At 38.5% G+C, this 72,089-nt stretch overlaps 1 protein-coding gene across 1 annotated transcript; it reads left to right on the forward strand.

The window, feature by feature from the left end:
• Positions 1-8,823: 8,823 nt before the first annotated feature.
• Positions 8,824-44,633, forward strand: LOC127082391 (uncharacterized). Its single transcript, XM_051022627.1, has 3 exons — positions 8,824-9,024; positions 42,526-43,384; positions 44,194-44,633. Exons 1-3 carry the CDS (start codon positions 8,824-8,826, stop codon positions 44,631-44,633), a joined length of 1,500 nt encoding a protein of 499 aa, XP_050878584.1.
• Positions 44,634-72,089: the final 27,456 nt, after the last annotated feature.

Here is a 72,089-nt window from a genome sequence, read left to right on the forward strand (position 1 = left end):
CTCTAACATGCATTAACACCTAAATTTTTATAGCCCGACCTCAAATAGTTGTGACTTCTATGTAAGTCCAATTACAACTGCTTAACATAGAGTTAAATTTGACCCTAATGACATATCATTTTAGTAAGTGAGATTGTAAGTCTCCCATTATTCATGGTATTGTGTGGAGAGTTGACCTTTTTTCCTTTCATGAGAGCTAGTGACATACTTGTTAAATTATCCAAGTTGGAGCCCTTCTCATGGAAGATGTCTTGGTTTAAGGATTCATACTTGTGAATGAATGGTTGAGTGTTCTCCAAAGAATGACTTGATTAATTGAAAATCACCACCAACACTTGACTAACCTTTGACTAACATTTGACTAATTCTTTTCAATATTGCTTTACTTTCAAGTCATTTACTTTATGCAGTTTAAATTTCAGTCATTTATCATTCATTGTCATTTACATTTCATTTAGCTTGTTTATGGTTATGTCATTTTCACTTTGCTCATTTGAGCCATATCTTGTGATTATATATATTGTGTATGTGTTTTGATTTTATTTATGGTCTTAGGACCTTAAAATACTTAATAACAACAAAACACCTAAAAAGTGTCTGGTGGAGTGTTGATCTTGATCTGAACTCTTTGACTTAGAACTAGGCAACATTCCCTGTGCAAAAAAGGACTTGGCCAATGCCAACATTTTGAGACCAAGCTATTATGAATTGAGCCTTCATCTGATGCAAGCCTTGGATCTTATTTGAATTCATCTGCTACCCTGGCTTTGTGTCAATTGTTATTTTGATATTAGGTCTGATGCTTTGCTTTGAGTTGATTAAGGAATATTTCATCTGATACTTGAGATGACAGAGAAGACTGCTAGATTTTGGGATTGCTTGCTTGAATGTGGCTATCTTTATTTGATGCCTTGATATTCATAATGTCTGGATATTGCTAATTGCTCATTGATTATTACTTGATTCAAAGTCCAAAGGGAAAATGGGTTTTCTATATGACATTCTTGTCTATTGGGTTGCATCCCATTGGTCAGATCTTTTCAACTCTTAACTTTTGATTTGTGCTTAGGATAACCTCTTCATCTCCTCCCACTTTTTAAATTTCAAAATCTCTCCCCTTTCAAAAACTTTCTTTTGCTTGTGATTTCAAACTTAGACCTTATTTTAAAGACTAGAAACTTTGGCCTTATGCCAATGAATTTTCCAACTTTTTCTTAAATCAAACTTGTAAATAAACGTAACCATATTTACTTAAAATTTCAAAAGGCAAAATGAACTAACAACTTCATTCAACTTTTGGTCCTTTTGTGCCTTTTGTGCCTTTTTCTTATTAAACCTTTTGTTAAAAGCAATTCACTAGTTTTGAAATTTTTACCACGAATTACGAGGTTTTGATCCCTCATTTTTATGTTGGTACGTATGCACAAGGCCGAAGGTCTTGTCAAACACAAAAATATAATCAATGAATTCTTTTCTCATCCCCACGCCTTATTTTATCAAACATCTTTTATACCAAACACATATGCACACATAAAAAGGGCTCCATAGGAGTACCTAGGATATTTTGGGTGCTAACACCTTCCTTTTGTGTAACCAACCCCCTTACCTGTAACCTCTGACATTTTATTAGTTTTGATTTGAAAACTTCTTATCTTTGGGTTTTGTTCGTACTTTTCTATTTTCCTTGGGAAACAATAAAAGCACGATGGCGACTCTAGTTTTATTGACGTTAAGCTTACCCATAACTTGATGGTCATGAATTTACCGCTACAGGAATATATCGCCACAAAGAAAAAGAATCCGGAGAGACTGAAAGTCCACAGGAGTATATTGCATTTCGTAAGGAACACTAGTTGGGGATACAAAGACTCTAGAGGGATAAGAAGTTGTGCGTAGGCCAGACTACGTCTTAAAAACTGTCGGAGACACGAGGGGAATTCCCATGAAAATAAATCAATGGAAGAACCTGGTCGGGGATAAGGGAAAATCTGCAGAGGAAACAGGTAAATCAGAACGAAGTTGAAATACTCATACCAAACAGGAAAAGGCGATTCCACTGAGGAAATATGCACTCAAACTCAATAGGGGAAGAATGATCTTCAACCCAGGAGTACCAGAGATATATTATCTATTACCGATTATTGGGTAGGAAGATAATATACTCCGACAGAGGGAGATAAGTTACCGGTTAGGGTAAATATATCAAGGATGACTCGCTGAGGAGAAAGAGGTGTATTCGTTACCTGTTACTGGGTAAGAATAACCTACTGGGGAAAAAGATCAAATAGGATTTACAACTACCGGTTGCTGGGCAGAAGACCAAAAGGAAAGAATATTCGTCACCAGTTAAAGTGAACATAGCAAGGATAACTCAAAGGAAGAATATTTGTCATTGGTTATGATGAACATATCAAGGATAGACTGTCGGGAAGAAAATATAAATTATATCTAAGACTTACTAGATAGAATACTAAAGAGAATATTCATCATCAGTTAGGATAGACATATCAAGGATAGACTCGGAGGGGAAATTAGGATTTATAACTACCGGTTACTGGGTAGAAGACTGAATAGAGAGTATCTGTCACTAATTAAAGTGAACATATAAAGGATAAACTCAAAGGAAAAAGTAGGATTTATATCTACCAGTTACTGGGCTGAAGACCGCATTAAGGAGAAAATCCGTCATCAGTTAAGATGAACATATCAAGTATTAACTCTCTGGGGAATAAAAGTAGGTATTACAACTACCTTTTCACTGGGTAGAAAACCACAAAAGGAAGAATAGCCGTCACCGGTTAGGATGAACATATCTGTTGGTTCTAGGTGTTGGCTGCAATTTTGGTAAAACCAAGAGTATTCACAAGTTGTCACATGTGAAGTCTTAACATAAGATATCTTGTACCTGCTGGATGTTTAAAATATAATTATGTAGGATTTTTCCAGGATGTCAGACTCGATGTCATGACATCTGTATACAGAACATTCAGTCTGAATGTTATGTATTATGTGATTGCGTTTTTAATGCCAATCTGTGTATGATTGGTGAGTTGATTGAACATGCTATCAATCAGTAATTACAACGAGATTAACTTATTTTCCAAAGAGATCTAATCAACTGTCATGAGAAGATATGAATGGAAAATAGTTTTAGGGTTTTATGATGTCCAAGCCCAGCCAAATGCTTCTATTAAAAGGACATGGAAAATCTGATTTGATACATAAGAAATAAGGAACGAAATATTGAGAGAGAATAAGGGTTTAAGTCTTGTGTGGTCATGTGAATTGTAAGCCATTCAATTCATCCATAGATGATTGAATTGGTCTGATTTTTGAGTTGTAATTTGTCACTCTAAGCTTTTAAGCATGAGTGTGTGTCTACTTGATTGCAGTTGTTAAGTAAGATCAAATGTGTGTCTTTGAAGAGTGTCTTCTTTTCATTGTAATTCTTGTTTAATATCACTGGTGTGATTGAGGGGGAGTGAATGGGATCTCATATCTAAGAGTTCTTAGGTAGAAGTCACACGGGTAAAGATTATGTGAAAAAGACTGTAACTTGTATTGTTTACTGAGAGTCTTTGAACTGATTCTATTTTAGTGGATTTCCTTCCTGGCTTGGTAGCCCCCATACGTAGGTGAGTTTACACCGAACTGGGTTAACAATTGCTTGTGTATCTTGCATTATTGTTCTTTATCTTTATCCTGTTTGTATTGTTCAGATATTAGTGTTGTGACATTACCTTCGACATCTCATATCTGATACCCGAATTTCAATTGGTATCAGAGCAGGCATCCTACTCTGGTTCTGGGTGAGATCTAGGGATGATACTTTCTGGTACTATGGAGAGAGATGGAGGATCTGTTCACAGGCCACCTATTTTGGATGGATCCAACTATGACTACTGGAAACCTCAAATGGTAGCCTTCCTAAAATATTTGGATAATAAGGCTTGGAAGGCTGTGTTAATGGGCTGGGAACATCCAGTAGTTACGAAGGAAGGAGAAGCTACAACTGATAAGAAGCCTGAAGAACAATGGTCCAAGGAGGAGGAGGATTTAGCCCTTGGAAATTCTAAAGCATTGAATGCTATATTCAATGGAGTAGACAAGAATATCTTCAGATTGGTAAACAACTGTGAGGTGGCTAAAGATGCTTGAGACATTCTCAAGACCACTCATGAAGGCACCTCTAGAGTGAAGATGTCTAGATTGTAGCTGCTCACTACCAAGTTTGAAAATTTAAGGATGAAAGAAGATGAAAATATTCATGAATTTCATATGAATATCCTTGAAATTGCTAATGCCTCAAGAGCCCTGGGAGAGTTGATGTCAGATGAAAAATTAGTAAGGAAAATACTCAGGTCACTCCCTAAGAGATTTGCTATGAAGATGACAGCCATAGAAGAGTCTCAAGACATCTCCAATATGAGAGTTGATGAGCTAATTGGATCCCTCCAAACATTTGAGATGGGAATGTGTGATGGATCTGAAAAGAAATCCAAAAGCATAGCCTTCATGTCAAACACTGAGGAGGAAGAGGAGGAAGGTGGTCAAGATATTGATGAAGATTTGGCAAATGATGTAGCAATGCTGGGAAGACAGTTCAACAGACTTATGAAAAAGATGGATGTAAGATCTAAGGCTAATGTCAAGAATATCACATCTGACATCAGTAAATCCAACAATATTGGAAGAAGAACAAGGTCAGATGAAAAGCCCAAAGAAGGAAAAGGAGTTCAATGTCATGAATGTGATGGGTATGGACACATTAGAACTGAATGTGGGACCTACCTCAAGAAACAGAAGAGGAGTCTTGCTGCCACTTGGTCTGATGAAAGTGAAACAGAAGAGTCTGCAAATCTTGTGACTGCCTTGACTGGAAGATGGGGTTCTGATGAAGATTCAAGTGATGATGAAGTAACCTTTGAAGAGTTGGCCACTACCTACAGAGAGTTGTGTCACAGAAGTGTAGAAGTGTGTAGACAAGTTGAAAGCCAGAAGAAAGTGATAACACAGCTGGAGAATGAGAAGGAAGAACATGTGGAAACCATCTCCAAGTTAAAAACTGAAGCTGTATTTTTGAATTCTAAATTGGAAGAGATGACCAAGTATGTAAGAATGCTAAACAATGGATCTGACACCTTAGACAAAATTCTCTAGACTGGACAAATAACAGGAGACAAGTCTGGCATTGGGTTCAATGAATCTAAGCCTGAGTGCAGCCACTCTGGTAGCAAACCAAAGTCCAAACCTAAGTGCAGCCACACTGGGAGCAAACCAGAGATGTCACATCATATGTCACAACATCATAAAGGAAGACAGTAGAAAGGGAAACATCAAAGATGGAGATGCCATTACTGTGGAAAATTTGGCCACATAAAACCATTCTTCTATAAGTTGTATGGCTATCCTAGTCCTGCTCATCATCAACCTAGACCCAAACAACACAGACTTGTTAACAAAAAGCAATGGGATCCTAGGACTGATGTTACAAGTCTGATAGCTCACACTTTCTTCAAAGTTTCATCCAAAGAAGATTGGTATTTTGACAGTGGGTGCTCCAGACACATGACTGGAAACAAAAACATGCTAACTGGCCTTCATCCTCATGCCACCAGCTATGTAACCTTTGGTGATGGAGCAAAGGGTGAAATCAAGGGGATTGGTAAGCTTGATTGCCCTGGAGTTCCTGACCTTGACAATGTCCTACTTGTTAAGGGATTGACTGCAAATCTAATAAGCATCAGTCAACCACGTGACCAAGGTCTAAATGTAAACTTCACTAAAACTGAATGTCTGATTACTAACAAAGAAAATGAAGTGATCATGAAAGGAGTCAGGTCTAAAGACAACTGTTATATGTGGAGTTCTCAAGAAACTGGTTATCCTTCAATGTGTACTTTAGCCAATGGAGAAGAAGTGAAGATATGGCATCAAAGATTGGGCCATCTGCATCTAAAAGGTATGAAGAGGATTATATCTGTTGAAGCTGTTAGAGGAATTCCCAATCTGAAAATTGATGAAGGAAAAGTCTGTGGGGAATGTCAGATTGGAAAACAGACAAGGATGTCACACCCGAAGCTTAGACATGACACCACTTCCAAAGTATTGGAACTCCTCCATATGGATTTGATGGGACCCATGCAGGTGGAAAGCCTTAGTGGGAAGAAGTATGCATATGTAGTGGTGGATGACTTCTCCAGATACACCTGGATCAATTTTATAAGAGAAAAATCTGATGTTTTTGAAGTCTTCAAAGATCTTTGTCTAAAACTTCAAAGAGAAAAGGAAAGTCAAGTTATCAAAATTAGAAGTGAACAAAGAAGGAAGATGGATCCCAAAAGTAATGAAGGAATATTTCTGGGCTACTCAAAAAACAGCAGAGCATATAGAGTCTTTAACTCCAGAACAAAAGTAATGATGGAATCTATCAATGTTGTGGTTGATGATCAACAGACTGATGTCACAGACGATTTTGAGACATCTCCAAATGATCCTCCAGCTGATTTCTCAGACAAAAATAAGGAGAGTGAACCTCCCCAAGCTGAACCTGAAGATGACAAAGTCAACAAGGGACCCTCCATCAGAATTCAGAAGGATCATCCCAAAGATCTCATTATAGGAGATCCAAATAAAGGGGTCACAACTAGATCAAGGGAAGTGATCTCACATGGATGCTTTATGTCCAAGATTGAGCCTATGAATGTCAAGGAAGCCTTGAGTGATGAGTTCTGGATCAATGCCATGCAGGAGGAGTTAGGTCAATTCGAGAGGAATGAAGTATGGGAACTGGTTTCTAGACCTGAAGGAATAAATGTCATAGGTACAAAGTGGGTGTATAAGAATAAATTTGACGAACAAGGGGTGGTTAATAAGAACAAAGCAAGATTAGTAGCACAAGGATATACTCAAGTTGAAGGAGTGGATTTTGATGAAACATTTGCTCCTGTAGCTCGCCTTGAGTCCATTAGACTATTGCTTGGAGTGGCATGTATTCTAAAATTCAAACTGTTCCAAATGGATGTAAAAAGTTCCTTCTTGAATGGCTACTTAAATGAGGAAGTATATGTTGAACATCCTAAAGGATTCATAGATCCAAATCTTCCAAAGCATGTGTATAGATTGAAGAAAGCCCTCTATGGTTTGAAGCAAGCTATTAGGGCTTGGTATGAGAGACTCATTGTGTTCCTCACTAACAAAGGATACAGGAAAGAAGGTATTGACAAGACCCTATTTGTGAAGAATGAAGGAGGAAAACTCATGGTGGCACAAAGATATGTAGATGATATTGTGTTTGGTGGGATGTCAGATCAGATGGTCGAACATTTTGTTAGACAAATGCAGTCTGAGTTTGAGATGAGCCTTGTTGGAGAGCTGACCTACTTTCATGGGCTACAAGTCAAGCAGATGGAAGATTCTATCTTTCTATCTCAAAGAAAATATGTCAAGAACATTATTAAGAAGTTTGGAATGGAGAATGCAAGTCATAAAAGGACACCTGCTCCTACACATTTGAAAGTCCCCAAAGATGAAAATGGTGTTAGTGTAGATCAAAGTCTATATAGAAGCATGATAGGAAGTTTGTTATATCTCACAGTAAGCAGACCTGACATTGCATTTGTTGTAGGTGTTTGTGCTAGATATCAAGCTGAACCAAAAGTCAGTCACATAAACCAAGTGAAGAGAATACTGAAATATGTCAATGGCACCAGTGACTATGGGATGTTATATACTCATGGATCTGGATCTATGCTGACTGGTTACTATAATGCTGATTGGGCTGGAAGTGCTGATGATATGAAAAGCACATCAGGAGGATGTTTCTTCTTGGGGAACAATTTGATATCATGGTTTAGCAAGAAACAAAATTGTGTGTCCCTATCCACTACTGAAGCTGAATACATAGCAGTTGGGAGTAGTTGCTCTCAACTGGTTTGGATGAAACAAATGTTGACTGAATACAATGTCACACAAGATGTCATGACATTGTACTGTGACAACCTGAGTGCAATAAATATTTCTAAGAATCCTATTCAGCACAGCAGGACAAAGCACATTGATATTCGTCATCACTTTATTAGAGAACTTGTGGAAGAGAAAATCATAGCACTGGAGCATGTTACTACTGAAATGCAATTAGCTGACATATTTACAAAGGCTTTGGATGCTAATCAGTTTGAATGTTTAAGAGGGAAATTGGGAATTTGTATTCATGAGAATTTATAGCAATTAAAGTGGAGTGAAAAAGGTAATAAAAATATTGTCTGCCCACTTAAAAGAAAGTGCCCCATTTATGGTAAATCATTACCTAGTATTGGAACTACCATCTATACCATTTTCACACGCTACCTCAACACAACCACTTCCATCTTCATCAAACTGTATCGTTCATCTCTGCTAGGGAAACCAAAATTATTTCACAAGTTCAACAAAATGTCACAACATCCCTCATCTTCTGGTTCAAAATCCACTCACAAAGCAAGAACTCCTTCCATGGATTTTCTGGATGAAGACATTTTGGAAGTTATCCCTCTTTCAGTAATCCCAAGCGACGCCCCTGGTCCTTCTTCCACTGCAGGAAATAATCAAGGTAATGTTTCTGATAACCCTCATCCTAAGGATGACATGCATTATACAGATCGTGTCATTAGGAATTTGGTCACAAGGATCCTAAATGAAGGACACTCAGTCAAGGGAGTTTCGACTCCTTTGTCTAGAAGGGACCCCTCACTTGAGGTTGAACCTCAAACTGAGAAAGATGATGATTCATCTAGGTCAGAGAAGGATATTGCTGCAGAAGGACTGTGTTCTTTAGGGAAAACCATGCCTAGCAAGAAACCTATAGATGCTTCTCAATCTAAGAAGCATGAAAAGGTGATTGATTTGGAGGAAGAGAGATCAGACGAGGAAGATGACACTTTGGTTCATCATTTGAAACCAAGTGTTGCAAAGAAAACGAAGACCAGGAAAGGTAAGTCTGTGGCTGATTTGATGACCGCCAAAACCAGTAAGAAGGTTGTTGCTGTAGGTCCTTCTAAATCATGGAGTAAAGTAGAGGTCAAGAAGAGAAAGATCAGAGAAAGTTCTGACTCTGAAGATGATGTCGAAGACGATGTCCTAGACATCTCTCCTGCTAAAAAGCAAACTGTTAGAAAGTCTCCAGCTAAGGTTGCAGCTGTGTATTTGGATAACATTTCCTTCCATCTTGAAGATGGTACAACCAAGTGGAAATTTGTGATATAGAGGAGAGTTGTTGTGGAGAGGGAACTAGGGAAAGATGTTGTAGAAGTGAAGGAGGTTATGGAGTTGATCAAGTCTGCAGGTTTATTGAAAACAATTAGTGCATTACCCCAATGTTTTGAAGGTTTAGTGAAGAAGTTTGTGGTGAATATCCCAGAGGATATTTCTGACAAGAATAACAAAGAATTTTGCAAGGTGTTTGTGAGAGGAAGGTGTGTAAGGTTCTCCCCAACTGTAATCAGTAAGTTCATAGGGAGAGGAACAAAAGGAGTTGTTGAATTAGAGGCCACAGACAATAAAGTCTGTAGGACACTCACTGTTGGTCAAGTCAAGGAATGGCCAAGCAAAAAGCATCTATCAGCTGGCAAGTTAACTGTAAAATATGCCATCTTGCATAAGATGGGCTCAACCAACTGGGTGCCAACAAACCATATCTCAACAATCTCTAATGTTCTTGGAAGGATAATCTATGCTATTAGAACCAGGCTCAACTTTGATTATGGAAGGTTCATGTTTGAACAAATTGCTAGACATGCCTCCACTAATGCAGTAAAGCTGCAAATTGCCTTTCCCTCAATCATTTGTGGAATAATTTTAAGCCAGCAACCTGGTATTTTAAACACAAGTGATATCCCCAGTAGAAGGAAGCCTCCATTGTCAATTCATTACAAGTTATTTGAGGGCAGTCATGTCAATGATATTGTCATGACATCTGCAAGAAAGGAGCCAGCCTCACAAGGTGGCCTGATTGCTCAATTAAAAGAAACCTGTAAGGAGTTGGAAACTGGGATTAGGGTGGCCAAGGCTAGGAAAGAGGCTTTAGAGGTTCTTATTAGTAGCTTGGAGCAAGAAGATGTTGGTGTAAGCCCTAGAGGCCAATACTTTTGGTACTTGTATCGAATTATTTATTAATAATAAAAGGCATTTTCTTTATTATGGTTGATTAATAAAGTCCCTAGAATAGATAGTCCGTTTAATGTATTAAGTGTGACTTAATCATGAGAACATATTAAACATAAGGGCATTGATCTTAAAGTATCCGTAGTCGAGCTTTAATGTGAAGTGGGATAACATTAAAGCATTAAGACTATTATGTTTGTAGACTGATGATCACATCTCATGGATCATGGATAAAGAGTTATCAAGTCTTAAACATAGGTATGAATATTAGGAGTAATATTTATACCGGATTGACCCGCTATGAGAATACTATATAGAAAGTTATGCAAAATGTCATAAGTTATTCTCATGGTGATAATAGTGTATACCACTCTTCGACCTGAAACCATTATGGATCCTAGATGTAGAGTCGAGTGCTTTATTGCTGATCCAACGTTGTCCGTAACTGGATAACCATAAAGACAGTTGATGGGTACTCCACGAAGCATGCTGAGGGACATGAGTGTCCTAGATAGAATTTGCCAATCCTGCGTAACAGGATAAATGTCTATGGGCCCAATATTGAACTGGACAAGGGTGACACGGTCTATACCTTGTGTTCATTATAGACATAAGGGCAAAGGGGTAATTATACACATAATTATTATCACAAGAGGTTTTGTCAGATCACATGACATTTTCGTGACTTGGGTAGCAGTGATGTGTTGCTAGATACCGCTTATTGTTTATTATGTTAAATGCGTGATTTAATATAATTGCCAACGCCATGAAAACCTATAGGGTCACACACAAAGGACGGATTGATGAGAAATAGAGTAACTAAGGAACACCGTAAGGTACGGTGCACTTAAGTGGAAACGAAATATGGTAAGGTACCAAATACTTAAGTGATTTTGGCATATTATGAGATATGGGCAAAATACACTTAAGTGGGCTTTTTAGCTTGAAGCCCACACAAGTGGTTCTATAAATAGAACCCCTTGGGTAGAAGCATTGTCACTCCACTCAGACTGAAATTCAAGTAGAGACTTGGAATTTTGTTTCCCTCTTTCTCTCACTCAAAGCCTTCATTCATAACAGCTAGCACTGCGATTGAAGGAATCCGTTCATGTGGACTGAGTAGAGACGTTGTCATCGTTCAACGTTCGTGATCGCCCCGTGGATCTGTATCAAAGGTTTTGATCATTATCAGAAATCTGCACCAAAGGTTTGAATCGCCACAAGAGGTAACGATTCTATCACTGATCATGCCCATTCGTAAGGATCACTAAATGGAGAACTTTTTATATTCCGCTGCGCCTTGGATGGCTATTCTCCTACAGAAGAGATGGATAAGGTTGGTGAAGCCAAGGAGACAGATGCCCGCACCTCAAGTGAGAGGTCTAATTCTCAAGATCAATCTAGTGGCAGTTTTGGATCTGAAGGTGAAGAAGATGCTACCTCCTCAGACTAAGTTGTGGTGATGTGTAAGACCCCAATTTTTGCCCTAAGATCCCTCATGGCCCATATCATATCATATCATGGCCTCAAGGATCTTTGCATACCTTAGCTGCCCTCCTAGTGGGTGGGATACCTTGTGAGTGTGGTTCTTGATCACCAAGCATGTATAGCATTTGTGTGTCATTGCTTTTCATATGTTTACTAACCAAAAGTACAAAAATATTGTCATCTAACCTTGTTGCTTGCAGATGAAGCTAGCTAGGCCAAAGCAGTCAAATCAGGCATTGAGCAATTGATGGTGGCCATTCTTGAAGAATTTGGACACCATGATCAATAATCAAGAATTCATATAACTTGTGATATCATTTGGAATCAAGATCTCATGTGAAAGAGGCTCGGAATTCATCAGAATATGGCCCAGTCAACCAAAAGTCAACAGAAGTCAGCTGTGGTCAACTGTGGATTTAATCATGGATTTGGAGGTGGGAAGTGATTAGAAATGCTCCATTCATGTTCAAACAAGTCTCATTTGACATTTCAAATACTCACATTGAAGGATTTAAGGTCATACCAAAAGTTTCCAAAAGGAAAAATGACCTATGGTTGCAAGTTTCCAAAAGAATAGCAAGTTTTTGGAACAACTTCAACTCAATTTTCCTCCATCAAAAAAGCTTCAAATGGAATTTTGTTGAACATGAAAGTTGTAGATCTTTCTCTCCCATTTCCAAAAAGTCCAAGATCATGAGAATCGGATGAACGGTTGAGGAGATATGATCGAATTACCACCGAGCGTGCATGGCGAAAATTTTCATGTATCGATGCACACGAGTTTCGTATCGATACATGCAAGGCAAAAATGGCTATGTATCGATGCACACGAGTTATGTGTCGATGCACACTGTTAAAAAATGCTATGTATCGATGCAAACAAGTTAGGTGTCGATGCATACTGTTAAAAAATGTTATGTATTGATACAAACAAGTCATGTGTCGATGCATACTGTTAAAAAGTGTTATGTATCGATACGTACGAGTTATGCATCGATGCGTACTGTCAAAAATGTGCTAGGCATCGATACAGGAGCTTGGGTATCAATACGTAGCTTTGTTTTGAGCTCTCATACACCTCCATTTTAGCTAAATGCATTTACCATTTCACTAATCATGTTTAGGCATTGTTAATTAGGAGTATATATAGCACAACTCTAACAGAATTGCAGAGACTAATCACAATTCACAAATCACAATCAAATTCTTCAAATTCTCTCAAGCTCCTCCAAGATCCTTCCTCACTTTTTCACTCAATTCTTCAAGAATCCACTGATTTTTGTGCTTTCCTTTGTAGCATTCATCATCTGCAGGTGGTGGAGGATTTCTGTTCGTGAAAATCGGATCAAGAATCGGTCAAAACTCCAGCTGTTGCAACAAGGAGCTTCCATGGCAGCAGCAAAATTCACCTTCGTCGTGCACTATTGAGCTGAGAGACCATCATCAACCATCTCTTACATCGAATTGCTCCATCTGTTTTTATAAACCGAGGCCAAATACACGCAATTCCAACAGAAACCATCATCAAAAGGTAAAATTCGAATCCTCCGATTGTTAGAATTGGCATGTGGTTTAGGTAGTGCTTGGGACATAGAATAGACTGATGCTTGAATCGTGTGATTTAGTCCGTTATTCATCGAGATATGTGGATTCAAAGGTTACATGTTAAAACTTCTTTCCATCGATCCTTGCTGTGTGTTAACTTCTAGACGATTTCATTGGCATATCCGTGTTCTACGCGTAATGACCTTTCCAACGGTATACGGTTTATTGGATTTGGTGAAGAAATAGCCGTAACCGAATTCGCCGGTGTGGATGAACAATACCGGCTGCGCGAGGAAGAAGGATTTTCTGGAAAATCTTTCACTTCGATCCATCGTCCGCGCTGAGCAATTCGAAATAGTGTTTCCCGCGTGGCCTGGACAAATCAATTGCCGCCACCGCATTAAACAACACGCTGCCGTTTTGGTACTAGCTATAGAGTTTCACATTACTGTCATTGGCTGTAACAGTAGTAGCAATTCCATAATTAATCCACTGTACCATTAATCTAAATTAATTCGTACACTATTAAATAAATATCTAATAAATTTAACAACTTAAAAAATTTTATAAAAAAAATCCAATAATAATCCAAATAAATTGAGGCTTTTTTTTTGATAATCTTCTTTTTGTTCTCTACCTTTTTATAGAATCAAAAAATAAAAATGTTGCTTGGTAGAAATTTGAATTGCCATAGAGATGTTCATGATGTATGCCAAATTCACATGTCTCACCATTTTAATTATAAAATCACCATGCTATATCCAAATTAATTGAAAATTGAGATATTGATTCTTGACATCCTTCTGGATTTTTTGACATAGGTTTCATAATTTTTGAGTCTATGGTTTATTATATGTGAATTATTGAATTTGGATGTGTAAAAATGTGACATAAGTTGATATGCTGAATTACTCTAATTGTTTACCATGCTTCCCTCTGGCCAATGGCCTTAAATTTTTGCGTGAAGCTTGTTTGACATGTTAACATCCCCTGTGAATTTTTGTGGATTTTTACAATCCATTTTCGATTTGATTCATATTTTTTCTTGCTGCCTATCATTTTTGAACCTAGCTAGTGACACATTCTTATTCATGTTGCCATATTCTCATGCCTTGTCCAATGACCATGAAAATTGATGACATAGTTCCTAACACATTAATGTAGCATTTGGCTTTGGTCCTACTAATTTCTAATGCACCATTACTGTTTACCATTAGATTGAAGTTGATGCATAATTGTAGGCTTCATTTGATGTTGTTTTTGCATGCCTTGTCATGTTTAATTAATTCCTATTGATCTACTAGTCCAAATGACTTGAAAATTAACATGTGGCTTGCTGAATGTCTTCTGGTTAGAACATAATTTTTGTGGATTTTTTGGTGCCATTTTGGCATTTATTTGAATGTGATCTTGCTGGTTGTTTGTATGAGACTCCACATTGCATCTTTTGCCTTCCATGTTGCATAAATAGAAATAGGAGCATAATTTGGATATGGGACCAATTGGGATCCCTTTGTTATTGAAATAGCTTGACTTTGATCATGAATTGGTTGCTGTTTTAGGATTTTTCCCTCTTTTTGACCCTAGGCTAGTCCTAGTGGTCTTGTCACTTACATTTGAACTTGTCTTTGGCTTTTCAGGTTAAGAAGTTAAGGCTTAAGGATATTGTTTCACATTTGGGATGTTTTGCTTGATACTTGTAAACTAATGTGGCTGTTTTGTAGGATGTATAGCTCCTTTGAGCTTTGAGCCTTGTGCCTCGCACATTGTTGTTTGATTGTACATTGTTGATTATTGTATTGTTGTTTGATTATGAATGGGATGCTGATCATGTTGGATTGTTTTCAGGTACCCTTTAGTTGCTCAGTTCTCTTAAGAACTTGCATTGCTTTGCTTATAAGCAATTAGCATTGAGGTATTGCACCTTCTTCTTCATGTAGTCTGGAGACCCGGCTCGTTATTTGGCCGGGCAAATTGTCTGAAGTCCTCCTTAAGAGGCAATGTTTGTGTATGTTTATATTTGTCCCAAGCAGGAAAAGTCCTCATTCGAGGCAATTGGTGGAAGGTAGAGATAAGTAGCCTATCTCCCACTATTCTGTGTGTCTTCTCCTTGCTCCCATTACATGGTTGTAGCATTGAGATCCAAGCCCAAGATCTATCGAGTCCAATCGGGGAAAGAGTTCCATCTTTCTGAACTCCCCCACATTCTTATATTTACATGCTCTCTCGAATCTGAGATAGAAGCAATGAGGCACACCCCTCATATCCTTTCATCTGCTTCACCTGAGCCCCTCAATGGCCAGGTTAAGAGCGACACTTACCTATTACAGTGGACTTTCATAGTCAAACCCTTTTGCTTGAGCCCCATTGAATGGTTATAGCGTGTGCTACTTGAATTTATGTGATTGATTACTTGATTCATTTATACATGATTACTTGATTGCCATTGTACATTTACTATCATTGATTGCCATTGGGCATTTATCATCTTTGTTTGCCATTAGTGCATGATCATTTCTTTTGTCCTCGTGACATTGTTGTTTTCCCATTGAGGAACCAGTTATAAGTCCCTGTGAGTTGGCATCTGTTCCCATGACATGGAAGAGATAGAGTGTAAGACCTCATTGGTCACTCATATCTTCTTTGCTCTTTGTTTGAGCATTGTTGTTGTATGTGAGGATTCATTGTAAGTCCCTGTGATGTGGCATTTGCATTCCTAGGATCATACTGTGGAGGTTAACATAAGTCCAGATAGATTGGCAGTTGACTTCCTTGTGTGTTTTTCTTGTTTTATTCTGACGGAGATTAGTGTAAGTCCATAGAGTGGCTTCTGATATCCTTACTTGTTTTAGGAGACAGGTATAAGACCATTGAGTGGCATCCAGTATCCGCTTTTATTTACTTTCATCTGTTACCATGTTCATATTATTGCTCATTTGTAGCCTATTCCTAAGGACCCACTTGAATCATCTTCTATATGATTTCAAGAGGCGGACCCTTCTAAGAAGTTTTACATTCCACCATTATCCATTCATCCCATTGTGTCCTACCTTTTCACACATGTTTTAAAACTTGAAATAAGTGTTGTGCAAACATTCTCACCCCTTTTCAAATTAGAAACTTGGACCTTAAGTCCATGATTTTCCAAACTTCATTTTTGTAAATACTTCATTTTGAATTGACCTTAATCATACTTTGACTCATTTTGTGAATAATCCTAATCAACTAATTTCACTCACTCAAATGTTTTGGCTTTGTCCATTCTTGTTAATCTTTTCATGCATTAGCCATAGGTTTCAATTCTCATTGTGGTTGATGTAAACCTCACCCTATCCTTAGTGAGTCGACAATAAGACTTCCGTACTGAAAACAGGGTTAACCCCTCTAGTACGTCGAAGCTATCCTCGCATGGTGGATGTTGGTCTTGGTCGAGTTTTCTCCCATTGATAATGAAGAACCTTAAGTGCTATTGTTTAAAATTGAACTCACAAATGTTTTGGAAATCTTTTAGCCGAACTACGGCGTTTTGATCCTTACCTTTGATGGAAGGTACGTAGGCAGCGGGTTCATCCGTTCGAACACAAAAATAATTAACTTGTATATTCTTTTCTCATCATCCCACTCATGTTTGCACAATACTTATGTCATGACAAATAATAATTTTCAAACAACAAAGTGTGAAAAGGGCTCCCTAGGAGTACCTAGGACGCATTGGGTGCCTAACACCTTCCCATTGCGTAATTTACCCCTTACCCCGATCTCTGATCTTTTTCATTAGTTTTCTACGAGTAAAACTTCTTAGGTTTTTGTTCGCTTTTTAACCAGTCCTTAGGATAAATAAAAGTGCGGTGGCGACTCTATGTTATTGTATACTTTGCTTATGATTTAATCAATAGATCATATAGTAACGAATACACCGCTACAGAAAAGTGGCGACTCTGCTGGGGACGGACTTTCCTTAGCGGTATTGCCCACTTTTCACCATTGTTGTGTGATATATTATTATGTGTTATTTGACATATTTTTGTACAATGTGGGATAACTGTATTGATTGTAATGTTTGAATTGCTTGATATACAAATGCTGTTTGCTTTGGTGATCTCTGTGAGATGAGTTCTATACCCGAACTCGAGTGCACCTTAGGATAGGAGAATGGCATAGTCTTGTCGACTGGTGTGGAGTAGTCCTTAGCCAGTTGACTTGCGAGTCCATTCACTTGGTGGAGGTCATGTTGGATTAATAATGTCACACAAGTTATTTGTGGTTAGGCATTATTCTTCCAATCATGTGCCTTAGAAGCCAAGGACCTTAGTTTACCAAACCCATCTTGGCCTATTTTTAGGACGTAGTGCGGAGGTCGTTCAGATGTAAGTTCTGATGCGATTGTTACGCGATACTACACTCATAAGAGTCTCTCTTGAGAATATTTTTGGAATACGAGTATTCGTCCCTCCGATAATATTCGAGAGATGGGACGATGATTATGGGAACCTCTGGTAGAACATGTCTGGCAGGTTTAAACCCTAGTACACTCCCTTTGGGTGGTTCTTAACCAAGACTCCATGCTCGTGACTCTCAGCAAACCCGTGATTCGTGGTTGAGTCGTTCAAACATCGTTAATATCAATGGATCCCGGATCAGGTGTAAAACCTAAAATCCACCAAAGCGGCTGGTTGATATTAAGGATGTTTGAGCCGGTTCATGTACCGTTAATATCAATGGAACTTGGGTGTCGATAAGGTGAAAAACCTAAATCCACCAAAATGGATGATTGATATTAGGGATACATTGAGCTTTCCCATGACCTTTGTTTGGTGTGCTTTGCTTGATCCTTGAGTGTGATTGTTGCATTCATACATTCATGCATTCATCCGCATTCATATCATCGGATAAAAAGAAATTTTCAAGGAACTCAAAGGAGTTTATTTGCAAAAAATTTCAAAACATGAAAAAACCGGGAAATTTTTTTCACCTGATATATCTGATGAGATATTCTCATGTATGATCAAAATGTTTAAATATTTCAAAGTTTGCAAATAAAACCCTCGAGTTCCTTTGAAATAAAAACAAGCATATGCATAAACACTTCATGCATCATTTGCATAAGCGGGTGTTTTGTTCCGGTCTCCCGTCCTGTGGCCTGACCCTGCGATCTTCATTTATTTTGAAGACGCACCCCACCGGTATTATACCAGAGCCAATTCTTCGAGATTGATGGACCATCTTGAGCAGAGAATTGTGAACTCAAGGAGGATTTTTCCAGACTTAGTACTGTTGATGGATTTATTCCTGGTTAACCGATCCCGGGCTGGCATTGGCTACTGTTCTGGGGCATATAATGAGCAAGGTTTGTTCACGAGTGGAGGATTCATCCATGCTGAGCAACCTGAAGAAGCTGCTGCTATCATTGAAGAAGATGCAGAGGATATGAGCAATTTTGTTATTCCTGGTGGTGTCTGCCACAATTGGGTCGCTGTGGATGTTCCTACAGTTATCCATAAGTCAGAGTAATAATGCTCACTTTGTTTAAAACCCTTCTCCCATGCTAAAAGGAGAAGTGATGACATGTTTGGCTCATATATACAATGATGTTTTCATTCAATTAATGCATTGTCAAATATTTGTCTTTCCATTTGTTTTCACTTTTTGCTTTTTTTTGCATGAAATCAGTGATCACAAAAAACCCATAAAAACAAGAATAAAAACATTTTTCATCTGCATAATGGTTTGCTTGTTTAAATTCTAAAGTTTTTCATTATCCAGAATCATTATGCTGGGATTTCTAAACCCATTGAACATAATGATCCGACGCCATCTCCCAAATTTGAATTCTTTGTATTCGAAGCAGAGGAAGATGATGTTGAAGGGGATTCCTGATGAGATTTCCCGAGCACTTGAGTAATGCAAGGCAGATCATTCAGCTGTATCATGAGAATCAGCAAAACAGTCAGACTGGGGCATTACAAATGTAATGTAAAAAAAAAAAAAAAAAAAAGAGGGTGAAAAATCAAAATAAAAGGAAAAATCAGGAAAATTTTTTCAAATAGAAAAAAAAAGAATAAAAGAAGCCTGATACCCTCAAGTCCCTAGTTGACTGATGCTGAATAGGTTCAGAGTCGTTATGACCAACTGAACTTGATTGAAGAGAAGAGATTAACTGCCATGTGTCATGGTCAGTTGTATCAGCAGAGAATGAAGAAAGCATTCGATAAGAAGGTCAAGCCTCGCGTGTTCAGAGAAGGTGACCTTGTGCTCAAGAAAGTTTTGTCTTTCGCGCCCGATTCCAGGGGCAAGTGGACTCCAAACTACGAGGGTCCATATGTTGTTAAGAGAGCCTTTTCAGGCGGTGCTTTGATGCTCACAACAATGGATGGGGAGGATTTCACTCGTCCTGTGAATTCAGATGCAGTTAAGAGATACTTTGCCTAGAAAAAAATGTATATGCAAATGAAAAACAGAATATCCCGCTAAGTTGAAAACCCGAAAGGGCGGCTTAGGCAAAAAATGAGCGTCTCGGTGGAGAACCCGCAAGGGTAATCCAGGCAAAAGTTAGAGACTTGATAAAAAAGCATATTTGCATCCCGCTAGATTGAGTACCTCACTCTGGGGCAATCTAGGCAAAAATTAGGGATCAGGCAAGTAACTGCATCCGGACAAGACTTTCTATTCCACCAGCCGTCTTTTCGTCAGAAGATTCTCGATTCGTCGTCAACTGAAGCTTCGAATACATCGAGATTCAAATTGGTAGAGAAAGGATCATTATGTTCAATGTAGCCCTCTTCCAATATATATCACTGATTTCAAATTTGTACAGATCTATGGAGTCTTGCCATTTGCAGGCTACCATCCCATCAAATAAATTTGAGCTTTTATCCAATTATTTGCACTCTTATTTGTTTCAATTCAACAAATGTTTTGCATGTTTTAATTGATAAAAATATCATTGTTTTAAAAAACAAAATTTTTCAAAATTATTGTTTTAAACAAAGTGAACATTCACAAATGATAAAAGGATACTCAAAGAATTTCCCCAGTGCTCTCCCAAGGGTGGCATGGTTTCCAACAGGTAAGACAGTTGTTCATACTCCTGGTTTGGTTTGTATCCTTCTTCTCCAGATTTGGTTGTTGGGGTTGTTCCCCAAGCAGAGATTTTGGTTGTTGGGGTTGTCCCCTAAGCAGAGCTTCTGTGAATCTTGACTCCCCGAAACAGAGTGGTGTATTGAGGACTCGGTCTGTTCTCCAGCAGTAGTCTCTCCCCGGCTTGATTGCTCAGTCGTTCGGAAAATTTGTGGTTAGTGGGTTGATATCCCCGCGTCCCGTATTTATCCCCAAGTGAGTTGCCAGCATAATTGCAAGCCGAGTTGTTGGTGGGGTTGTTCCCTAAGCAGAGTGTTGTTGAAGACTCAGTTTTCTCCAACAACAGTTTTCCCCAGTATGGATGCTTTCCTTGTGGAAGATTCGGCAGTTGATGGTTTGTCACCTTGGTGCCTCGTCACTTTCTCCAGTGGGTCGATATCCCCAGACTTTATTTGTCTCCTTGGCGAGTAGGACAGTTATTGATATCCCCATCGAAGTCGCGAGCAGAGCTGTTGTCACTCTCCCCAGCGCAGTTGCCAACGGATTTATCTGTTTTCTCAGCACGGTCGCTTTCCTTTTGGAAGACTCGGTAAGCCAGTGGTTTGATACCTGGTACTTTACCTTTTCCCCGGCAAAGTCGTCAGTGGAGGTGTTTACTTTCCCTCTATCAGAATGGTTGTTATTCTCAGCAGAACAGGATTTATTTTCCTACTCCGTGGTTGATTGGGTTGATATCCCCGTATTTTCATCCATCTTTCTCCAGCATTTGTCTGCAGAGCGGTTGTTGTGGCAGTCTTGCCTGTTGAACCTCCTTCAATCCCCGGTATGATCGGTTGATGGCTCCGCTATCCAGAGATTGTATTGATTTCCTGAATACTTTTGGATCCTCAGTAGAGTGGCTCTTATTGCAGAATCTACCGATGTGATCCATCAGATGTGTGTTCGCCCCGAGTAGAGTGGTTTGTTGCAGAATCTACTTGTTTGGCGCTTTCCTTCCTCAGTGGGTTGTTCCCCAAGAGAGTAGTCGATGATATCCCCAGTAGAGTTGCTTGTGCAGCCAGACTCTATCCGCGTGACCTTTGCTCCCTCAGTGGGTTGTTCCCCAATGGAGTTATGTTGGATCCGTTTCCATAGCAGTGTTCGATAAGATCCCCTGCAGGACTTTGAGATTCTCTTGTTCGCCGACAGATTCGTCTTGGTGGCTGTTTTGCCTGTTGTGACTTTCTGTGCCCTAGTTGGGATGATCGCTGATCCATCGCTCAGAGATTTGGTATTCTCCAGATATCTCCGATTCTTTTGATTCTGCTTCCCAGCAGTACCCGCAGATCTTTGCTTTACAGCATGTGGGTCTCCAGCAAATTGGCTTTCCAGCTGGTTCTCCCCTGGAAGTGTAATACTGGACGTTTGATTCCTGGACCTGTTGTGTTAGAAATGTCTGTTTTGTCAGCATTCATCAAACATAAATCACGCATATTCATGCATATTCATAAAACATTCAGATATTCATGTTGCATTTTTGCCATATATCCTTTGTTTGTTGTTCCCTGCTATGGTGATATAGATCTTTACAGATCTTCCTAAGCAGATGTCGGGTGTTAAATCTCTCCATATAGAGTCAGCCCATAAGCAGAAAATGTTTGTCTTTCCTTCTGCAGTTCCCCACTGAGATATACCCTCGTGGATGACGGTTTCTTCCGTTTCCTCCCAACACATATATGGGTATGGATTTTCCTATTTGAGTTATATCCTCATTAGAACGTGTCTTGATTCAGTCTGTCTTTTCGGATCTTTCCTGAATTGACATTTATCGTCTGTTCCTTGTGCTTCCCTGTGGTGATTTTATCCCCAGCGGAGTTTTCGGGCCTCTACCCTTATACCGGTAGTTGTAAGTCCTATTTTCCTGGCTTTCTTGGCAGAATTTGTGGTTATACACCTTTTATTCTCCAGCCAGAGTTTTGGTTTTCTACCCTCATACCGGTAGTCGTAAATCCTATTTTCCTGCTCTCCAGCAGTTTGTGGTTTGTTATAAACCCTATTTTGGTTTCCCGTGCGGATTTGTGATTTATTCTATCCCCACGCGGAGTTGTTGGTCTTCTACCCCGTATTCGGTAGATGTAAACCCTAATTTTGTGGCCAACCCCACCATCTTTTGGCCTTCTGCCTACAAACCAGCAGTCGTAAGTCCTTTCTTTGCGGTTTTTCTACAAACCAGTAGTCATAAACCCTGTTCTCTCCTTGCAGAGTTAACTTTGTTGTTCATCCCAACCGATGACAATTCCCTCTTTGTGGATATCTTCATCTAGTTCTTGATGTTGATTTTCCTTTGCTTGGATAAGTTGCTCAAATCAGCACTTATATCCCCAGCAAGTCTTTTGCGGATAATTGCCGTATGCTAGCAATTTTATCCCCAGCGGGTCCTTTCACCTTTTGTCAGTGATTGTGTTCCCCGGATCATTGATTTTCATCAATACATCCCAGCGAGTCTTCTTGCATTTACCCTCTTGTTGGTAATGTCTGTTGCTCCCTTTGACTGGTCATCATTATATACCTAATTTGGTATCCCGGTGCCTTTCTTTTCGGATTTTATCCTACAAACAACCTATAACCCGGTTCAGGATAATCTTCCATGTGAGTATTCTATCCACGTTCTGACGGTAATGGATATTATATCTCGTTCACTCTCGAGTCAATCTTTGATTGTTTTCTCCGCAGAGTCAGATTCGTATTCCTTGTGGGATCGAATGTCCATCCTATAAACAAGTTTGCTTTCGCTCTCTTCAGGATGATGAGTGTCTTGGAACACAAACCGATTCACGATTTCGGATCTTATCCTATAAACAACCTACAACCCGGTTCAGGATAACTTTCCATGCGAGTACATTATCTACGTTTTGACGGCTATAGATAATGTATCTCATGCACTCTTTTGTCGAACACTTTGTTTGTTTCCCCAACTGAGTAAGATTTGTATTCTTTACAGAATCAAATATCCATCCTATAAACAAGTTTGCTTTCGCTCTCTTCAGGATGATGAGTGTTTTGGAACACACACCAATTCACGTCTTTGGTCGGTCACCTGTTACATACCTACAACCCGGTATCCTTGGTGTTCCTTCCTGATTTTTGTTACCCTTATACCGGTAACATCTTCATTTCTTTGGTGCTTCTTCAGTGGAGTTTCCTGTTGCTTTCCCAGGAGAGTCTCTTTGTTAGACATTCCCCTGCGGAGTTTCCTTTGGTGATTTTTACCCCTTTGCTATATGGGTGTTTATTCCCCAGTATATGCATTTCCCGGCAGGGAGGTTCTATGTGAATCTTTTCCTGGTCCGAGTCCGGATTTTTATCCGAAGTATCCTTTATGGATAGTTGAGTCAGCTTATGTCTTTCCAATGGATTTATTTTCCTCTGGAATTCTTTATTCCCCAGTGCGAGTCCTTTGCTACCCCAGCAAGTTCTCCATTCCGATATCTGTTATCCCCACTCGGAGTCGTGTCTTGTTCACGCTGTGTCAGTTTTGTCATTACCCTAATCAAAGTCGTGTCCTGCTCACGCATTCTTTTTCTTATTATCCCCTAGCTGAGTCCAATAAGAGTCTTATTAGTTGAGTCTCTGTTCCTGGTGATTGTATTACTCCGACGGATCGTCTTTTCTTCTGTGTGAACAATATATTCTCCACAGAATTTGCTTTTGCATGCATACATCTGCATCATGAGGTCTCTTAGGGACCAAAATTCGTCTCATTACTATTATTTAAGCCCATTCTACCGCGTCGAGATGAAGATTTCTAAACTTCACTTCTCCGGCTAGAATGACCTTAAATAGGGGCATCTGTAAGACCCCAATTTTTGCCCTAAGATCCCTCATGGCCCATATCATATCATATCATGGCCTCAAGGATCTTTGCATACCTTAGCTGCCCTCCTAGTGGGTGGGATACCTTGTGAGTGTGGTTCTTGATCACCAAGCATGTATAGCATTTGTGTGTCATTGCTTTTCATATGTTTACTAACCAAAAGTACAAAAATATTGTCATCTAACCTTGTTGCTTGCAGATGAAGCTAGCTAGGCCAAAGCAGTCAAATCAGGCATTGAGCAATTGATGGTGGCCATTCTTGAAGAATTTGGACACCATGATCAATAATCAAGAATTCATATAACTTGTGATATCATTTGGAATCAAGATCTCATGTGAAAGAGGCTCGGAATTCATCAGAATATGGCCCAGTCAACCAAAAGTCAACAGAAGTCAACTGTGGTCAACTGTGGATTTAATCATGGATTTGGAGGTGGGAAGTGATTAGAAATGCTCCATTCATGTTCAAACAAGTCTCATTTGACATTTCAAATACTCACATTGAAGGATTTAAGGTCATACCAAAAGTTTCCAAAAGGAAAAATGACCTATGGTTGCAAGTTTCCAAAAGAATAGCAAGTTTTTGGAACAACTTCAACTCAATTTTCCTCCATCAAAAAAGCTTCAAATGGAATTTTGTTGAACATGAAAGTTGTAGATCTTTCTCTCCCATTTCCAAAAAGTCCAAGATCATGAGAATCGGATGAACGGTTGAGGAGATATGATCGAATTACCACCGAGCGTGCATGGCGAAAATTTTCATGTATCGATGCACACGAGTTTCGTATTGATACATGCAAGGCAAAAATGGCTATGTATCGATGCACACGAGTTATGTGTCGATGCACACTGTTAAAAATGCTATGTATCGATGCAAACAAGTTAGGTGTCGATGCATACTGTTAAAAAATGTTATGTATTGATACAAACAAGTCATGTGTCGATGCATACTGTTAAAAAGTGTTATGTATCGATACGTACGAGTTATGCATCGATGCGTACTGTCAAAAATGTGCTAGGCATCGATACAGGAGCTTGGGTATCAATACGTAGCTTTGTTTTGAGCTCTCATACACCTCCATTTTAGCTAAATGCATTTACCATTTCACTAATCATGTTTAGGCATTGTTAATTAGGAGTATATATAGCACAACTCTAACAGAATTGCAGAGACTAATCACAATTCACAAATCACAATCAAATTCTTCAAATTCTCTCAAGCTCCTCCAAGATCCTTCTTCACTTTTTCACTCAATTCTTCAAGAATCCACTGATTTTTGTGCTTTCCTTTGTAGCATTCATCATCTGCAGGTGGTGGAGGATTTCTGTTCGTGAAAATCGGATCAAGAATCGGTCAAAACTCCAGCTGTTGCAACAAGGAGCTTCCATGGCAGCAGCAAAATTCACCTTCGTCGTGCACTATTGAGCTGAGAGACCATCATCAACCATCTCTTACATCGAATTGCTCCATCTGTTTTTATAAACCGAGGCCAAATACACGCAATTCCAACAGAAACCATCATCAAAAGGTAAAATTCGAATCCTCCGATTGTTAGAATTGGCATGTGGTTTAGGTAGTGCTTGGGACATAGAATAGACTGATGCTTGAATCGTGTGATTTAGTCCGTTATTCATCGAGATATGTGGATTCAAAGGTTACATGTTAAAACTTCTTTCCATCGATCCTTGCTGTGTGTTAACTTCTAGACGATTTCATTGGCATATCCGTGTTCTACGCGTAATGACCTTTCCAACGGTATACGGTTTATTGGATTTGGTGAAGAAATAGCCGTAACCGAATTCGCCGGTGTGGATGAACAATACCGGCTGCGCGAGGAAGAAGGATTTTCTGGAAAATCTTTCACTTCGATCCATCGTCCGCGCTGAGCAATTCGAAATAGTGTTTCCCGCGTGGCCTGGACAAATCAATTGCCGCCACCGCATTAAACAACACGCTGCCGTTTTGGTACTAGCTATAGAGTTTCACATTACTGTCATTGGCTGTAACAGTAGTAGCAATTCCATAATTAATCCACTGTACCATTAATCTAAATTAATTCGTACACTATTAAATAAATATCTAATAAATTTAACAACTTAAAAAATTTTATAAAAAAAATCCAATAATAATCCAAATAAATTGAGGCTTTTTTTTTGATAATCTTCTTTTTGTTCTCTACCTTTTTATAGAATCAAAAAATAAAAATGTTGCTTGGTAGAAATTTGAATTGCCATAGAGATGTTCATGATGTATGCCAAATTCACATGTCTCACCATTTTAATTATAAAATCACCATGCTATATCCAAATTAATTGAAAATTGAGATATTGATTCTTGACATCCTTCTGGATTTTTTGACATAGGTTTCATAATTTTTGAGTCTATGGTTTATTATATGTGAATTATTGAATTTGGATGTGTAAAAATGTGACATAAGTTGATATGCTGAATTACTCTAATTGTTTACCATGCTTCCCTCTGGCCAATGGCCTTAAATTTTTGCGTGAAGCTTGTTTGACATGTTAACATCCCCTGTGAATTTTTGTGGATTTTTACAATCCATTTTCGATTTGATTCATATTTTTTCTTGCTGCCTATCATTTTTGAACCTAGCTAGTGACACATTCTTATTCATGTTGCCATATTCTCATGCCTTGTCCAATGACCATGAAAATTGATGACATAGTTCCTAACACATTAATGTAGCATTTGGCTTTGGTCCTACTAATTTCTAATGCACCATTACTGTTTACCATTAGATTGAAGTTGATGCATAATTGTAGGCTTCATTTGATGTTGTTTTTGCATGCCTTGTCATGTTTAATTAATTCCTATTGATCTACTAGTCCAAATGACTTGAAAATTAACATGTGGCTTGCTGAATGTCTTCTGGTTAGAACATAATTTTTGTGGATTTTTTGGTGCCATTTTGGCATTTATTTGAATGTGATCTTGCTGGTTGTTTGTATGAGACTCCACATTGCATCTTTTGCCTTCCATGTTGCATAAATAGAAATAGGAGCATAATTTGGATATGGGACCAATTGGGATCCCTTTGTTATTGAAATAGCTTGACTTTGATCATGAATTGGTTGCTGTTTTAGGATTTTTCCCTCTTTTTGACCCTAGGCTAGTCCTAGTGGTCTTGTCACTTACATTTGAACTTGTCTTTGGCTTTTCAGGTTAAGAAGTTAAGGCTTAAGGATATTGTTTCACATTTGGGATGTTTTGCTTGATACTTGTAAACTAATGTGGCTGTTTTGTAGGATGTATAGCTCCTTTGAGCTTTGAGCCTTGTGCCTCGCACATTGTTGTTTGATTGTACATTGTTGATTATTGTATTGTTGTTTGATTATGAATGGGATGCTGATCATGTTGGATTGTTTTCAGGTACCCTTTAGTTGCTCAGTTCTCTTAAGAACTTGCATTGCTTTGCTTATAAGCAATTAGCATTGAGGTATTGCACCTTCTTCTTCATGTAGTCTGGAGACCCGGCTCGTTATTTGGCCGGGCAAATTGTCTGAAGTCCTCCTTAAGAGGCAATGTTTGTGTATGTTTATATTTGTCCCAAGCAGGAAAAGTCCTCATTCGAGGCAATTGGTGGAAGGTAGAGATAAGTAGCCTATCTCCCACTATTCTGTGTGTCTTCTCCTTGCTCCCATTACATGGTTGTAGCATTGAGATCCAAGCCCAAGATCTATCGAGTCCAATCGGGGAAAGAGTTCCATCTTTCTGAACTCCCCCACATTCTTATATTTACATGCTCTCTCGAATCTGAGATAGAAGCAATGAGGCACACCCCTCATATCCTTTCATCTGCTTCACCTGAGCCCCTCAATGGCCAGGTTAAGAGCGACACTTACCTATTACAGTGGACTTTCATAGTCAAACCCTTTTGCTTGAGCCCCATTGAATGGTTATAGCGTGTGCTACTTGAATTTATGTGATTGATTACTTGATTCATTTATACATGATTACTTGATTGCCATTGTACATTTACTATCATTGATTGCCATTGGGCATTTATCATCTTTGTTTGCCATTAGTGCATGATCATTTCTTTTGTCCTCGTGACATTGTTGTTTTCCCATTGAGGAACCAGTTATAAGTCCCTGTGAGTTGGCATCTGTTCCCATGACATGGAAGAGATAGAGTGTAAGACCTCATTGGTCACTCATATCTTCTTTGCTCTTTGTTTGAGCATTGTTGTTGTATGTGAGGATTCATTGTAAGTCCCTGTGATGTGGCATTTGCATTCCTAGGATCATACTGTGGAGGTTAACATAAGTCCAGATAGATTGGCAGTTGACTTCCTTGTGTGTTTTTCTTGTTTTATTCTGACGGAGATTAGTGTAAGTCCATAGAGTGGCTTCTGATATCCTTACTTGTTTTAGGAGACAGGTATAAGACCATTGAGTGGCATCCAGTATCCGCTTTTATTTACTTTCATCTGTTACCATGTTCATATTATTGCTCATTTGTAGCCTATTCCTAAGGACCCACTTGAATCATCTTCTATATGATTTCAAGAGGCGGACCCTTCTAAGAAGTTTTACATTCCACCATTATCCATTCATCCCATTGTGTCCTACCTTTTCACACATGTTTTAAAACTTGAAATAAGTGTTGTGCAAACATTCTCACCCCTTTTCAAATTAGAAACTTGGACCTTAAGTCCATGATTTTCCAAACTTCATTTTTGTAAATACTTCATTTTGAATTGACCTTAATCATACTTTGACTCATTTTGTGAATAATCCTAATCAACTAATTTCACTCACTCAAATGTTTTGGCTTTGTCCATTCTTGTTAATCTTTTCATGCATTAGCCATAGGTTTCAATTCTCATTGTGGTTGATGTAAACCTCACCCTATCCTTAGTGAGTCGACAATAAGACTTCCGTACTGAAAACAGGGTTAACCCCTCTAGTACGTCGAAGCTATCCTCGCATGGTGGATGTTGGTCTTGGTCGAGTTTTCTCCCATTGATAATGAAGAACCTTAAGTGCTATTGTTTAAAATTGAACTCACAAATGTTTTGGAAATCTTTTAGCCGAACTACGGCGTTTTGATCCTTACCTTTGATGGAAGGTACGTAGGCAGCGGGTTCATCCGTTCGAACACAAAAATAATTAACTTGTATATTCTTTTCTCATCATCCCACTCATGTTTGCACAATACTTATGTCATGACAAATAATAATTTTCAAACAACAAAGTGTGAAAAGGGCTCCCTAGGAGTACCTAGGACGCATTGGGTGCCTAACACCTTCCCATTGCGTAATTTACCCCTTACCCCGATCTCTGATCTTTTTCATTAGTTTTCTACGAGTAAAACTTCTTAGGTTTTTGTTCGCTTTTTAACCAGTCCTTAGGATAAATAAAAGTGCGGTGGCGACTCTATGTTATTGTATACTTTGCTTATGATTTAATCAATAGATCATATAGTAACGAATACACCGCTACATGATGGTCCCCCTGTTTTGATGTATGTTCTGGATGCTTGGATGATTGGATGCTTTGATGTTTTTCTGTTTGATGTTTGTAGTTTTTTTTGGCAGTCTTTGTTGATGCCATGATGTAATATTTGGGCTCTTTGTGAATTCCCTGGATTTCTGATTATCTCAGCTGATATGGCTGTGTATAATCATGGTTATGTACCACCTGACATTGTGTTTTAACATTTTATATGTTATAACATCCTTTGTGACATTCTCTGCTGGACTGATTGACATTTATTTTGTCTAATTGGTCACTTTGGTCTATTTTGACTAAAAAGGGGGAGAAGTTATTATGTGGAGAGCTGCAGTTAATGTGTGGAGATGTGGAGAGCTGCAGTTATTATGTGCTGATGTAGCTAGCTAGGCTAAACAGATGACAACTGATGATGTTGCACACAATGATGTTCTGTGATGTTGAAGGAGATGTCTGAACAGAATAATGTTCTGTGTTGTACAGGTGATGTTGGAGTTGATGTCAGAGGGTGACTCTGAATGTTACAGGTGCTGTTGTTGTTGAAGGATATGTCTGTGTTGAACAGACTTAGGGGGAGAAGAAGTACCCATGTGGTTATTGTGTATTACTAGTTGCTATTATAGCTAGTAATTATGGTTGCTTCTGCTGCTGCTTAAACTGCTGTTATGCTGTTTAACTACTGAAGTGTTTTTTCTTGTGAACAAATGGACTGATATATGTTTTAGCCAAACTTTGCCAAAGGGGGAGTTTGTTGGTTCTAGGTGTTGGTAACAATTTTGGTAAAACCAAGAGTCTTCACAATTTGTCACATGTGATGTCTTAACATAAGATATCTTGTACCTGCTGGATGTTTAAAATATAATTATGCATGATTTTTCCAGGATGTCAGACCCGATGTCATGACATCTGTATACAGAACATTCAGTCTGAATGTTATGTATTATGTGATTGCGTTTTTAATGCCAATCTGTGTATGATTGATGAGTTGATTGAACACACTATTAATCAGCAATTACAACGAGATTAACTTATTTTCCAAAGAGATCTAATCAACTGTCATGAGAAGATATGAATGGAAAATAGTTTTAGGGTTTTATGATGTCCAAGCCCAGCCAAATGCTTCTATAAAAAGGACATGGAAAACCTGATTTGATACACAAGAAATAAGGAACGAAATATTGAGAGAGAATAAGGGTTTAAGTCTTGTTTGGTCGTGTAAATTGTAAGTCATTCAATTCATCCATAGATGATTGAATTGGTCTGATTTTTGAGTTGTAATTTGTCACTCTAAGCTTTTAAGCATGAGTGTGTGTCTACTTGATTGAAGTTGTTAAGTAAGATCAAGTGTGTGTCTTTGAAGAATGTCTTCTTTTCATCCTAATTCTTGTTTAATATCACTGGTGTGATTGAGGGGGAGTGAGTGGGATCTCATATCTAAGAGTTCTTAGGTAGAAGTCGCACAGGTAGAGATTAGGTGAAAAAGACTGTAACTTATGTTGTTTACTGAGAGTCTTTGAACTGATTCTATTTTAGTGGATTTCCTTCCTGGCTTGGTAGCCCCTAGACGTAGGTGAGTTTGCCCCGAACTGGGTTAACAATTGCTTGTGTATCTTGCATTATTGTTCTTTATCTTTATCCTGTTTGTATTGTTCAGATATTAGTGTCGTGACATTACCTTCGACATCTCATATCTGATACCAAAATTTCAATATCAAGGATAGACTGCTTGGGGGGGAGATGTTATAACGAATATGCTAGGGAAAACAAAGGAAATAAATTACATTTACCGGGTATTGGGAAAAAGTAAAGTACTCAAAAATTGAGAAGAATATTACCAGTTACTGGGTAATAGACTCCCCCAAGGGACCAAAATATCTATCTAGGTAATAGCTAGAAAGAAACAGTCAAGCAAAGACTCGACCCAACGAGGATATAACTCAAGAGGGGTGGCTCCATCCAGATAATTAGATGGGGAGGAAACTGAAACAATAATCATCCACGAGGAAATAACTCATTGGGGAAATGAGAAAGGTTAAACTCTTTCTGCTTAAGAGGCTGACACTCTACAATTGAAGGAGGACAGACACACCAAATCTGCATAGGTAAATGATATCATAAAAATAGGGGAATCAGAATAAAGAAATCAAATGCAATAAAAATGCATAATGAAATATCAGATGCCGAGTTTTATGCATGAATATGTATGTATATGATTGTGATTATGTTGACAAAACAACACAAATGATACAACTATCAAAGACTTGAATCACTGTTGTAACACTCGGCTAATCTCAACAAGATGGAAACACCAACTGGAGAAAATGCTAAGGATGAAAATAAATCATCACGCTCTGCACAAATCAACTATGGCTGGGAAATCATGGAGAACATGATTCCAAACAATCACGGCAAACTCCACGGGGAGAAAGAACACTACTGAAGGATAAACAAACATGCAGAGGATATAGAAATGATTTGATAAGGATCCAAATTGTCAACTCCACGGGGAATTTTAGGTCAACACCATACCAAATGGGACACAACACTGTAGGGGATAAAGACATATACTGCTCAGAATCCAAAACTAACAGGAACGAGGGATCTTCAATATCTGAAGATGAACTCTGTCGGGGAATACAAGAGGTAAAACTCTGCATAGGGATCTAAGTAAATTGTTGGGGATGCTATGACCAAGACCATCACATTCCTCAATAATCAACAGATTCTCCTTGGAAATTATGAAATAAACCAATTCCAAGGAAAAGATAACCGGATTTGATAAACTGCCAAAGTTATGCAACACAAATATGCTAGTGGAAATCGAATGAAGGTTCTAGATCTCCAGGGTCCAACCATAAACTAGAGGATATCAACAGGAGCAACACAATTGGGGAATATGGATTTGCACAAGGGATCAATTATCAGCTCGACTCCATTGGGGATGTGACCCACCAACTCAGTTGGGGATAAATGACGAACTGTCGGGGAGGAAAATAGTTACCAAACCAAATGCTTTGGGAAGACCAACAAGGCTTCGCACTTTAAGACTTACCTGTTCTCAGATTGTTGTTGATATTCCTTGCTGAAATCGATTATTCTTAAAGTGATTGTTTTTATTATTTTACGAAAATTAATTTTTATTCATTAATTTATTTCAAAATTATCATCATAAAAATCCAATTTTATTTAGCAAAAGTAAATAAGAGTAGAAACAATTGGATAAAAGTTCAACTTTATTTAATAGAATGGTAGTCTGTAAATGACAAGACTCCATAGATCTTTACAAAGTTGAAAATGGTAATTTATATGGAAAATGGCTACATTGAATATAATGATCACTACTCTCCCTACTACTTCAATATCCATTGTGCTTATCTTTAGTCGAGAATGATGAATCAGACCCAAACAACTTGCTCAAAGTTTCCTCCGTGATTAGGACCAACCGAATGTAGTTACTTGCCATAATCCCTAATTTTTGCCTAGATTGCCCAAAGGCGGGGTACTCAATCTACAAGGATGGATTTTTTGTTTTATGTCTCTAATATTTTCCTGGATCGCCCTTTCGGGTTTTCAATCCACAGAGACACTCATTTTGCCTAAGTTGCCAATTCAAGTTTTCAACTTAGCGAGCTATTCTTTTTCTTTTTAGGCGAAGTATTTCTTGACTGCATCCACATTCACAGGACGAGTGAAATCTTCACCATCCATAGTTGTAAGAATCAAAGCCAGGCTTGAGAAGGCTCTCTTCACAACATATGAGCCTTCATAATTGGGAGTCCATTTTCCCCTGACATCAAGTTTGAAAGATAAAATCTTCTTGAGAACGGGGCCACCTTCTCTAAACACAGGGGGCTTGATCTTCTTATCAAAAGCTTTCTTCATTCTTTGCTGGTATAGCTGACCATGACACATGACAATCAATCTTTTCTCTTCAATTAAATTCAGTTGATCATATCTAGTTTGACACCATTCGGCTTCTGTCAACTTGGCTTCCATTAGCAACACAGTGACGGGATCTTAACGTCTACTGGGAGCACAACTTCCATACCATAGACAAGAGAGAAAGGGGTTTCCCCTATTGAAGTGCGGATGGATGTACGGTATCCATGCAAAGCAAATGGGAGCATATCATGACAATCTCTTTACGTCACAACCATCTTCTGAATGATCTTCTTGATGTTCTTATTTGCAGCTTCAACAACCCCATTCATATTGGGTCTATAAGGAGAAGAATTATGATGTGAAATCTTGAAGTCTTTGCAAAGATCTTCTTGAATGTTAGTAGTGTTTTGTTTTTTTATTGATTAAGTCATTCTTTGGAGAACACTCAACCATCCATTCACAAGCATGGATCCTTGAACCAAAACATCTTCCATAGGAAGGAAAAAAGGCCAAGTTTCCACACAATACCATGAAGGATGGGAGACTTACAATCTCACTTACTAGAATGCTATGTCTTTAGGGTCAAATTTAGCTCTATATTAAGCAATCGTAATTGGACTTATGTAGAAGTCACAACTATCTGAGGTCGGACAATAAAAACCTAGGTGTTAATGCATGTTAGAGATTTGGTATAATAAACCAAACTCCTAAAACATGGCACACACTAAACAAAAAGATGAAGAAAGATGAACCTATCTCATCCATACTTGTATTGATTCATCTGACACAAGGTCATTGATGAACCAATTAGCCTTAGGATATTTGAGATTTCATTGGTCAATGAAAGGAATGGGGAAGAATAGGGATGAAGATGAAGGGGAATGGGAACGAGAGAAACACAAATTGGTCATGAGAGGAATTTTATCAAATTAAAATCATCCATTCCTTTTGGGAGATGAAATGCACATTTCATCAATCCCCTAAATCCAATGATTTTAATCCAACAAAAGTCAAATCAACCTTGACCAAGGCCCAAACAAATAGTAAAAAATCACAAGACCATAAAAATGGCTCAACATAATTTTTACACAATTAGTCAATTAAAAATCAATTTTAAAATGAATTAAAATTCAATTAAATTTGGTCAAAACCTAAAATCTCTTCAAAACACCAAATAAATAACCAAGAGATTTATCTTAGGTCACACAAGGTCAAAATACCTTAGACAAAAATTTTCATGATTTTTGAAAAGTCAGAAGTATTTTTAAATAATTAAAAATATGCACAAAAACATTTAATTCGTGAAAAATATCAAAATTAATCCAAAAAATAATTTTAATTCAGAAAATGAAATAGAAAAATATTTAAAGATTTTTGGTGAAAGTCCCATATTTTCTGGATTAAAAATGAAATTATTATGAATTAAACAAAATAAAGAAATTAAATGAAAAAAAATCAGAAAATACAAAAAATAAGGACCACCAGATCTCCCTCATTAATTGAAATGGCAAATCTGATGGCCAAAATGCGCGCTCCATCATGCACCATACTCAATGCATATACACACGTGGTAATCAAAAGCAAAGGCCTAAATTAGAAGATGGGGAGAAGATCTGATGGTTCAGGACATTGCCAACATATCACCGGAGCTAGGGCTCCGGTCTTCTTCTCCGATGGACCTTATCGGACCGGTCCACCACCAACCACCACCAAAAGGAAAAACAAGGAGATGGATTTAAAGAAAAAATGCTCAGGAGCTCGAATCTGGCCTCAATTTTCTCCAATTCCAAGTATATAAAAAGATACAGGGATTTAAATTTTGAGGACCGTGAATTGAATTGCTTCGATTTGACCTCAAAGTAACTCAATTTTGTTGCCTACATTGGTAGGACTTCAGCCAACCAAAAATCACGAAGAATAGTGAAGAATTGATGGAGAATCGAAGAGATGAAAATTCTAAAAAATTACCTTCGAAGGAGTTTCATCCTTGCTTGATCTTGATCCCAATTGTGCTTGGCTTGGCTTCAGAAGCTTGTAGGAGGTGATTAAGATCAAAGAAAGGCATGGACTCTTGGAGTTTCAATCTCAAAACAGAATAAGATTTGAAGCTCGATTTTCAAATGAAAACCTTCAAGATTATCCTTTAATGGTGAGGGTTTGGATTGCAGGTTCAAAGCTTGGGTATGAGGTCTTCAATTCTGAGCCACGAGGGTTGTATTTATAGGCATTGTGATTCATTTCCACACACTTCCAAAATTTGCCAAATTTAGCAACATGCTTGCATGAGTGTATGATAGGCCCATCAAGTGATTCTATCAGGTCCAAAATGCTTTGAGTATCATGCTGAAATCATGTCACGTGGCCATGCATTTGAATTTGAAATGTGAAGGTGAAATCCATCTAATTGGTCCCTTGAAAAGAACCCATTCACAAGTCTTTCATTCTTTGTCCAAATGAGGTGATCTTGGACGTTTTGGAAAGGTGAGACCAAGGGGAACAATTTTCATGTTAAATAATTTTCCATTTGAAGCTGGGATCATGATGAATTTTGAGGTGGAAGTTTGGAAAATCAAACATATTTGAAACCAAATGTTCACTTCTTCCACCTTGAATAACTTATGCTATAGGCTTCAAATGGAAAAACGTTTCTTTATCAAAGTTGTACCTCTTTCAAAACTCTTCAATTTTGTCACAAATTTGACCTCATTTGGATTTTGCATGAAGGAGTTATGCATTTTAGAAGTTGAGGAAAATCACTTGTTCAATGGTAATGACCCAAAATGACCTATAATGTTTCCTCTTGGCACATGCATTTGAAAGTTGAATTTAAACTTATTACAAACATAAAGTTGAAAAGGACATCTTGAATTTAATAATGGAACTTGAATTACTTTCATATCATAAAAATTGAGCAAGTTATAATCCTTGGAAGTTGACCTTCTAACTAGGGTTCAGACAAAATGACCTATAATCTTTCACTATAAAAAATGACTTTCCAAGAAAAACTAGCTCTTTACTTAAACCTGGAAGTTGTTTGGAATGTCACAAGGATTAACTTTTCTCTTGGAATCATTTTCATATGATAAACATTGTAGGAGATAGGGTATAGGGAATCCCAGTTTTAACTAGTTAACTTTCTCTGGTCAACCACCATGAATCATCTTGCTAACTTGACATTCTCTTGATGTTTGGGAATCATGGAGGATCATATATTTGTAAGATGATGTAATATAAAGTATTCCTTAAAATATTTGATCAAATAATGAAGAAAATTATTAAGGAAGTCACACAAGATACCTAGATGAATTAGGGCTTCCAAGGTAAACAAGCTTCAAACTCTTGATGATTTCTTGATCAAAATGATATGTGAAGACCATGGGGATCCATACATGATGTATAGAGTCAATTTAAACCATATCTTGATTGATCTCCTTGCATTGAGGATCTTAAACCCTAGATATGAGCTTGATGGAGCATGGGTGAACACACACACTACCTACAAAAGTAAGAAACTATACATTGACATATTTTTGGTTTTTTGGTTAGTAAAATAATGAAAAACAAAGTATGATATAATAAAATGTGCTTGGTGACCTCTCCCAATGCAAACCCAATGAATGAGGGGTAAGTAGGATGCCAATGTGTGATTCCAAAGCTAATGCATATAATGAGATAGCATGAGGGATATTAGGGTCAAAGTTGGGGTCTTACATGCCCCAATGCCATTACCATACAACTTAACAGCTCCATCAAATACCATTCCCCCACGGGAACCAGGTTCTAGACCTTCTTCAAGCAATGGTTCATCACAATCTTTCATCTTCAAGTACAAAATCTCTTCTTCAGGGAAAGCATATTGCACTAACTAATAATCTTCAATAGGTTTGTGAGCCAAATGGTCAGCCAAGACACTACCCTTGTGTCATACCTTAAATTTCAACCCTAAGATGCCACCATCATTTGTATCATTTGAATGACATCTAGCATCTTTTCACTACTAACCTATTGAAAATACAAAAAGATTTTCTACTTTGTTTGTCTTAAGCTAGGGTTTTGCACCAAGAGCTTTCAAAGATTGATTAATCAAGACTTGACATAAGTTTTAACATGTCAAACTCCTCATACTTCCCAAGTAATTAAGTGACTTCCATCAATAAGAATCAATTTCAAGATCATTCCATCTCAAATTTATCAAGGCCAGAGTTCATCTGATACCCTCAACTAGGGTTTTGACCCAAAGTCAACTGATTGACTTTTTAGCCAAGGCATGATCCCAAAGCTTGAAGTACGGTTCAAATACATCATAAGTGATCCATTCACATCATCCAATATGCCTAAGAGATCCCATTCATTAAAGATTGCAAGAATTTGATTCATCCGATACAAAGTCAACTAAGGCAAAATCAAAGTTTGACTTTTGACATTTTTGGTCAACCATGGACTTCTCAACTCAAGGATCATGAAAATATGGTTTATGGATGCATTTGATCAAGATTAAACAAGAAATTTGAGGTTACTTGCAAAAAGGGCAAGATTTGGTTTTGTAAATTTTTCTAAGTTATGAAAAAATACATGTTCAAGTACCCATCTTTGCAAGGCCATAACTTGTGATCCAGCTCACCATTTTCTTTGCTCCAATTATCATATTAAAGTTCTTACTTCATACTTCAACTTTGTCCTTGATGATTGATTCCAAAACAATGCAAGGATTTCAAGTTATGAAGTCATGAAGTTGGTACCATAAAATTAAAACACTTAGAAAATTTTTCAACCAAATCTGCCTTCAAAAAGTGGCTTACTTGATCATCACTTTTCAGCATGATCTATATTGATTCAAGGAAAACTCCCGACACGAAAGTTGTATAAGATGGCCTTAGCTTTCCAAAACGTCCAAGAGAATGAAATTATCATATTTGAGCTAGGAGTTTCGAAGAGTTGAAGTTGGCTCTCCAAATCTAAATTTTGGGTCATTTTCATGACAAATTCATCATGTAACCTTGAGCCAAAGCTACATGATCTTACTTTACAGGGTATCTTGCTTCTAAATGTCACCTTAATAAGAATATTACACAAATCTTTGATGCATTACACAAGGGATTGAGCCATTGACCAAGTCTTGATGCCATATTTGGAAGGTTTTGCAAAAAGCTTCATATCCATTTTGATAAAGGCCAAATTTTCCAACCACTCTTGCATTGAGCTTCTAACTTGTTTATTATGATCATACTTAACCTCTAAACCAGAAGAAACATCCTAAAAGTACCTCTAAACTCCTTCTTTCACTCCACCTTTTCATCATGATCCATTATGATTTTTTGTGCAAAATGAAACCAAGTCACTAAACTAGCATTCCAATTGAACCAAGATTGATTTCTGCAAGTTACATGAACCATATGGCGCCTCTATAAATAGAGAGACAAGCCTCATAAATCAATACACCAGAATTGGCACAAAAACTCCATTGTAGCAAATTCTCAAAACCTCAAACTTCCAAATTCCATTGCGCTTGTATTTTCTCCAAACCAACACTTCAAACAACTTCTAAACATCCATTAGAAGTTGTCAAAACACTTTAACAACTTCTGTAACAACCCTACCATCATCTTTCAAATCACATTTTCATAGCTTGCAACTTGATTTGGAAAGGAAGAACCACGTACCCTTAGCTCAAGCCAGGCATTCAAACACCTTCCTAGAGGTATAAGGAAGCTGTTCAGATTATAAAATCACATATGGAACACCCCTACTTCAAAGGACGATTTTCATTTTTAAGGTATGTATTCATTTCTGCAATTTATGATTTAAGGCAGCATTTTGCATCATTCTTGCTACCATTACACTTGCCAAGATCCCAGGAACAAAACCCCTATGATCACTGGTCTTAATCGGTGATGTTCGGAATTTAATTTTAAATTCAATATTTAGGGTTCATATGCATTTTGTTTGATTTCTGGATATTTATGAAAAATAAATGAAATTGGTGAGTACCATTAGATTACTTACGAAATTCTAAGCAATTTTGGTCTTTACAACTTTTGATTTCGTTAAGAATTGAGAGAGTTAGAGTTTTAACAATATGTGAAAATGGTGGAAATTATGGACTACGGGATGAATGAGGAAGATGAAGTTTGAAGCCATTTTTAAATTTTAAAAATGACTTTAATATATATTTTAATTGATGTTATTGAATACATGAATTGGCATTGTGCCCCAGTGGTAAAACACTGGTTTGTTAAGCTTTTGATGTGGGTTCAAACCTGGGTAGTGTAATATCTATTTCTTCTCATTTGTTAAATGTTAATTTTTTTTCATAATCTAAAATATCCGTAACTTCATGATCCTTTAAAATTTTGACCTATTCTTTTTGCCATGTGTTCATGAGAATGTCTATTTTATGATGACACCAAAAAATCCCAAAAAATATTATTTATTTCACCACTTTTGATTGGATGGAAAACATGTGTTTTAAGTGTTTTTTTAAGGATCCGAATTGATTCTTTTGGCTTATGTATTATTTGTTCTTGATGTTGAAAGTTTGTATGATTAAATCATACTCTTTTAAATGTTGATTGTTATCTTTAACATGTTTAAACTTGATTATCTTCATACAATGTATCAATTGATTCACCTTGAAAACACGCTTGAATGAATGGTTAGGAGGTGATTAGGTTTCTACTTAAGTTTGGTCTTATCATGAACTTTGATTCAAGTCTAATGTTTATTTTATGAAGACCTATAATGTGATGCATGTTTGACCTAAATTGATTCATGTTGTGTTTACCATGTACCAATGAATGCTTTCACCATGTCAAATATGATTTTGTCTTCACCATCAATATGTTGTGTCTTGTGATGTCATGTGAAACTTCGTCATTGTCTTGTTTATGTTTATCTCAATGCCTAAAAACCATGATTAATATTGTCATCCATACCTCACTCACATTGTGATTGCCATTTTACTTAGCCATATTTTGTGCCATAATGTTAATGCATGTTCAATCTTGTTATTGTTTATATCCAAGGGAAAAGAATCATGACATTATTGTCATTTTGCATGTGTGTGTTCATCTACATTCTATATAACTTTTCTTAATCCAAAAACTTTCTAGATACAATCTTAGGTTCCCCTCAATTTAAACCTTAGGATTCTAACTCTTTCTCCTTCTTATAACCATTTTCATAATAAAGTTTGACTTAGGTCTTTGTTTCCCCTTTTATTTCTCAATCAAATGCTTCAAAACACTTAAGCATATTCAAAGATCTTTTCATAAGACCTAAAAAACACATATTTAATTCAAACACTTTTGCCAATTTGGCTTTTCCATATTTAAAACCTTTTCATAAAAGGATTAGACATGAGTCATCCCTAGTTGAGATTTAAATCTCCTACCCCATAATATTGTTGAGATTGATATTGATTCTTTTCCATTTGGAAGAGGTATGTGGCATACTTGTTGATTCTATATTAAAGTGAGAGCCCTTCTTTCAATGTGATGCAAAGATCTATCTTCCACATGTTTGTGGTGGTTTAAAAGTGATTTTTCTCCTTAAGATGACAATTTGTCTCTTTCTCATAAAATCAACCCCAACAAATCCCTTCTTACTTTTGAGCCCGAACTACGAGGTTTTGATCCTTCACGGGTACGTAGGCATAAGACTTAATATCTTTACAAATCATCAAACAATAAAAAGATGTTCTTTTTCTCATCTCCCCAATCAAATAGTAAATAATTTTAAACCAAACACATATATTTAAAAGGTTCTTGTAGAGTACTACAAATGATTTGGATGCTAATACCTTCCCTTTTCATAACACACCCCCGCACCTTTAGAATCTCCCTCCTTTTTGCTTAGCTTAAGTTTAATCTTCTAGATTTGCATATACATATTGGGTTATTTTTGAATCTTTTCCCCTTCCCTTGGATAAATTAAAGTTCGATAGTGATATTTTGATTCATGAGTCAAGTCTAATCAATAGCTTGGTCTCCAATTCTTCGCCACGACAAAAATGGCGACTTCACAGGGGACTGGAATATTAAGTGGGTGATACCTAACTTGTTTATATGTGTTTATTATTATTTGTTTCTATGTTTTCTTGGGTTTCATTATGAAGATCTATAAGTGGTGAGGAAATCCTAACCCGGATTAGAGAATACACATAACATAGGATGGTGGTATAATCAAAGTTGGATGTCTGGAGTAATCCTAAGCATGATTAACATATGATATAACCCCGCTCAGTGGAGACCTCTTTGATGGTAATATTTGTTGTTAATCGTAGTGGCATTATTATCTTCGATCTGGGAGTCTAAGAAACTGAGGACCTTTAGAACCCTTTCAACCCTTCTAAGCCTTTTTAGGATGTAGTGCGGAGATTATTCAGGTGTAAGATCTGAGGTAATTGTTATTCAGACGAGTTTCTCTTGAGAATATTATTAGTGTACGAGCAAGTCGTTAAACTGATAATATCCGGAAGATGGATCTATGACTCTAGGGACCACTTTAGAACCTTATTCTACAGGTACAAAATAAACCTATTAGTTCATACATTTTGGGATGGTTAGACCCTTGGCTCCATTCTTAATGTCAAAACCCTAAACTCGTATTTGTGAAACATTCATTCATGCACTCATGCATCCATAAAAACCTTTTGCATAAAAACTAAGAAACTCAATAGTTTTCTTTTGCAAATATCGATAGGTAAAGTGGATCTTGGAAGGAGGAATACCAAGAAATACACTTTCAAATGTCCTGACTTAACAGAGTTGAAGAAGCTTGGTTCTATGATAGTTAGTCCATAGGATTTCAGAGCTCAGTATGGAAGACTTATGGGTATCTTGAAGACCAAGGTTGAAGATGGAGTTCTCAACACCCTGGTATAGTTTTATGATCCACTCTACCATTGCTTCACATTTCCAGACTACTAGCTTATGCCTACTCTAGAAGAATAATCTTATTGGTTTGGTTTGCCAGTCTCTAACAAATTACCATTTAGTGGTTCAGAGAAGACCCATACATCAGCAGCTATTGCATAAGCACTTCACCTAGAAACGTCTGTTGTGAAGGCCAACTTCACTAAAAAAGGAGGGATTCTAGGTCTAACCTCTAGATTCCTGTTGGAGAAAGCCTTTATCTTTGCAGAAGCAGATAATAAAGATGCCTTTGAAGCCATTTTTGCTCTACTTATTTATGGAATTATGCTCTTCCCAAACACTGATGAATTTGTGGATGTTAATGCTATACGAATCTTCTTAATTGGTAACCCAATACCCACATTACTTGGAGATACCTACCATTCTATCCATCACAGGACTAAGAAAGGTGGTGGAACCATTCTTTGTTGTGCATCTCTCCTATATAAGTGGTTTATTTCTCACTTACCCAGATCCAGGCTCTTCAGGGAGAATCCACAGAAGCTCAGATGGTCTCAGAGGTTCATGTCCATTGATCAAGGGAGTATACATTGGTATGACCCCTACTATGATGTTGGAGTAATTATTGACAATTGTGGTGAATTTTCTAATGTACCTCTCCTTGGTGTACATGGGGGAATTAACTACAACCCCATCCTTGCCAGACGCCAGTTAGGATATCCTATGACGGATAAACCCGATAACCTTCTGTTGTCAGGTTTCTTTTACCTCAATGAAGAAGAGAGTTCCGGTCTGAAGGATAGAATCATACATGTTTGGCGCAACATTCACAGGAAAGGAAAAGACCGATTAGGAAGAAAGAATTGTGTTGATTTTGATCCCTACACCCAATGGGTTTGTGCTAGAGCCAGTGAATTTAAGATGCCCTATGCTCTTGAGAAACCCTCATTCCCTTTTGCTATAACATCATCATCCACCATTCCTATTGAGAATAGGCAAGAGTTTCAAGAAGTTTTGGATAGGTTGAAATTGGAAAGAGACACTTGGGAAGGCAAGTACCATGTCTTGAATAATAAGAAGATGAAGATGGAGCAGCAGCTAAAGGAGAAGGATGATTTGATTGAGATTTTGGAACAACAAGCTGTGAAGAAACATGAGGAACAAGAAGGTTTACTTCTATCTAAATTCCAGCCTTTTCATGAGTACTCCAGCATACCTCCCACCTCAGGTGCTTGGAAGGGAATCATCGACAAGCTTATGATCAAGAATGCTCAGCTAAAGAGGCAGAAAAGGAAGCATCATCTAGCAGCAGGACCTTCTACATATGAGATTCCTTAGGACTCACAGACTTAGCTGTTTTCCTCTTGTATTGTTTAGGATCATTGAAATTGTATTTCATCCTTTGTAATCCCTCAATTATTTAATAAAAAGAGGTTTTTGTTCAGCTTATACCAAATTTTATCTCTATAACATTTGCAATAAATTATTGAGTTTCTTAAAAATTAAAACTCATCTTTTGCATCTGCATATCATGCATCATTCAAGAACAAGTTCCTGCATTTCAAGAAACTTACACGTGTCTTCTCCCTCCAATAGTCAAACTGACTCATAGACTTAGTTGTTTTCCTCTTGTATTGTTTAGGATCATTGAAATTGTATTTCATCCTTTGTAATCCCTCAATTATTTAATAAAAAGAGGTTTTTGTTCAGCTTATACCAAATTTTGTCTCTATAACATTTGCAATAAATTATTGAGTTCTTAAAAATTAAAACTCATCTTTTGCATCTGCATATCATGCATCATTCAAGAACAAGTTCCTACATTTCAAGAAACTTACACGTGTCTTCTCCCTCCAATAGTCAAACTGAATCACCAGTACAATACTCGAGCCAGTCGCCGAAGAAGGATGAATAAGCTTGAACAAGAAAACCAAGAGCTCAGGAAGGAAGTAATCACCTTGAAAGATAGTTTGGAAAGGCTTACTGCTATGATGGACACTTTGGTGGCTGCTCAGAATCAGTCATCGAACAATTCTCAAGATCCATTGCAACGAACAACAATCTCTGAGAATGTCTCGACACCCATTCCAATGGTGGCCGTCAACGATCAACAATATCAAATGCCACCTGGTTTCCCTTGGGGCATGCCTCACAGTTATATGCCAACAGGATACCGCCCTCAAAATGTTGAAGCTCCAGTAGTGACTGTTGTGATGTTTGTACCTCCTATTGTGGTGCATACAACTCCTTATAATGAAGAAACCATTTTCCACGCTGCTCCAAGTTGTGGGAGTAGATGAAAGGTTAGAGGGATTTCAAGATCAGTTCTTAGAAATGCAAAGGGAAATCAACGCTCTTCGAGGTAAGGATCTTTTTGGCAAGACCGCTTCCGAACTCTGCTTGGTTCCTAATGTTCAAATTCCGCCTAAATTCAAAGTACCAGACTTCGAGAAATACAAAGGAAATTCACGCCCTCAAAGTCATTTGGTTATGTATGCGAGGAAGATGCCCACTCAGACTGACAACCATCAACTTTTGATCCATTACTTTCAAGACAGTTTAACTGGTGCCACTCTTAAGTGGTACATGGGCTTGGACGGCGCAAAGATTTGTACTTTCAACGACCTTGGTAAAGCTTTTGTTCGTCAATACAAATATAATGTAGATATGGATCCAGACAGAGATCAACTCCGGGACATGTCTCAGAAAAACAATGAGAGTTTCAAGGAATATGCTCAAAGGTAGCGTGAAATCACTACACAGATTTTCCCTCCACTTGAAGAGAAAGAGATGACTAAAATCTTTTTGAGAACTCTAAGTTCATTCTACTATGACCGCATGATCGCCAGTGCACCCAGTGATTTCACCGAGATGGTAAACATGGGCATGCGACTTGAGGAAGAAGTCCGAGAGGGACACTTGACTAAGGAAGCCGGTGCTTCTAGTCATGTTAAGAAATTCGCCAATAATTTCTCCAAGAAGAAAGAATCATATGTTAGTGTCGTTTCATATGGCAGATAAAGAAGAAAGTATCAACATGTTACAGTAGTTTCACCAATCATTAGTCCACCAATGGTAGCGCCAATTCATCAGCCGCAATTCTCGTATCAACATCAACAACATTATCCTCAACACCATCAAAAATAACAACATGTTCAGTTACAACCACCAAATCAACAACATCAACAACCTCCACAACATGCTCGCTCTCAATTCAACAATCAAAATCATATTCAAAAAAGGCCACAGTTTGATCCTATCCTAATGTCCTATGCAGAATTGTTTCGTGCACTGCTAGCTAAAAATCATGTCCAGACAAGGTCTCCACCACCTGTGCCAAAGGAACTTCCCTATTGGTACAAGGCAAATCAATTTTGTGCTTACATCAAGGTGCACTAGGACATAGCATTGAAAACTGTTTTGGTCTAAAGTCAGATGTTCAGAGGCTCGTCATCCTTTCATTTAAGGATGTAAACCCCAATGTTCAAGTTAATCCTCTACCGCAACATGGTTCAGCCTCGATTAACATGGTACATGGTTGCCCGGGCATTTTCCGGATCTATGATGTACGATTGTTGGGAGGGAACTTAATAAAGAAACACGCCAGATATAACAAGAATGGTTTTTTTGCCTCCACATAACTATGCCTCTTGTAGGGTTTTTTCTAGGAACTCTCAAGGATGCCTAACTGTTGTAACGGATCTCCAGGATCAAATGGACCGAGGTTACATTGAAGCCTACCAAGCCAGAGATTATAATCAGGTCAATATGGTCAATAGTGACAACGAAGTAAATGTCATAGTTCCTCAGTTCAACGACTCCGAGCCTATACAGGTTACTTATGACAGTCGAAAGACTTCTGTGGCTCCTCTAGTCATTAACTTACTGGGCCCAGTTCCCTACCAATCTGATAAATCCGTACCTTACAAGTACAATGCTACAATGACTGAGAATGGAAAGGATGTTCCTCTACCCTCCATTGTTAATATTGTTGATGTAAGCAGAGTCACAAGGAGTGGGCGTATATTTGCAAAAAGGACTGAGGATGTTGTAGCAGGAAAGCAAGCTCATGTTGAGATCCCTTTTGAACCGGTTGGCCGATCTGATAACATGAATCCGAAAAGTGATGATGATGAGGTGTTGAAGCTTATCAGGAAAAGTGAATATAATATGGTGGAACAATTACTACATACACCTTCCAAGATATCTGTGTTATCTTTGTTGATGAACTCTGAGGCTCACAGTGAAGCTCTGCAGAAAGTCTTAGAACAAGCTTGTGTAAACCATGATGTGATGGTTGGACAGTTTGATGGTATCGTCGTTAACATCACGGCCTGCAACAACTTGAGTTTCAGTAATGAAGAGCTCTCCGAAGAAGGAACAAATCATAATACGGCACTAAATATCTCAATCAACTGTATGAATGACTCTTTGTCAAGTGTGTTAGTGGATACATGATCGTCTCTCAATGTCATGCCAAAGTCGACACTTTCCAGACTTTCTTTTCAAGGTGCTCCTATGAGGAGTAGTGGGATTATTGTCAAAGCTTTTGATGGTTCCAGACAAACAGTCATTGGATAAGTTAACCTTCCTATGACCAGCGGGCCTCATACTTTCCAGATAACATTCTAGGTGATGGACATAGAAGCTGCGTATAGTTGTTTATTGGGTCGGACTTGGATCCATGAAGCTGGGGTAATCACTTCCACTATACATTAGAAGCTTAAATTTGTGAAGAACGGGAAGCCAGTGACAGTTTGTGGGGAGAAAACAATGGTTGTGAGTCACTTATCATCTTTCTCTTATCTTGAACCTGAAGAAGCTGTTGGAACTCAATTCCAAGCCCTTTCTTTGATTGACAAAGATGTCAAGAGAGGAGTATCCATCTCTTCATTCAAGGATGCACAGCGGATAGTAAATGATGGTATAACCGATGGTTGGGGAACAACTTTGGATCTCCCAGAAAGCAAACACCGAGAGGGTTTAGGATTTTCTCCTACTTCCAAGAAGATTGCAGAAGGAAGTATATTTGTTCGTTCAATCAAAGAAACTTTCCATAGTGAAGGGTTCATCAATCCCACTTTGCCAGAAGTTAGTGTCGTCACTGAAGATAAATGGTTCAACATGGGAACCCTACTGTGACGATCCTGAATATGATCTTGAGGCGGAAGATGCATATGTGCATTTCTACTTTCCTCATCATAGAGAACTTGAATATATCCCGGGGTCAGAAGACGAAGCAGCTGAAGCCAATGCCATTATGGAGGAAAATCCTAAAGATGTTACGGCCGACTTCGTAGCTCGTGTAGTAGTTCGCTAAAACTGGACCTCTGTTGATGTTCCTGTTGTTGTTCACATTTCAAAGTAATATTTTATTGTCTGTTTTCTTTTTAAAAAAAGTCCTTTCGTTATGCCTAAGGAGAAAGTGACAATGTTTGGGCTTATGTTTCAAGAATTAAATTAATGAAAATGTTATTTTATTTCCATAGTGTCGTTTTTATTGTTTTGCTTTTTTTTGGAAAAATGATAATCTAAAAAGAAATAAATAAACAAACAAACACTTCTAGATAAGCTGCACATGACTTCAAACTTTTATCTGTTTCTAAAACAAGCACAAAATCACATGTGCAGATTAATTCATGACATATCCATTAAAACCAATGACCCTATGCCCTATTGCAACTTTGAATTCCCGGTGTACGAAGCGGAAGAAGAAGAAGAGGAAAACATTCCAGATGAAATTTCTAGACTGCTCGAAAATGAAGAAAAGACCATTCAGCCATTTAAAGAGCCTATGGAAGTAATCAACTTGGGGTCTGAAGAGGATAGAAAAGAAGTCAAAGTTGGAGCACTGCTCACGTCAGAGGTCAAAGAGAGGATGATGGAACTTCTCCGAGAATATACTGATGTGTTTTCTTGGTCATACCAAGACATGCCAGGGTTGGACACCAATATTGTGGAGCATCGTTTACCGTTGAGGCCAAAGTGCTCACCGATCAAGCAAAAGTTAAGAACTCGTTCGAACATGGCGATCAAAATCAAAGAGGAAGTGTAAAAGAAGATTGGTGCAGGTTTCCTTGTCACATCAGAGTATCCGCAATGGTTGGCCAATATTGTGCCAGTTCCCAAGAAGGATGGGAAGGTTCGTATGTGCGTTGAATATAGAGATCTAAACAAAGCCATTCCTAAGGATGACTTTCCTATGCCACACATTGACATGTTGGTCGACAACACCGCCAAGTTCAAGGTCTTCTCTTTCATGGATGGATTTTCCAGTTACAATCAAATCAAAATGGCGCCCGAAGATATGGAAAAAACAACTTTTATTACAGCTTGGGGCATATTTTGCTACAAAGTAATGCCTTTCGGCTTGAAGAATGCTGGTGCCACCTATCAATGAGCTATGACTACTCTTTTTCATGACATGATGCATAAAGAGATTGAAGTCTATGTAGATGATATGATAGCAAAATCAAAGACTGAGGAAGATCATGTTGAATATCTTTCGAAACTGTTTCAGCATTTGAGAAAATACAAACTCCGCTTGAACCCAAACAAATGCACCTTTGGGGTTTGTTCAGGAAATCTTTTAGGCTTCATCGTCAGTCAAAAGGGTATTGAAGTTGATCCCGACAAGGTTAAAGCCATTCAGGAAATGCCAGCACCTCAAACAAAAAAGCAGGTGAGGGGATTCCTTGGACGTTTGAACTACATTTCAAGGTTCATATCTCATATGACTGCTACTTGTGCTCCCATTTTTAAGCTCCTACGAAAGGATCAGGGTTGTGTTTGGACGGATGATTGTCAAAAAGCCTTCGATAGTATCAAAGAGTATTTGCTAGAACCTCCTATCTTATCCCCGCCAGTTGAGGGAAGACCATTGATTATGTATCTGATTGTACTAGAAGAATCTATGGGCTGTGTCTTGGGTCAACAGGATGAAACAAGAAGAAAAGAGAATGGCATCTATTATTTGAGCAAGAAATTCACTGACTGCGAGTCCCGATATTCCATGCTAGAGAAAACTTGTTATGCTCTGGCTTGGGCTGCCAAGCGTCTCCATCAATATATGATGAATCACACAACTTGGTTGATATCCAAGATGGATCCAATTAAGTATATCTTTGAAAAACCTGCATTGACTAGAAGAATTGCTCGTTGGCAGATGCTCTTGTCCGAATATGACATTGAGTATCACACCCTGAAAGCTATCAAAGGAAGTTTCTTGGCCGATCATTTAGCTCATCAGCCAATCGACGATTATGAGTCTATAAATTTTGAATTTCCAGATGAAGATGTGATGTAGTTAAAAGTCAAAGATTGCAATGAACCACTACCAAATGAAGGGCCAGAGCCAGGTTCTCAATGGGGTTTTATATTTGATGGAGTAGTTAATGCTTATGGTAATGGTATTAGGGCAGTAATCATCATTGCTCGTGGCTCACATATCCCTTTTACTACAAGATTAACATTCAAGTGCACGAAAAACATGGCGAAATATGAAGCCTGCATCATGGGTCTAGAAGAAGCCATTAATCTTAGAATAAAAAATCTCGATGTTTATGGAGACTCAACTCTAGTTGTCAATCAAATTAAAGGAGAATGGGAAACTCGTCAACCCGGCCTAATCCCATACAAATACTATGCAAGGAGGTTATCTACTTTCTTCAACAATATTAAATTTCATCACATACCTCATGAGGAAAATCAAATGGCAGATGCCTTGGCAACTTTGGCTTCCATGATCATTGTGAATCGTTGGAATGATGTGCCTAAGATCGATATTATGCGTCTTAATAGACCTGCTCATGTATTTGCAATGGGAGAAGTCTCTGATGACAAGCCATGGTACCACAACATCAAGTGTTATCTTCAGAGTCAAGAATACCCACCTGGGGCATCAAACAAAGATAAGAAGACCTTGAGAAGACTGGCTAATAACTTCTTTCTGAACGAAGACATGCTATACAAGAGAAACTTTGACATGGTTATGCTCAGATGCGTGGATAGACACGAAGCAGACCTGTTGATGCAAGAAGTTCATGAAGGTTCTTTGGTACTTATTCCAACGGAAATGCAATGGCTACAAAAATGTTAAGAGCGGGTTACTATTAGCTGACAATGGAAGCTGACTGTTGCAAGTATGTGAAGAAGTGTCACAAATGCCAGATTTATGCTGACAAGATACATGTACCTCCGACTCTCCTCAACATTCTCTCTTCTCCATGGCCTTTCTCTATGTGGGGCATCGACATGATAGGTATGATTGAACCCAAAGCTTCCAACAGACATTGTTTCATTCTGGTGGCTATTGATTATTTCACAAAGTGGGTTGAAGCGGCCTCATACGCAAATGTGACCAAGCAGGTAGTGGTTAGATTTATCAAGAACCAACTTATTTGTCGTTATGGTGTGCCAAGCAGAATGATCACTGATAATGGTTCAAACTTGAATAATAAAATGATGAAGGAAATGTGTGAAGAATTCAAGATTGAACATAATAATTTCTCTCCCTACATACCTAAGATGAACAGTGCCGTTGAAGATGCCAACAAGAACATCAAGAAGATCATTCAGAAAATGGTAGTGACTTATAAAGACTAGTATGCGATGCTCCCTTTTGCTTTGTATGGATATCATACGTCCGTCCGCACTTCAACAGGGGCAACCCCCTTTTCTCTTATCTATGGCATGAAAGCAGTGCTCCCAATAGAATTAGAGATCCCATCAATGCGTGTCTTGATGGAAGCTAAGTTATCCGAAGCTGAATGGTGTCAAAGGAGGTATGACCAACTGAATTTGATTGAAGAAAAGAGGATGACGGATTTATGCCATGGTCAGTTATATCAGTAGAGAGTGAAGAAAGCATTCGACAAGAAGGTTCGACCTCCCGTTTTCAGAGGAGGTGACCTTGTGCTTAAAAAGATTCAATATTTCATATCTGATTCTAGGGGCAAGCGGACTCCTAATTATGATGACACATATGTTGTCAAGAAAGCCTTCTCTAGGGGGGCCTTGATTCTTACAAATATGGATGGTGATGAGCTCCCACGTCCTGTGAATACTGACGCAGTCAAGAAATACTTCGCCTAGAAAAATAAAAGAATAGCTGCTAAGTCGAAAACCCAAAAAGGCAGCTTAGGCAAAAATGAGCGTCTCGGTGGACTGAAAACCCGAAAGGGCAGTCCAGGCAAAAAATTAGAGACATAAACAGAAAATGATTATCCTGGTAGATTGAAAACCGGAAAAGGAAATCTAGGCAAAACAAAGGATTATGGCAAGTAACTGCATCAGATCATATTGGATCACTTGAAGAAACGCTTGTCTGTCAAAGCTCTTAACTGACTCTTATCAGAAAGCCAAATACATCTGGAATTCAAATTTGTTAGGGAGAATAGTTTCATTATATTTTAATGTAGCCTTTTCCCATATTACCATTTTTTCTAACTTTGTAAATATCCATGGGATCACGCCATTTGCGGATCACCATTCTATCAATAAAATTAGAGACTTATCCATTTATTGGCAATCCTTATTTTTGTTTTTGCTCCGTAAAAATATCATTTTTATTTTGGTAAAAATTCTTGAAACGAATATTTGAAAAAAATTTGTTTTTTTTCAAAATAAAATTTTGTTTTGATTTGTGAATGCAAAAAAGAACATTCATAGTTAAATCCCCAAGCGGCGAGTAAGTTGTGAAGTGTGGGATGTTGGAACTCAATGTTCCCCAACAAAGTGTTAAGCCTGGATTTTCTATCAAGCTTTAAAATAAACAGTTGAGATTTTTCAAGCAATCTTCATTATCCCCGAAAGAATCATTTTGAAGGTTTTCCTGACCAATCTACACCTGTCCTTGGTAGAGCCTACATGTTTTTTTCCTAAGTGAAGTCTTCTTCTCCAAGGAAATTGGAACCCTACAACAAGATCTTTTCTCCATCAAAGGTTCACATTTCATCCCCAAACGAAGCATCTTCCTCTCCCTAGAGAGAATTGGACCTCATGACGAGACTTTTTCCTTTGGTGACCTTTAACTCATCTCTAGTGATGTTTTCCACCTTAACGAGATTAGCCAAGCTCATGTTGACATATGAAACATATTATGTCCCCAACGTGTCTGTTTTTGTCAGCATAAACATGACGTGCATACATGCATATATACATACATGCATATATATCATGAATAACCAAATTCACATCCATTTTGCATTCCTTGATGACATTTACCTTAATTTCTTGGAATATGTTCATCCTTGGGTGTTATGTTTCCTTCCCCATAGGAGTCGTCAACCTTAAGCAGAGAGTTTACATCCTTTCTAATTCCCCACTGAGTTCATTCCTCGTGGAAGATGGTTGCTTTAGTTGTCCTTTTCCATCTTTGGATAGGATAAAATCCCAATTGAACTTCATTCCCCATTGGTAGAGTCTTACTTGATATCTCGAAGGAATTATCAATATGGAAGTTTTCTTCCATCATATGGTTTTCTCTCTAGAGAAGTTTGATGAAGACTCAGGGGGAAGAGGATACAGTTATGTCAGGAATATGAACAAATGTCTTACCCTGTTGGAGATCACACCACCCTTGGGAGAGCACTGGGGATCTCTTAAGTATCCTTTCGTCTTTGTGAATGTTCACTTTGTTTTAAAACAATTTATGAAGAAAATTTATTTGTTTAAAACAATGATATTTTCTCAACTAAATTATGCAAAACATTTGTTGAATAGAAACAAATAAGAGTGCAAATAATTGGATGAATGCTCAAATTTATTTGATGGAATGGTAGTCTGCAAATGGCAAGACTCCATAGATCTTTACAAGTTTGAAATTGGTGATATATATTGGAAAAGGGCTACATTGAACATAATGACCATTTCTCCACCAATTATGAATTCGATGTATTCGAAGCTTCGGTTGAGGACGAATGAACGAGAATCTCTGACGGATGATAATTGTAGAACAAAGTCTTGTCAGGATGCAGTTACTTGCCAAATCCCTAATTTTTTCCTAGATTGCCCCAGGATGAGGTACTCAATCTAGCGGGATGCCTATATTCATTTTTTTCATGTCTCTAACTTTTGCCTGGACCACCCCTTCGGGTTTTCAATCCACCGAGACGCTCATTTTTGCCTAAGTCGCCTTTTCGGGTTTTCAACTTAGCGAGCTATTCTATTTTTATTTTTAGGCGAAGTATTTCTTGACTGCATCTGAATTCACAGGACGAGTGAAATCCTCCCCATCCATAGTTGTAAGTATCAAGGCACCACCTGAAAAGGCTTTCTTAACAACATATGGACCTTCATAGTTTGGAGTCCACTTGCCCCTGGAATCGGGCGCGAAAGACAAGACTTTCTTGAGCACAAGGTCACCTTCTCGGAACACACGAGGCTTGACCTTCTTATCAAAATCTTTCTTCATTCTCTACTGATATAACTGACCATGGCACATGGCAGTCAATCTCTTCTCTTCAATTAAATTCAACTGGTCATAACGACTCTGAACCCATTCAACATCAGTCAACTTGGCTTCCATCAAGACTCTCATTGACGGGATCTCCACCTCTACTGGGAGTACAACTTCCATGCCATAAACAAGAGAGAAAGGGGTTGCCCCTGTTGAAGTGAGGACATACGTATGATATCCATGCAAAGCAAATGGCAGCATTTCATGCCAATCTTTGTACGTAACAACTATCTTCTGAATAATTTTCTTCTTGATATTCTTGTTAGCAGCTTCAACAGCTCTATTCATCTTGGGTCTGTAAGGAGAAGAATTATGATGTGCTATCTTGAACTCACTACACAACTCTTTCATCATTTTGTTGTTCAAGTTAGATCCATTATCAGTAATGATCTTATCTGGCACACCATATCGGCATATGAGTTGATTCTTGATAAACTTCACGACCACCTGCCTGGTCACATTTGCGTATGACGCCGCTTCAACCCACTTAGTGAAGTAATAAATTGCTACGAGAATAAATCTGTGTCCATTGGACGCTTTCGGCTCTATCATGCCAATCATGTCGATTCCCCACATGGAGAAAGGCCATGGTGATGAAATCACATTCAAAAGTGTCGGGGGAATATGAATCTTATCCGCGTAAATCTGACACTTATGGCATTTCTTCACGTAGTTGCAGCAGTCAGACTCCATTGTCAGCCAATAGTATCCTGCTCTCAACATCTTTCTAGCCATGGCATGTCCATTGGAATGAGTACCAAATGAACCCTCATGAACTTCAGTCATTAACAGGTCTGCTTCGTGTCTATCCACGCATCTGAGCAGAATCATGTCAAAATTTCTCTTGTAAAGCACTTCGCCATTGAGGTAGAAACTGCCTAACAATCTCCTCAAAGTCTTCCTATCTTTCACAGATGCCCCGGGCGGGTAAACCTGGTTCTGAAGGAAACACTTGATGTCATAATACCATGGCTTATCATCTTTCGCTTCTTCTACTGCAAATACATGAGTTGGTCTGTCCAAGCGCATCACAGTGATATTGGGAACTTCATTCCACAATCTAACCACAATCATTGAAGCAAGCGTGGCAAGAGCATTTGCCATTCGATTCTCATCTCGAGGAATATGATGAAAGTCAACCTCAGTAAAGAACGTTGAAATCCTCCTCGCATAATCTCTGTATGGAATAAGACCAGGCTGATTCGTCTCCCATTCACCCTTAATCTGATTAACAACAAGGGCCGAATCACCATAAACATCAAGATGCTTGACCCTGAGATCAATGCATTCCTCCAATCCCATAATACAGGCCTCATACTCAGCCATATTATTCGTGCATTTGAAAGTTAGCCTTGCTGTAAAAGGAATATGTGTGCCCTGAGGAGTAATGATTATTGCCCCAATACCATTTCCATACTGATTTACAGCGCTATCAAACACCATACTCCATTTAGAACTAGGCTTTGGCCCTTCATCGAGTGTAGGCTCATCGCAATCTTTCATTTTCAAATACAGAATTTCCTCATCTGGGAAGTCATATTGAACTGACTGATAATCCTCGATCGGCTGGTGTGCCAAGTGGTCAGCCAAGATACTACCTTTGATAGCTTTTTGAGCTCGATACTCAATATCATACTCAGATAACAACATCTGCCAACGGGAAATCCTCCCAGTTAAAGCAGGCTTCTCAAATATATACTTGATTGGATCCATTATGGATATTAACCAAGTCGTATGATTTAACATATATTGGCGTAAGCGCTTAGCTGCCCAAGCCAGAGCACAACATGTTTTCTCAAGCATTGAGTATCGAGACTCACAATCAGTGAACTTCTTACTCAAGTAGTATATAACATACTCTTTCTTCCCTGATTCATCATGTTGACCAAGGACACAACCCATTGAATCTTCAAGAACAGTCAGATACATGATCAATGGTCTTCCTTCTACAGGCGGAGACAGGATCGGAGGCTCAGACAGATACTCTTTAATACTGTCGAAAGCTTTCTGGCAATCCTCGGTCCAATCATGGGACTGATCTCTCCGGAGGAGCTTGAATATCGGCACACATGTGGGATATGAATCTAGAAATATAATTCAAGCGGCCAAGAAAACCTCAGACTTGCTTCTCAGTTTTGGGCGCAGGCATCTCTTGTATTGCTTTGACCTTTGCAGGATCAACCTCAATACCTCTTTCACTGACAATAACGCCCAATAACTTGCCAGAACGGACTCCAAATGTACACTTGTTGGGATTCAGACGGAGCTTGTACTTTCTTAAGCGTTGAAAAAGCTTCAACAGGTGCTCTACATGTTCAACTTCCGTTCTTGACTTAGCAATCATATCATCAACATATACCTCAATCTCCTTGTGCATCATATCATGAAACAAGGTAGTCATAACTCGTTGATACGTGGCTCCGGCGTTTTTTAAACCGAAGGGCATCACTCGATAACAGAATGTTCCCCAAGGTGTGATGAATATTGTCTTCTCCATATCCTCGGGTGCCATCTTAATCTGATTATATCCAGAAAATCCATCCATAAATGAGAAGACATTGAATTTAGCTGTATTGTCTACCAACATATCAATATGTGTTAGAGGGAAATCATCTTTCGGACTAGCTTTATTCAAATCCCTATAATCCACACACATCCGGACTTTTCCATCTTTCTTAGGCACGGGCACAATATTGGCCACCCATTGAGGATATGTAGAAGTCACCAGAAACCCCGCATCAATTTGCTTCTGAACTTCTTCTTTGATCTTCACTGCCATATCAGGATGAGTTCTTATGAGCTTCTGCTTTACAGGCACGCACTCAGGCTTTAGAGGCAGGAAATGTTGCACAATATCAGTATCTAGACCAGGCATGTCTTCATATGACCAGGCGAAGACATCGACGTATTCTCGTAGCAATTCAATCAACCCCTTCTTAACATATTCTTCCAGGAGTGCCCCAATCTTTACCTCTCGCACACAATCTTCAGACCCCAAGTTGATTGTTTCCAGATTCTCAAGATGTGGCTGAATGATCTTCTCTTCATGCTCAAGTAGATGGGTGATCTCATCAGGAATCTCTTCAACATCATCTTCCTCTGCCTCAAATACAGGGAATTCAAAGTTGGGAGATGGTGTTGGGTCATTATGTTCAATGGGTTTGATCAACCTGCATAATGATTTTGGATATGAAAAGCTTTATAATTCAAACAAGGCAAATCATTATGCAGATGAAAAGATTGATTTTATTCTTTTTTAGGGTTTTATGTGATCACCATTTCATGCAAAAAACGAAAAGGGAAAATAATTGGAAAAACAAACATTTAACATGAATTTATTGAATGAAAATATCATTGCATTTATGTTGCCAACAATGTCATCACTCCTCCTTTTGGCATGGGAGAAGGGTTTTTAAACAAAGTGATCGTTACATTGACTTGTGGATAACTGTAGGGATATCCACAGCGACCCAATTGTTGCAGATCCCTCCAGGGATAATGAAATTGTCAAAATCCTCTGCATCCTCTTCCAAGACAGCAGCAACTTCCTCATCCTGACCAGTGTGGATGAAACCTCCACTCTTGAATAACCCTTGCGCGTTGAAGACCCCAGAAGAAAAGCCAATGCCAGCCCGAGACTTGTTGTCTTCCAACTCAATCATTTTCCCTAATCCAGCAGTTGCACCACACTCGATGGCCAACTTCGCATCTTTATAGGAGGTAAATGAAGGAGTTCTCTTCTCAACGGGCTCAGCTATAGATAAAGCTTGGAAAGGAGTTCCAACTTCATCCTCAGTATCTATGTATGAGAAGGAAGACAAGTGGCTAACCAGGAGAGCCTTTTCTCCCCTACCACTACCAGTTTTTTATTCTTCACAAACTTCAGTTTCTGGTGTAGGGTGGATGTCGCGGCGCCAGCCTCGTGAATCCATGGTCTGCCTAAGAGACAGCTGTACGATGGGTGGATGTCCATGACCTGGAAGGTGATCTGGAAATCACTTGGTCCAATTTTGATTGGGAGATCAACTTCCCCAATCACAGTTTTACGCGACCCATCGAAAGCTTTCACAATAACTCCACTTTTCCTCATGGGAGGCCCTTGATACGACAGTCTTGAGAGAGTGGACTTTGGCAATACATTCAGGGATGACCCAATGTCCACCAGCACATTGGACATGGCGTCGTCTTTGCAATTCATAGATATGTGTAATGCCAAGTTGTGGTCTCTTCCCTCCTCAGGGAGATTAGAGTCACAGAAACTCAAATTGTTACAAGCGGTAATGTTTGCAACAATGCTATCGAATTGTTCTATTGTGACATCATGATCTACATATGCCACATCCAAAACTTTCTGCAGAGCCTCTCTATGTGGTTCTAAATTCAGAAGTAATGATAATACAGATATTTTGGATGGCGTTTGTAGAAGCTGGTCTACAACATTGTACTCGCTCTTCTTGATGAGCCTCAGCATCTCATCACAGTCTTCTTTTCCATTGCCACTAGGGCCAACAGAAGTAGGAGTTTTTAGTACAAATGAGGGTTTAACAGCAAGTGCCGGATTCGGAGAATTCACCGCATTCCCAATCGGGCGTTCAACAAAATCAACATTAGTTTGAGGCTTTGGTGGTGCTGAAAACACACGACCGCTACGGGTCAAACCACTTACATCAGCGATGTTTACAACAGAGGAGGATGGCAAAGTCACCTTTTTCCCATCTTCTACAGCAACAGCGTTGTAACGAAAGGGAATCGCCTTTTCAGAAGAATACGGTACTGGACCGGCAGGCTTAATGATAAGAAAAAGAGAAACCTTCTGCTTGCTACCATCATACTTGATGATAACAGGTTCGGGCATCCGGAATACTGGGGAAATCACGTTGACCTCAGGTTCATCTTCATCAACATTCCTATTCTGAAGGATTTCAATGACCCCTTCGTCCAGCATTTCCTGAAGATCCTTGCGCACTTGGCGACAACCTAATCTGTTAACAGGGCATATTCGGCATCTATCATGATCGTGCTCATAGTGACTGTACTCGCATAGCAAACGATGCAACTCGACCAGAGACTGTCGGATATGACTGACATATTTGACCTTGTACTTGCCAGGGCATCCCTGGACCATGTTAACAGATTTCCCATGCTCGGGCAATGAGTTCTTCTTCATGTTAGGACCTACGTCCTCAAAACACAGAATGCCACACCTCACAAGGTCTTGAACCTTGGTCTTCAAAGGATATCAATTCTCCATGTCGTGGCCGGGAGCACCAAAATGGTAGACACAATGCAATTCGGGCTTATACCACCATTGAGGGTTAGCAGGTATAGCCGGTGGGTCTCTCGGAGTAATCAACTTCCTCTCTATCAAAGAGGGATATAATTCTGCGTACGTCATCGGAATAGGATCAAAAGTAACCTTTTTCCTCTCGTAACTTGTGCTGGTTTGATTACTATTTTGAGGCTGGTAGGCCTGTTGTTGCGGACAGTGTTGTTGCTGATATTGCTGTAGTGGTTGTTGATTGTTGCTATGTTGGTGATACTGCTGATTGTCTCTGAACACAGGTGCTATATGAGCCACCTGGTGCTGGTTACTTGCGGGATGCACCGTCTTCCTCCTCACAGAGGGTCTTCTTGGTTTTACATGGGAGGTCACAGCATGTGCCTCTCCATCTTTCTTCTTTGCAAACGCCCCATAGCGCATGGCAGAAGAGCCTTCCTCTCTGGTCAGACGTCCTTCTCTAACCCCTTCTTCTAACCGCATCCCCATATTCACCATCTCGGTGAAGTCAGGAGGAGCGCTAGCAATCATCCGCTCATAATAGAATGAACTCAAGGTCTTCAGAAAGATCTTGGTCATTTCCTTCTCTTCTAGCGGAGGCACGATCTGTGCTGCCACCTCTCGCCACCTCTGGGCATACTCTTTAAACGTTTCTTTGTCCTTCTGGGACATGGCCCTCAATTGATCCCTATCGGGAGCCATATCCACGTTATATTTGTATTGCTTGACGAAGGCCTCGCCAAGGTCGTTGAAGGATCGGATGCTCGCACTGTCTAACCCCATGTACCATCTCAGGGCAACACCGGGCAAACTGTCCTGAAAGTAGTGGATGAGCAATTGGTCGTTATCAGTCTGAGTAGACATCTTCCTGGCATACATGACCAGGTGGCTGAGAGGACAAGTATTTCCCTTGTACTTTTCAAAGTCAGGGACCTTGAATTTCACAGGAAGCTTCATATTGGGAACCAAGCAGAGATCAGCAGCAGACTTGTCGAAGAGATCATTTCCTCTAAGAGTCTTCAATTCCTTGCGAAGTTCAAGAAATTGATCATTTATAGCGTCCATCTTCTCATAAACATCTGGGCATTCAGACGGCTCAGAATGATAGATGGTGTCGTCTACCCTAGGCATGGTATGCACGACGGGAGGAGGAACAGCAAGGACCGGGCTAGATGCCGGCATAGAAGCAAAAGTTGGAGCAGGACCCTCAGGCATGAAATTAGGAGGCATCCCCCATGGAAACCCGGTTGGCATGGCTGTAGGAGCAAAGTGTGCATTGGCTGCAGGCACAGTTGAGGAGACAATCTCTGAGATGACTGTCCTCTGGGGAGGAGTTAAAGGCGTCGGAGAAGATTGGCTCTGGGCAGCCAGGAACGATTCCATCAAAGCGCTCAGTCTGGCCACTTCCTCTTTGAGTTCACGGTTCTCTTGCTCTAGTTGATCCATCAGTCTTACAGAATTGGCTCTAGTGTAGTACCGGTGAGTCAGCTTGTCTTCAAAATAAATGAAGAGCACAGAGTTAGACCACAGGACAAGAGGCCGGAAACAAAACCTGCTTATGCACATGATGCATGCAATGCTTGTGCACATGATTTGTTTTTATGTTTCAAAGGAACTCTAGGGTTTTATTTGCAAATTTTTGAATCTTTTAACATTTATCGCTTATAGAAATATCTCATAAAATAACATCAAGGGAAAGAAGTACAACATTGTCAATCATGTACAAGAGGAAAGGAAAATAATCATCCTATGGATCCCTAGAAACAATCATCTAATACTCGGGACACGGGAAGATAAAATGCACGAAGCCTCTTTACTTCCTCCTCATAAGCTGCCTCCATATCTGCCTTCTCTTTGGCGAGTCGATCGTACTTCCTCTTCCAAAACCGAGAAGACTGAGGAAGTAGAGAAGTCCATGCATCATTAGGATCATCAATAACCTGATGCTCGAGGAACTCAATCAAAGCATCCTTCTCCTTAATCTGCTGAAGCAACTCCTCTCTTTCACGGATCCAGGCACGTGAACGGTCTTCGTCTCTCAACTCCTCTACTCCTGGATTAGGGAGGGTTGAAGGCCCAGCCATAATCATAGGTGTAGGTCTCGGATACTCGTAAGGCATGAGATACTAAGAAGCTCTCCTCCTTACCCAAGCAGTGTAAGGCTCCCAAGCGATGCAATTCTTAGGACCCAACTCCTTCCTTCCTTTCTTATGAATCTTGCGCCAAGCGCGGACCATCCTAGCTTTCAAGCCTTGGGGATCTTTACCCTCCTGAAAGAACACACCCTCTAACAAAATGTTATTGGGTTTATCCTTTAGGGGGAACCCAAGCTGACGATGTGCCAAAACAGGGTTGTAGTTAATCCCACCACATGTACCAAGAAGAGGCACATTGGAGAATTCACCACAAGAGTCGATAATCTGCACACCATCATACACACGGTTATACCAAGAGATATCATCATTAGTGAGAGACATAAGTCTCGTGGACCACCGTAGACATCCCTTGTTCTCCTTGAAAGCGACCGTCTGAGGTAAGTGAGAAATAAACCACTTATACAACAGAGGCAAACAGCACACAATAGTGCCACCACCCTTTGTATGCCTCATATGCAAAGAGAAATAAGCATCACCCAACAGAGTCAGAACGGGATTAAGAGTAGAAAAGATCCTAATAGCGTTCACATCCACAAACTTGTCGATGTTGGGGAACAATACCAACCATAGATGAGAAGTACAAATATGGCCTCAAAGGCATCCTCACTCATGGCTTTCCCATAAACAGTAGCTTGAGCAATGAGGAACTCAGAAGGGAGACCTTGAATTCCACCTTTGGTAGTCATATGAGCACCAACCAGAGATTCATCTATGTGCAACATGTCTGCTATCTCTTGAGAAGTAGGAACATCCTCCAAGCCACTGAACGGTAACTGATCCAGGATAGGTATACCCACAAGATAAGCATACTCCTCAAGGGTAGGCAAAAGCTGAAAGTCCGGAAACGTGAAGCAACGGTACAGGGGATCATAAAACTGCACCAATACACTCATCAATCCTTCGTCCACCTGAGTAGTCAGAAGAGGAAGAAGTTTCCCAAAACGAGCTTTGAAACCCAAGGGATCTAGTACATAGGATGTCAGATTCCTTAACTCTTTCAAATCTGGTTGTCTAAAGTTGTACTTCTTTGTATTCCTTCTTTGTCTTTCCATGTCTGAAATTTTTGCAAATAAACCCCTTAAGTTCCTTGAAAATTTCCTTCATTATAGATGATATGGATGCAAATGGGTGCATGAATGCATGGATGCAACAATCACACTCAAGGATCAAGCAAAGCACACCAAACAAAGGTCATGGGATGGATCATATTATCCTTAATACCAATCATCCATTTTGGTGGATTATGGTTTACACCTTATCAACACCTAAGTTCCATTGATATTAAGGATATATGAACGGATCAACCATGAATCAAGGGTTTGTTGCAAGTCACGAGCATGGAGTCTTGGTTAAGAACCACCCAAAGGGAATGTACTAGGGTTCAAACCTGCCAAACATGTTCTACAAGAGGTTCTCATAGTCATCATCCCATCTTTCGGATATTATCGGAGAAACGACTACTCGTATTCCAAAAATATTCCCAAGAGAGACTCTTATGAGTGTAGTATCGCGTAACAATCGTATCAAATCTTACACTTGAACGACTTTCGCACTACATCCTAAAAATAGGCCAAGATGGGCTTGGTAAACTAACGTCCTTGGCTTCTAAGGTCTATATTGGGAAGAGTAATGTCTAACCACAACTTACTTGTGTGACATTATTGATCCCAACATGACCTCCACCAAGTGAATGGGCTTGCAAGTCAACTTGCTAAGGAATAACTCCACACAAGTCAACAAGACTATGCCATTCTCCTATCCTAAGTGCACTCGAGTCCGGGTACAAAACTCATCTCACAAAGATCACAAAGCATACAAGGAATTAATATTCAAGCAAATCAAACATTACATACAATACAGTAATCCTAAATTGCACAAAAATATGTCACAAAACAATACAATACAACAAGCATGAAAAGTTGGCAAAACCCACTAGGCAAATGTTTCCCCAGCAGAGTCGCCACTTTTCTGTAGCGGGGTATTCGTTACCATTAGAGATATTGACTAAATCCAAGGTAAATCATACAAGTCGAGTCGCCACCGCACTTCTATTTATCCAAAGGAATGGTTAGAAAGCGAACAAAAACCTAATAGTTTTAACAAAAACTAGTAAAAGAAAACAGAGATCTGGGTAAGGGGGTTGGTTATGCAATGGGAAGGTGTTAGGCACCCAAAACATCCTAGGTACTCCTGGGGAGCCCTTTTCATACTTGTGAAGGTTGTTGTTTTGTAAAAATTTATTTGTGCAAACATGATTGAAGAGATGAGAAGAGAATGTACAAGTTATTTACATTTTTTTTGTTTGGATGGATAAACCCATTGCCTACGTACCATCTTATAAAAGATTAGGATCAAAACCTCGTAGTTCGGGGTAAAAATCTCAAAACAAGTTGGTGAATTGATTGGTCCAAAAGCCTTGAGGTCTTTTGTTATCCAAGGGAGAAAACTCAACCTAAAACCACAAATCCACCATGTGAGGATAGCTTCAACATGCTAGTGAGGGGTTAACCCTATAATAAGCATGGAAGACTCATTGTCCATCACTAAGGATATATGTGAGTATTACATCTACCACAAGGATGACTCAAACCTAATAGCTAAAGGTTATGGAAAATTTGATTAAGAAAGTGGCCATTGGAACCACAAAAGCACATTTGAATGGGTTATATTTATCAATTAGAAGTATATACAAAAATGATCAAAGTTGACTTAAAGGTTCAATTCAAAATAAGTATTATGAAAAGAAAGTTGGAAAATCAAAAGCATAAGGCTTAGGTTTCTAATGTTGGAAATAGTTAAATGTTTGCACAAAAAGTTTTGGCTTGGGTTAGAGTGGAGAGAAGAAGAAGAATGGCTAAGTCCTAAGCAAAATAAGAGGGTAAAGGAAAAGAAATGAACCACACAAGGAGTTCCTCTCTTGAGATCATATTGATGATCCAAGTAGCTCCCATCCTTTGGAATAAGCAACCACTAAGTATAAGCAACCAATCAAGTCTCACAAGAGATCCTCAATGTATCTTGTATCTTCCACTTAGATGAACATGGCAATGGTCCTCCAATTAAGCTCAAATGGAAACTCCTAGCACAAAAGCACACACATCAAAAGTTCCATGAAGTAAAACAAGAATGGACAAGAGAGAGTTAGAGATTTGGTTCTTCTAATCCATCTTCATCATTAAGATCCTTTCACTCCAATTTTGCATAAGGAAGGTCCTAGAAACTAAGTCCAATTCTCCATTTCTTTGCATAGGGAAAGTCCTAGAAACTAAGTCCATTTCTTGGCATTTTGGTTCACCACAATCAAAACAAAACATAAGCAAAAATAATATATACACAATTATGTGCTCAAGTGAGCAAAAGGCAAATGACATTAACATAAACATGTGCTCAAGTGAGCAAAAAGAAAAGCAAATGAATAATATATGCAAGAATAGTAAATTGCATTAAAGTAAATTGCATAAAGTAAATTGCATAAAGTAAATGTTAATTGTCAATAGTTAGTGTTAGTAGTTAGTGTGCCATAAGGCAAATTTAGCGCTATGTTAAGCAATCGTAATTGGACTTATGTAGAAGTCACAACTATCTGAGGCCGGTCAATAATAATGTAGGCAACAAACACAAGTTAGGAGTCTTGATTAGTGAACCAAGTCCCAACAACTTGCCATGCCAAAAAGGAGAACAAAATTGATCTTGTATTGGTTTAAGCCTTTTGCATGATTTAGAAGACAATATATCCTTAATGCAAAGCCATTCACTTGATCAATTGATCAAGATGGATTAGATTTGAATCAAAGAAGATTAAATCTCCCTAATCAATGCTAACTTATCAACTTTCAACTCATTGATCAAAAAAGAAAAAGAAGAGGAAGAAGAAGAAGGAGATGGATAATGGAGAATGGAAATGGCAAAATTAAAGTGCATTAAATGAATAACCATGTACCAATCCTCATATGTTGACCAATAACATTGAAAGTCAAGGTCAAACAATCAAAAACAGAAGTGAGATGGAGATTGGGAGTCAAGAAAAGAATAAAATATTTTTGGCATTTTTTAATATTCAAAATAAACTTGAATTAAAATATTAAAGAAAGGTCAAACTTCAAAATCACTTCAAATCAACCTTGAAAGGTCCAAGTGATTTATCCTAAGTTCAGCAAGGCCAAACAAAGTTTGACAATTTTTTTTAGCATTTTTTAAAGTCAGAAACTATTTTTAATCAATTAAAAATGAATAAAAATAACCTAATTGAACTAAAATCTCAAATAAATCTCAAATCAATTCAAAAATTGATGAGAATATTTTTCATAGATCCATCATCATTCAAATAGGTTGGGAAAATATTTTTGCATTTTTTGAATATCAAAAACTATTTAAAATGAATTAAAAATAACCAGAAAAGAGAAAATTCACAAAAAAATACCAAATGACAAAATAAAAATTATTAAAAATCAGAAATAGAAACTAGAATTTATTTGGGAAATAATGCAATTAGTCCCATAATTTTTGGATTAAAAATGAAGAAGATATTGATTTTTGAAAATTAATGGAATTAAAGAAATTAAATTAGAAATTCAGAAAATGGAAAAAACCACAAGCGTCTAATCAAGCCTCATTAATTGACGTGGCTGATCAAACAGGTGTGAGATGCGCGCGCATGAAAGGCATGAGTCAACAGCGAAGCATCCAACATTATTGAAAGTCATAAGATCCAAAGGACACGATTTAATCTGGAAACAAGATCAAACGGTCCAGATTTGAACTGGAGATGATGAAGCCACCGGAGCCACCGTCTTCTCCGGTGAGCTTCCAGATTCTGGCCAAAATGCAGAAATCCAAAAGGCAACCAAAATGTGCGGTCTATACATCAATAGAAAGCTAAGATGATGTACATCATCTCTATACCATCCATTTTCCTTCTAGATCTCTATGATTTGAGAAATCAGAAGTTGAAAAATTTGGTGTTCATCATGAACTCAATGAATTTCAAAAATTAAAAGCACAAACATGATGCCTCTATTGAGAGGACTTCAGCCAACACAAAAACCACAGCTAATAGATCGAAGGATTAGGAGAATCGAAGAAAATACCAGTTGGAGTTCAAGTTTGAGTTCTGGTGATTTGAGCTTGAAACCTTGCTTGCTTTATCAAAACAGAAGTTCAATGAAGTGTGTAATGAAGGTCTAGAAGCATTAGATCTATGAATACAACCAGATGAAGCTGAATTCAAGATCTGAAATTTTTTGAGAAAAATGCAATTGCTTCTTTAGTGATGGTTGAGGAATGAATTCTGCAACATTTCAGGTTGAATTGGGTGTCCAAAATGGAGGGAATGAAGTCTCTATTTATAGAGGAATTGGCAAGGAAAGTGTGAGATGATCCGTGTGCATGAATTTGGATACCACTTGCATGGGCTTGCATGATCATGCACAAGGCCCAAAAGCAATGCCAAATGCAAGCTGAGTTCAAATGCCAAGGGTTTGGACGTGTAATTTGCTCTGAATTGGCTTGTGCAACAAGATTTCAACATGAACTCCACAATTGAACCTAATCATTCACCTCTTTGAAAATACCATTTAGAAAATCCAAGCATAGGCATATGGATAATGGTTAGAAAGGTCTTTGTATGAGGAACAAATGTTATGTTGGTCAAAAGTCCATTTGGAATGTGGAAATTTATGAAATTTGAGTTTAAAGTGTGATGTGCAAAACATGTCAAGGCAAGGTTTCTAAAATTGGCCAACTTTCAAGCCCTTCTGTTTTGATGATGCAAGCTTCAAATGAAAAAACCTCCAACATAAAAGTTGTATATATTTTCAAGAAAATCAAAATGGACTTAAATTTTTCATCATTTGGATTTTTGTTGAAGAAGTTATGGGCACTTGAAGTTGGGCTTTTGTGACTTTTAATGCCTTTGACACAAAAGGACCTATAATGTCTTGCATTATCACATGTATTTCCTTTGAGATTTTGAAATTTTGTTCAACATAACATTTGAAGTAGACATCTTAATATTTTCAATTAATTTGATCCCATCTCAAAATAATAACAAATGGGTGAGTTATGTCCTTGGGAAGTTGATCCAAAATTAGGGTTTAAGTCAAAGTGACCTATAATGTATTGGAACGGAAGATGGTTTTCCAAGCTTCAAATAAACTTTTGATGAACATGAAAGTTATTCATATTGTTCTTAAGAACATTTTTTATTTTTGAACCATCTCCATTTGACCAACCCATCAAAAGTTAGGTCTCAGTGCATTTCAAAATAGTCAGATGAATTGACTGATCAACTTTTCAAGTCCACAACTCATACCTTGATGAATTGATGATTGAGGACACTCAAATAAGTTCAAATATACATGAAATGAAGAGTTATAGAACTTCCCTTGATTGTATTTGACCATGGGCTGAGGTTGCTTCATGAGCAAGGCATTGTGGTGCATAGATGGATTAGGGTTTCCTTGAAGAACAAGACCTCAAACCCTTTGACTTGCTTTGATCAAAATGATGAATTGAGATGCTAGAGGGGCATATTTGATGGATGAGAGACTTGGGAACCATTACCATGCTTGCTTTCATCTTCTCTTGGCCATATCATTGCACAAAGGATCTCCTAGAAGCTTTTGACCTTGTGATTGCTCAAGCTACAAACAAAAGATGTTAGTGACATATTTTTGTGCTTTTGGTTAGTAAATAAAATGTGAAAAGCAATGATAATACAATTCAAGCATGCCTGGTGATCTCAAACTACTCACAAGGAGTCTCACCCAAAGGTAAAGGGGACTAAGATGCTCAATGATCCTTGAGGCTATGCAATGCAATGTTATGATGCTATGAGGGATCTTAGGGACAAAATTGGGGTCTTACAGATACAAAAGCATAATAACGTCACACAATTGAATTGAAATACGTAACATAGTAATAAGAAAATCCATGGTTAGAATTCATAACATCAGATCAAATCAGGACTACCCCTTAGCATTTAAGGGGTTAGCCTCTCATAGTATTCAAAGAAATCATAGTGTGGAAATTAAACATTACAAAAAATTAGGAGATTTTGATATTCAATGGTTGATGCCCTTGAATCTCGCCGTCTTCAAATCCTCCGTAATAGCTATATTCTCCAGTGCAATGTTTTTTCTCGTACATCAAAAAGTACCTTTCTCTTTCTCTCCAAAGTCTTCTAATAGCCTCAGATGGTTTTTTCTCCCAACAAAAAGTCCAAAATACCCTTCATGAACAGGGCAGATCCACACAACATAAAGTAGAATTTCTCAGCCGCGCCCATAAACACGGGTCGTGTGGATTCACACGGGTACCCGTGTTGCTCTTCAAAAGTTGTATTTTTAGAGCAAGCTACAGAGGCATCAACATGGGCCGTGTGGATTCACACGGGTGCCCGTGTTAACCCTTTGTTTTACCTCTTTGAGTGCTCCTTCCGGGAAAACAACACGGGCCATGTTGATGTACACGGGAGCCCGTGTTGACCTGCTGCATCTTCATATTTTAGCCTTCCGGAGCATCCAACACTCAGCTATTAGTCCTTTTGAACCTATGCAACAACCTGCAACACTAACACTACCAAATCGAAGCATAAAAGAGACTTTTTGACACGAACATGTAACAAAATGCAATGCAATAATAAACTAACGAAACATGTTAAATGACTTTAAAACAACTAAAAACAACCACAAATCTTACCAAAGTGATGAAAATATGTCGGATAAAAGGTGGGAATTCAATGGAAATGGTGACCGATCAATGGTTCAGTTGGCAAGAAAGTAGAATTGCCTGTAGTAGATCCCGTTAGTGCTCCAAAGCGTCAGCCTGGTGAATCCATCAATTTGAAGACTAATGATTATGACGAGGTACTTCGGTCGATAAAGAAAATTGAGTTCAATGTGGTGGAGCAACTGCTCCAAACCCCCTCAAAGATTTTAGTACTGTCTCTGCTTATGAATTCAGAAGCGCATAGAGAAGCACTACAAAGAGTTCTTGAGCAAGCTTTTGTGGAACATGATGTTACGGTGGATCATTTTGATCATATTGTAGCTAACATCACTTCCTGCAATAATCTCAGCTTTTGTGATGAGGAACTTCCTGAGGAGGGTAGGAATCATAACTTGGCTTTGCATATCTCCATGAACTGCAAATATGACGCCTTATCCAATGTGCTAGTTGACACCATATCCTCATTGAATGTGCTACCAAAGTCAGCATTTTCAAAGTTGTCATATCAAGGAGCGCCTATGAGATATAGTGGTGTAATCGTCAAAGATTTCGACGGTTCCCGCAAGACTATGATTAGCGAAGTGGACCTTCCAGTAAAGATAGGTCCGAGTGACTTCCAGATTACTTTTCAAGTAATGGATATCCACCCGGCCTACAGTTGTCTATTGGGAAGGCCATGGATTCATGAGGCAGGAGCTGTTACCTCCATGTTGCATCAGAAGCTCAAGTTTTTCAAGAATGGGAAGTTAGTCATTGTTGGTGGAGAGAAGGCACTATTGGTTAGCCACCTGTCATCTTTCTGTTATGTTGAAGCTGAGGATGAGGTTGGAACTCCGTTCTAAGCCTTGTTTATTGCTGCTGAAAAGAGAGTTGGGGCACCTATGTCCTCATTCAAAGATGCAAGGAAGATTGTTGAATAAGGAATTGTCGATCAGTGGGGACGAGTGGTAGAGGTCTCCGATAACAAGAATAGAATCGGTCTGGGTTTTCAGCAAGGTTCGTCAACTGTTAGATCAGAGGATATGCAACTTAGCTTCCGTAGCGGAGGGTTCATTCATGGCAATGAACAACACTTAGTTGTTGTGCTAGAGGATGAGGAAGAGGAAGACTGCACAAATTTTGTGACACGTGGAAAGGCTTGCAACAATTGGACTGCTATTGATATTCCTATTATTATGCATCGATCTAAGTAATTACTTTTATGTGTTTTAAAAATCCTTCTCCTATGCCTAAGGGAGAAATGAACATTGTTTGGGCATTTTCAAATTTGATCATTAATAAAATTCAATTCTATTCATCCACATCTATGATGTTTTGTTTTTACTTTTTGCTTTATTCTGAAAATGGTAATCACAAAAAACATAAATAAATAATATAATTATCCATCTGCATAATATTTGATCACAAATTCACTTCTCTAAAATCAAAATATTAAATCATTATGTAGGTTGGTTTCTAAACCCATTGAATACAATGATTCTTCTCCTTCTCCGAATTTTGAATTCCCTATGTTTGAGGCTGAGGAGGAAAGTGATGAAGAAGTGAGTGATGAATTGTCTCATCTTTTTGAGCATGAAGGAAAAGCCATTCAACCATTCGAAGAGCAGATCGAACTAATCAACTTGGGTTCTGAGGGTGATGTGAAGGAAGTCAAGATTGGGTCTCGACTGTGTCCAGATGTTAAGAAGGGGTTGATTGATCTTCTGCGAGAATATTCAGATGTGTTTGCTTGGTCCTATCAAGACATGTCTAGTTTGGATTCTGAGATTGTGGAGCATAGATTGCCGTTGAAGCCAAAATGCCTGCTAGTCAAGCAGAAGTTGAGAAGAACGCATCCTGATATGGCAGTGAAGATCAAAGAAGAAATGCAGAAGCAGATTGACGTCGGTTTCCTTGTGACCGTTGAATATCCGTAATGGGTGGCCAATATTGTGCTTGTGCCGAAGAAGAATGGAAAAGTCCGCATGTGTGTTGATTACCGAGATTTGAATAAAGCCAATCCAAAAGATGATTTCCTGCTACCACACATTGATATGTTGGTAGACAACGTTTGAGGAAGTATAAAATCTGCTTGAATCCCAATAAGTGTGCTTTTGGTGTCCGTTCTAGTAAGTTGTTGGGATTTATTGTCAGCGAGAAAGGTATTGAAGTTGATCCTGCCAAGGTCAAAGCAATACAAGAGATGCTTGCGCCCAAAACTGAGAAGCAAGTCAGAGGTTTTCTCGGGCGCTTGAATTATATCTCAAGATTCATTTCACACATGACTGCCACATGCGCGCCTATATTCAAGCTTCTTTGGAAAGACCAGTCTTGTGATTGGACCGAGGATTGCTAGAAAGCTTTTGACAGTATCAAAGAATATCTGCCTGAGCCTCCAACTTTGTCTCCGCCTGTTGAAGGAAGACCATTGATAATGTATTTAACTGTGCTTTAAGATAGTATGGGTTGTGTTCTTGGTCAGTAAGATGAGACTGGAAATAAAGAATTTGCAATTTACTACCTCGGTAAGAAGTTCACCGACTGTGAGACTCGGTATTCTATGCTAGAGAAAACTTGTTGCACATTGGCTTAGGCTGCTAAGCGTCTACGTCAGCATATGTTGAGTCATACCACTTGGTTGATATCCAAAATGGATCCAATCAAGTATATATTTGAGAAGCATGCTTTAACAGGGAGAATTTCCTGTTGGCAGATGTTGTCATCAGAGTATGATATTGAATACCGATCTCAGAAAGCGATCAAAGGTAGTATCTTGGCTGACCATTTGGATCACCAACCAATTGAAGATTACCAGTCAGTGCGGTATGATTTTCCTGACGAGGAGATCTTGTACTTGAAAATGAAAGATTGTGATAAAACATTGCTTGAAGAAGGGCCAAAACCTGGTTCCCATTGGGGCATGGTATTTGATGGAGCTGTTAATCAGTATGGCAATGACATTGGGGAGGTGATTATTACTCCTCAAGGCACACATTTTCCATTTACAGCTAGATTGACTTTCAAGTGTACAAACAATATGGCAGAATATGAAGCTTACATTATGGGGCTTGAAGAGGCCATCGATCTCAGAATCAAGCATTAAGATGTCTTTGGAGATTCAACTTTGATGGTAAATCAAATCAAAGGTGAATAAGAG

The sequence above is a fragment of the Lathyrus oleraceus genome, chromosome 5 (assembly GCF_024323335.1).
Source record: "Lathyrus oleraceus cultivar Zhongwan6 chromosome 5, CAAS_Psat_ZW6_1.0, whole genome shotgun sequence".
Taxonomy (NCBI): Eukaryota; Viridiplantae; Streptophyta; class Magnoliopsida; order Fabales; family Fabaceae; genus Lathyrus; species Lathyrus oleraceus.

Coding starts and splice junctions, on each gene's coding strand:
- LOC127082391 (XM_051022627.1), top strand. CDS start 8,824: ATGCCTAGCAAGAAACCTATAGATGCTTCTCAATCTAAGAAGCATGAA. Junction 9,025..42,525: donor CCAGTAAGAAGGTTGTTGCT/GTAGGTCCTTCT, acceptor TCTGTTGTGAAG/GCCAACTTCACTAAAAAAGG. Junction 43,385..44,193: donor GGAAAGAGACACTTGGGAAG/GCAAGTACCATG, acceptor TCCCTCCAATAG/TCAAACTGAATCACCAGTAC.